We start from the raw sequence: 68472 nt of genomic DNA, 5'->3' as shown, positions 1-68472 counted from the left end.
CTTTGCTTTTCAAGTGATTAAATTTGGAATAAAATAAGATAAACATATTGAGTGAAGAATATAAAGTAAAGCACATACCACTAAACATATAAAGAACAACATGGCGAGCAATAAAGACATAACAGTAAGCGTCCAAACACTTTAATGTAAACAAATATGACCAATAAAGAAAATAAAGATGACCCACGTCGGTAAATTATAGTTAGATTTGCATTTTTGTTATAAAGAAAATATTAGTGTGCTGGATTAGATGCCGACAGTAAGACATCTTCTCACGTAATTAAGGGGCCAGTAACCAGTGTAATTCAACTTTAAAAATATTTCTATCAAAATTTTAGAAAAATGTGATGATGGTCGGATTAAACTAGCTTTGAATTGTTCGGTTTCTAGTGAATTGAAAAATAGGTGTTCCATTCAATGAGCTAGTTAAGCTGGTTTGGTTACATGAGCTAAATTTTAAGATGTTTCATGTTTATTAGGTTAGATATTATCTTTCAGTTTAAGAAAATTTATAGTATTATATGTACGTAGTTAGTTTAGGTGAATTTGTTATCATATTTTGTTTTATATAGTCATTGTACACTATCACAACTCTTGTATTGATTTTGGGTTTCACTTATTTTCAATCCTATGAACTTAACTATTTGTGTTGTGTCATTGATGGTCTCTTAGGGTTGATCAATATTATACCATCTGTAACCTCAAAACCAGAAAGATGCTTTGCAACAAAATAATGATTCTTGGATGGGAAGGTTTCAAACTAACTTGGTTGGAGAATATCTAGATAGCGTGCAGGTTGGTGATCGGAGTTACCCTCTAGTCCTAAAATCCTATTGGGAACTCATGAAGAAAGACTTTGCAAAGGAAGAAAAATCAGTATAATGTACTAACTGAAATTAATATATTCTGTTTAGTTCGATCTGCAGATTCATTTAATAATAGTTTGGAGTTGATAAATATCAAACTTCACCAAACCTTTGAATATATGAATCAGTAAACTCCTGTCGTATAGTTTTACCGGAAGAATCCAAAATCAAGTTGTGAGACTGTCTTCTACCCATACTCATTATCCAGCACCTAAACAACTAAAACCTTATTTAGACAACCACTTGCACATGCGTTAGAGTTATGTAGGGCCATTGGCGTCTCAAATTATTTCTACGCCTCATTTAAAAAATATAACAGTATATTAAACGAAGTAATGATGTAGTTTTAAAAATTAATAGTTCAATATATATGTTTAACATTTCTTTTAAAAATTATAAACCAGAATTTAAAAAGTATATCTAAAAACTAAAGTTTTATAACCTAATTTATATATTTATTTTTAATATCTTAATTCATTTTTATTTTTCGATTCAGACTCTTTTTAAATGCTTCACTTGCACATGATAAAAACGACTCTATATAGGATAGTAAAGGATCGATCAAAGCATAATGAATAATTTGTTAGACGAGAAATTACGCAATAAATAATACATATGTCTTGTTTTTTGTTTACCAATACTAAAATTAAAAACAAAGGGTATGAAAAAATGTGGTCCATCAACACATTATTAGCTCATCAACAAAACCAAATTTGGTTATTAATTTTAAGGAAAACATGTAACCTTCAATTGACTTAACCTGCAAAATCTATATGGTCATAATATAGAGATCCATCGTGCACCTGAATTATTAGATAAAAAAAATAATTGATCGTCATAAAATAGATATCTAGTCTTGACAGATCTACAGCTCATAGATCTAAACCATTTCCATCAGACAACAACCACAATCTTCCATACCAATAATACTAATTAGACGAGTATGTTTCCTTTTTCAAACATTGATATCTATATCCATATCATATTTATATTATTTATATGCATAAACACGAATCAGATACCAAAAGAAAGAAATTAGGGCATTCTTATGATCAATCAAATTAACAAAAGGACTACAGATCTGGAATAAGATCTTGTATATACCCGTAAAAGTTCTTGATACACATAATATACGTCAACAGAAGAACATAAGTAATCTCACAAATTATAGATCTGGAATAATATCTGATTAAAAAACTGAAACAATGCTTAATTCTGTGAATGAGATTTATAAAATCTTTTGACTTTGTCTGTATCTTCCCACAGCTTTATTGAACCGCAAATCAGTCGAACAGATGCAATTTAAATTAACATAACTATGCTATGGTAATATATATGTGAGAATAGAAACTAATCTGAAGAAGGTTGCAGTTCAAGAAAGCTGTGGAAGAATACAGAGAGAGTCATGTAGAGGAGAAGAAGCCCTAAACGAGGTGCATAAAGCCAGGGCAAAATCGTAATTACAGAAGAGAGGAGAAAGAGGGAAGTTGAAAATTTGTGAGAAAGAAAGTGTTCGATAGTAGGATATTTATAGGGACAATGGAAGAGAATGGTCATTCTTTTACCACACCAATCCCGATGAGAATATTGGCACTCTTCTTTCTTCTCCCTCTATTTTTTTTCCCCTTCTATAACATTAATTAATAAACTATTTAATATTTTTTCATTGCATTGCATGCATGGTAACTTACTGCCTGCATTCACATTTATTTTGTTAAGCTATCATATTTTGACATATGAGAAACACTACGTATATGGTATTTGCAGTTGTCCTGTTTTGTCAAATTTATTTTGTGAATTGTTTTATTGAGAACTAGTCATTCATTTTTCAGATAGCATTGGTAGGACATATTTTTGAGTCAAAATTCGACCCATTTTTAGAAATATATCTTTTCCCTTATACAAGTAATGATGCAGATTTTAAGACCGTTGAGTTGAAAGGTTATTTTTTTGAGGCGAGCTTGGATAAGCCAATTTCTACCAGTTCGTGACTCATGTTTCCAATACAGCTAATACTTAATTATTGTGTCTAGCTTGATTGTGTCCGGAGGAGTCTCCTCTTTTCCATGGTGTTAGCCTCTTCGACAGTTTCTTTATTTGTTTTTTTAATTTATTCTAAGTTGTGTTTTCTTATTTTTTTGTTTTTTTTTTGCTACCAGTATTTTTCTAATTCCGTCAAAAATTGAAAATGATAATAAATCTTAACATTTTTAACCAAAACAAATGAATCAGATACATACAAATGTTTTTTTTTTTTGAAAAACAGATACAGACAAATGTTTTGAATAAAATTTATAATAATATATGAAATTATATATTTGTAATCATGATAAATTATACAATCGTGATATATATTCATTAAAGTTAATGATATTTGTAACTATATATTTTAATTTATTATATGATATAGATATATCCATTTACTTAAATAATATAACTGTCCAAAAATAATTTTTATATGTTTTATTATTTTAATGTATAAATATACTCTAAAATATTTTTAAATATTTGAAACAGAACTTTCTCAAGTGTAATTACGATTTGAGATATATCAGTAGTACATTAATATTATTTATCTATATTAGTGATCTCATTATTTAGTTTTTATATTTTTAATAATCTTTATGAGATTATACATAAATATTTTGATATATCATAAATAAGATTTTGCTGTAAGTTCTGGAAATTTGTATGTATTTTGCTATATATACCACTAAATTTAAAAAGGAAAAATTAGACCCCTAAACTTTTTTACAAATAATAATTGAAAAATAATTTGGTAATGTAGATTCTAACCATTAATTGGGAGAATCCACCAATTTACGAGTTTACTTAGACGAGAAAGCCATTTCAAATAATAATCCGAGAGATTAGTTTACACAACCCACCTTCGTCTTCGTAGTTAAAGAAATATATATTCTATTAAAACGGAAGTACAAAAAAATCTATAATACAAAAAAATCTACAGTACAAAAGTCATAATACAATCATTCTATTAATTACTAAATATGATCTAGAAAAACATGATAATTCATAAAGATATTAATAATAAATTAATTTCAACTATAATATAAAATTATATTTTTAGTTATAAAAAACTCTGTTGAAAAGGTCTAACAAAACATTACAAAAATTTAATATATTTTATAAAATAATATGATAATTAATTTGTAATTAATAATATATTATTATAAATAATATTAGTTGAAATTTTATTATAAAACAACAATAAAATTTATCTTATGTTTTATCAATTTTATAATTATGGTCTGTATTATATTAAAAGTCGAAGTACTATATGAGTTAAATATAAAAATATATTTTAAATCGGTAAATTAACCTATTTTATTTTTAAAAAGTTCTTTAATTTAAATAAATAAATAATCATTCACTGTGTAAACAGATTAAAATTCTTAAACTATGTAACAGTTTTATACAAAATATAAAATTGTTAACATATATATGTTAACCTTTTATATCTACAATTATATATTATCTTTTTATTTATTGTGAAACTCACAACAATATATTATCTAAAAAGTATGACATATAAAATATAAAGTATACAATTAACCTTTAGATCATGTGTTATTTACAAAATATGTTATTAAAAACTAATACCATAACATCAAAAATAAAATTTTACTAAATAAAATGATATATGCTACTATATATAAAATTTACTAATACAATAGGGCTAACTTACTTAAACAAAAAATATATATACTTATAAATCCCGCAATATATTAAAATAATAAATGCTAAAATATATATTTTAAACACAATATGGAAACACAAATTATCCTAAACAAATATCCTTTCTAGAGTATAACTAAATTAAAATTTAAAATTTATTGTATGCAACTGTAGAAATTAAAAAAAAATAGATTTTGAAGAAAATTCTCTACTTAATTATTTCATATTATGAATTTATTTTACCGAGCTCGAAAACATATTAATATTTAATAACAATTAGTAAAAAAATAATGTATAAGCTAATAAATATCACTACAAGAAAATATGTCTATAACGAGGAACATTTATGAGGAATATGGGTCATCGTAAATTAACGAGGAGGTGATGACCATATAAAAGGAAAATCGTAGTGCCCCGGCTGTCCACCCGAAGAGCTGTAAGTGATTGTCTTCAAGGTGTCCCTAAAGTATGGAATGTTGAAATGCTTGAGAGTCTGGTTGTTCCATACCTTTTACACAAAGAGTGGTAAATACACTATTAAATCAGGATATTGGGTGGTTATGAGTATTTTAAATAAAAAGGTGGACATTGTATACTCAAAGCCCATTATCACTAAGCTCTGATCCTTTGCTTAAAGAGTTAATATTCTTCGGAAGATTCGTCATCTTATATGGCAAATTGCAACATGACACTTAGTTGTAACAAAGAATTTGACATGTCATCATATGTGGTATGATAACTATTGTCCAAGATACGAGGAGGCTGATCAGTAACTACAATCGTTGAATGTCCACCATCACTACAAATATGGTCATAGTCATCTACACCATACAATCCACATATATTCCCAGCATCAAGTGTATATACCGACTTAGACTACTGTTCTGGTAGAAGAAAAATATTGAAGAACATGAGTTGGATAAAGATCTTTATCTGTGAAAAAAATTATTTCTTTGGAAAGTTAGAAATGATAAGTTATTTGGAGGAATCAACAAAGATCATTTAAAAATGGTTATGCATGTAGAAGGTGAATTTCAAGCTTGGTTTGTAGTGATGGTAACAACGTATGTAAATGTAAATACAATACATGTGTAGTTTCTCAAGTCATAAGCTTATGAAACATATATATGATGGACATAGCATGACTTTTAGATCCCCTTTTCATCAGTTGTAGATGGGTTTGGAAAGATACTACATGCCAAAATCAGTTCATGGGTACAAAAAAACAAATGAGATTGCTTTCATCCCAACATGTGTAGCTGAAGGCTCTTATGTGGAAAATGATTGTATGTTAATCATTTGACAAGGTCAGCATTTTGGATCACACTGTAAAAAAATTCTATCGATGATCGAAGAACCAAAACAATGTCGAGCTTTTCAACTGAGCTCAAAGAGTTTGCAGTGCTAAAAAAATTTCAAGTTTTTTTACCTTGGATACAAAATGGGTTGCTGATTCGTTAGCAAAAGCTAATGTTTTTTTCATATAAAATTTTTATTTTGTTGTTTGTTTTATCCCGGTCTAATTTTCCAGATCGTTTCATACTCTCTATGTTCTTTAATATAAGATCTTTTACTTAAATGCACAAAAATTAAAAAATCGACTTGTTAAAAAATAATATTATTAAATAATGTAAATTAAATATAAGCTAACCAATCATAAATAATGTAGTAAAATGTAATTGGTTGGCCAATTTTCAATAAAGTTAAAGTACCTTAAAAGTATCAAAACATCTTATATTTTAAAACATCAAAACTTTTCCAAAATATTTTATACGGTGCAACGTAGGTAAGGAGTATTTGGTAATAGTTTTTGATGTTATTTTCAATTTTTTGACAGTAACATGAATAATATCAAATTTATAGCTAAAAAGTTGTACAACATTAGCAGTACAAACTGTACCAGATGTCTTAATAGGAACACATTTCAAATTTTGTAGACCATTTATTTAATAACTGATTGTAATCTTAAAAAAAAGTTGGGACGAGGAAAAATAATATCATGGAAGGCATGTGGGTGGTGGGGCCGATGCCGTTGGAAAAGAAGGTTACAGCCCGTCTTTGCCGGGAAGCAGGTCTCCTTGTCTATCCCTCTTCCCCGGAGTCCCTCTTCCCCTATTATTATTTTAGTATTATTTTTTGTTATGCCTTTTCACATAAAGTTAGGTAAGCTTTGCTTGGATCGATCAAATTTTGTTTTTTTAATCGCTTACACTTAAAAAAAAAAAAAATCTGTTTTTTTAGAGCAAAAAAATGGTAACTATGTCCCTTTAGACTAATCTATATTACTTTATGTTCTATTAGACTAATTTTTTCTAAAATGGCAGTAATGCCCTTAAAATTATAATTTTTTTAAAAGATATATATTGAGTTCGACAATGGGGATCGATCGATCCCACTTTACAAGGTATAGTGGATCGATCGATCCCGATCATTATTCAGAACAAAAAAAAATGCGAAATATATACTGATCGACCTGGTCCATTTCACTCGATCGGCGAAGGTCGATTTACACAGATCGACCGATCTGTAAGAATAGATCGATCGATCCCGTGCCGAGGAAAGAATCCCAAATCGATTGTTTTGGTTTTGTATGATTATATTCGGATTGATTCCCACTTGATTTGAACTGACCAAGCATGATTTCAACTCTTTAAACTCGATTTCTCTGGGATGAAAGTGAATATTCTCAAATATTCTCAAATATTTGAATTTCTAAAAATAGGAATTTGAATTTCTAAAAATAGGACACGTCTCTTCAAGAATGTTCCATCGACAACAACCAGTAGCACCCCTTTGAATTTGAATTTCTAAAAATAGGATATTTTTCTCTGGGATGAAAGTGAATATTCTCAAATCGATTTGTCGCTTTTTTGTTCCTTTTTCGTTTTTTTTTTTAAATCGATTTTTTTTTTAAAATATAAAAGTGAATATTCTCAAATATTTTGTTTCCATATTTTTAGGAACTGATTTCTTATCCATAGAATACAACTAGTATGTAGAAATCAGTTTCTACAGTTTTTTAGAATTATAGTAATGTTTAGAATTTGATTTCTACATGTTTTAGATTTATAGTAAATCTGTAGAAGTCGGTTTCTACATGTTTTAGAATTAGATTAATGTGTAGATTTTGATTTCTAAGAATTTTAGAATGGTAGGTTAAGCGCGGAATGTGTATTCTACATATTTGTAGAATACTCTTATTTACGTAGATCACGTATTCTAAACATTGTAGATTCAATGAAAAAAGTATATTTCATTTTCTACTTCGTAGAATGTCATTTCTATTTTTTTTAGAACATAATCTGAAATTTATAATTTTAACTTTTTTATAACTGAAAAATATACCATTAAGTTCATATAGGTATTTTAACAAATGTTACTATTTTTCCAAATTTTTTTTGTTTTTAAAACTATTTATTAAAATTATTTCATAAATATTAAAGGGTATTATAAGAAAATATGACACAAAATATAAGTTAGTTTAAAGGGACATAGTTACTATTTTTTTGCTCTAAAAAACAGTTTTCCCAAAAAAAAAATCGCTTACACTTAAAAAAAAATATTCGCTTACACTTCTATATCGCTGAATTTCCTATGTTTAAGGGTTTTCTTATTCTCTTCTTTTTTTTTCTTTTTTGGTAACACCGGTTATGTTTAAGGCTTAATTAACATAATAATCCTGTGATGGATATGTAGTTCCTAAATTGCTTACAGCATCTACGAGACTACAACTCCACTCTATTTTTCACTTTAAAATAGAGTTTAAAATAAAAATGGTTCAATAGTACTTTATTTCTCATTCTATAATAGAGTGAAAACTAGGTTTACACCAAATATAGAGTAACTTGTTTTTTTTGGTTCATCACTCTATTTTATACTCTAAAATAGAGTACCATTGAAGCACACTTCAATTCTACTATAGAGTTACTCTATTTTATAGTAAAAAATAGAGTAAACCATTAGAGACGGTCTTACTACAAATATGAAATTCTTATTGTAATTAATGCCACTTGTAATATCTTAACTTATTATATAATGTTTAGGTTTTTAAAGTTGTAATTAACATGATCGCGACGTGTGTCAATAAGAACTCAAAATTATGATATATGTCAAAAATATAATACAAACAATTTAGATTGTGAAATATGTCAAAAAAACATTTGTTAAATAAGTGTCCTATCCAAAAAGAATTTTTCACTATGTGAAAATAACTTTTTTTTCTAAAATTCTAAATAAAAGATATTTTGAAATAAGATTTTCCTTTGTCTAAATACTGACCAAAAAATATTTTTTTTAATCCTGACCAAAGAAAACTATAATATCTTATTTAATAGTAATTTTCTTTTTAAGTATTTAATGATAAATTTGATACTAAAATTACTTAATCAACAGATAAAATTTGTAATAATATTAGTGATATTGAAAAAAAAAACTAATTTTGAAAATAGAAACTTTTAAAAATAGTTAATACGAACTGGAAATAATTATTTGATAGTAATTTTATTTTTCTAAATCTTAGACAAAAGATAATTGTAAAAATTGTGTAAAAAAATATTTGATAGTAGTTTCCTTTTTTTAAGAAACAATTCTAAATAAAATAGAATTATATCATATTTTTAAGTTCTAACCAAAAGAGATATGTAAAAAAATTATTTGATAATATTTTTTAAAGAGAACTTGATTATGAACATGATACAAAAAATTATTTAATTGACAAAAATGAATTGTAAAAATAGTAGTGATACGAATTGTAAAAATAGTACTTAACTGGAAATAATTATTTGATAGTATTTTAATTTTTCTGACATTCTAAACATAAGATAATTGTAAAAAAAATATATGATAGTATTTTCGTTTTTTTAAATCCTGAATAAAAAGAGATTTATAAAATATATTATTTTCCATTTTTTAAATCTAGCAAAAAGAAAATTAAAATAATTATTAAATAGTAATGTTTTAAAAAATATTGAGGACAAACATAATAATAAAACTATTTAAGTAACAAAAATAAATATAGAAAGTTGTAGTGATTGACTTTTATCTGTGTTTGGTCATACAAAAATCAAACCCATGTTTGATATATATTTTTGTGTTTGGTCATAAAATAGATTATTATTATTATTGTCACCATAAATGATATTTATCTGTTTTTTTTTCTGTCAAAACCAAATCAAGTTTCAACGTTATCTTATTACCTATTATATTTCTCCTATGTAATATTTTTCTAACTCATTTTAATTAATAGTAACTATTTTCATTTTTAAATCCTAACAATTTTTTAAAAAACTTATTTAATTGTAATTTTTAAAAGGAGTTTGATGACAAACATGATACATAATTAACAAAAATAAACAAATAGGATGTTGTAGTGAATGTTTTTATATGTTTATACTGAAATAAAAAAAATGTTTGATATATTTTTTTTTGTGTTTGGTCATTGTCGCCGTAAGTGATCAATATATGTGTTTGGTCAAAAACAATTAAAACTCATCGTTATTTTGTTACTTTTTTTTGTTTTTCCTATGTAATATGTTTTCTAATTCATTTTTAATTGAAATTTTATTATGAAAATATATACTAATAAAGCATAATCATTACTTTTAGAATTATTTACGTTGCAATGCCATTATCTTTTTGAAATTTTTAATTATTTTCGCCAAATACGTATTCTCGGCCAATCAGAAAGAGGTTTTAACGAAGTGTAGACCAAACTCAAGGCCATTGAAGTAACTAGGGGTATAGCCCCCGCGCAAGCGCGGAGCCGGATAAGTTATGATCGTTGTGTAGTTTTGTGTACGAGATTTTGTCGTTTATTTTTTTCCACTTTTGTTTTTCCGTGTTGTATATAATGGTGATGAAGATAACATTTGGAAGTCACACAGTTTGATTAAGTTGATATAAGAATGATCGGCGAATTCATATGCATTATTTTCGTAATGATTTGATCGACCATTATCGTTATTAGCGCTTTCATGTTCAAAAGATAAAGTTTATGAATTTACTTAGGTAGTTGTTAGTATATAAAACAAATAGTGTAAGGAACAAAATATAAAATTTGAATTCAAAAAATTAAACAATTTATCGAACAATAAATTAAATTATTTTCTTATATTACTTAAATTAATTTCAAAATATAGAATTGTAATAAACTACTTTTAAAAAAAAATTAATAACTCTAGAAAAATTTATAAAATTATATGGTTGCAAAATTATTTATTTTTAGAGTTTTACTCGAATTTGTTAAAAATAGTTTATGGTGGACAAAAAAAATGTCAGAAATAGGTAAACCAAAAAAATACACCACTGACAAATCTTGTATGAGTTAGAACCCGTCGACGTTTCATTAATAATCCAAAATAGAAATAAAATCTCCGAACAGAGAAAACATGCAAGGGAAAAAATATCCAAAGTTTATGATGAAAAACAAAGATAATAGCAGTTTTTAAAAATGCATAGAAAAGACGTTGACGGGCTGATAGGAATATAATAAATATTTCCAATCACTCACGGCAGCGCTTGCGGTTGTTCTGAGCGTCTGAAATTTCTGGAGGATCTGCTGCAGCACATTCCTCATCGACCTTGTCTCCCAAAACAGACGGGCCCGATGATGCTGCCAATCCTACGTCACCTTCACTGCTTGGAAGAATGTTCTCACTGTGCTCCTGAAATACATGAACGTGATGACAAGTAAAATTAGACAACCTTGCCATGGTTCTCGATGATGGTATCTTTAGTGATGGTGGAGATAGTGAAGGTACGGTGATTTCTATTAATGGCTTCAATCAATTTGAGAGCTCTCCATGTTTTGGGCTGGATCTTGGCAAGTAGCTATGAATACATCAAACACTATGTTGCTGGCATGAGATTTGAATCGACCTAGAGAGCCTGCAACAACATAGACGGTGAGGTTCTTGAGTATATTGAGCTCCACCAAGCCAGACACACTCGTTTTCAACACCTTGTTCCCTATCTCTCTTCTAATTACTGCCATGTCCCTCGATGCAGTTCACCGCAACAAGTTTGTTAATGTCGGAGAAGAAGTTATCTGACCAATAAATTTCAAGTTTTTGAGTCTCAAGATGACACTAAGCTAAAATGCATTGTTTTAAAATCAAACCAATAACATACAAAAAGAACTCACCAGAGATTCCGATCACATCCATGTCAGGGGAATCATCGCTGAGGAACTCAATAACATTATGCACACCTTTGGTTACCATGTCCATCCCCATTGCACCACACCGGTGTTACAACTGAACCATACATAGCCATTTTTTCCCTGCCAATGTACAGTGAACAGTTTGTAGCCTCGTAAATCTAATTGACATGCATCCACAAAATCATTATTTCATCAGCAAAAGTTTCAATCTTGAGTCGAACCACACCGCAAACATAAAAAAATTTACATCTTGGTGGTACCTGTTGAAAATGATAGCCGACGTTTCGAAGTGATCTGGATTCTCCTAGGAAGGCTTAAGTTCCATAGCACGTTGGCACGACAAAAACCGAACAATAGGCGCTCTAGTTGTAACGTCCTTCAGCTCCGCCTGAGACGTACCCAGCCTTGCAGCCTCTGTTAGTCCTAGCAACCAAATAACTTTCCGTTATAGCCCATCAGAACAGAGTTTACATCATATTAGTTAATCGGACAACTTCAAAGCGATCAATCAACTTTCACGATCGACCCCCTATCGTAGCGATGGATGGTAGTGATTCACACGAACTGGGATAGAACCGTGGATCTCGGAATTCTGCCCAGAGAAACATACGCTTAAAGTATTAAAACTGATAGCTTGAATATTGATTAAACAAATACGGCATATAGTATTCCATAGAAAGTCAAATTGTCAATACCTTTTCCTAGGTACTATGTTCTAGGCGGAAAAAGGTGGCGGGGACAACGACCGATTAAGCAACAACAACACTGGAGGCTGACATCTTCGAAGGTTGGCTAAAAGCTGCAACAGTTCAATTTAAGAGTAATTTAATAAGAGATATGAGTCTCAAGGTTTGTTTGAGGAATTATATATACTGAGACGGATCGTTTCAGAAGTGAAACGGTACCATAACTGATCGTTGGAGATATAGAGAGGTGAAGATGAAAAGTTTCAGAATTTTTTTTGATAAGCTAAAAGGGTAACGCTTCGGTTTATCGGTGGAGACGGAGTACTATAAAAATCCTAGACATACAAAAAAGATTTAGCCCACTTATAAGTTTTATTGGGCAAGAATGCGGATTTTACTAAATAGGTTTCGATGATCAAAGTTACACGTGAATATTGAAACATTACAGTTATGTGTGGGATCCACTATAAGAAATCATTCATAAATATATATTAGTTTAGATAATCAATGTACAAAGTATCCTTTAGTTTAATAGTATAAATGTTGGTGTTTATATCACAGTAATCTGGGTTCGAACCATATATTTGACATTTTTTTACACTTTTTAAAAGTAAGGCCCACTTACCTGCTGACGTGTCGCATCGAGAGTGATGAAACGGACTCATTGTAACGTAGATTTATAGCTACCAAATTCAAGGCCCATCGATATTTCTGGGTTTTTTTTTTAGCAAGATAATTCAGAAAAGTATAAAAGACAGCTATACGTTTTACGGTTGCTACTAAAACGAGCTGTGGGCCTGGGTCATATTAAACCGATATAAACATGAATTGTAAGACCAACTTTACACTAATTTGGTTATCTGATCAGTTTGTATATCAGTTATCGAAGCCCAATTTATTCATTTAGTTTTAAAACATAAAAATGGGGATTTTTTGTTTGAATTTAGAATTGTCTTCTCCTTTTGAAACAATTTAAAAATGGTCTTCAGAATGGGTGTATGTAATTAGAATGGTCTTTCCCTTAGATTAATTTTAATTAGAGAATTATTTTAAAATGAAAATACTGTTTAAATTAAATATATTCATCGTTTATTTAACAAAATTACATGTAATAAATTATATTTTTTTGTATAGCTATAACATTTCTTTAAAACTGCATTAAAATTTTCTTACCAACATGAAAATACAAGTATCTGAATTATGACTTCTATTTAGATTTTACTATAAATTTTTTTTAAATGGTCATAATATTAAATTCTTCTTACTAAATTTTGTTATAGGGATTACAAATTTTGCATCTATAGTTACAAACATAATTTTCATACAGTATAAATTTACATAGTTTAGATAAAGTTACGTCAATATATTAAATTACCAGTTATTGAGGTAAAAAAAAACATTGAAAAATAAAAATTATACCGCATATTAAATCGAATGACGAATGTACTTAAATTAATGTTTTAACATCGGATAAGTTAAATAAAACAGTCTTATTGTTACTAGAAAATGAAAAACAAGTAATTTGAAAATAATAATAAAGCACACATAGGAGAAACTACAAATCCAAAATAAAAAAAAAATTAGAGAAATTTCTTGAAATAACTATAGTTTGGATACCACTTTTTAATACTACCTTTAAACAAATATATTATAACATTTAAGTTTTATTGTTTAGGGTTTAATATTTAGCGGATGAGATTGGGTTTATAAAGTTATATAGAGTTTCCAAATGATATATGATATTGAATGTCGTATATCTATATATATAAAGTAGACTTTTTTCTCTTCTTTTGACATGTGGAATGGAGGTTTGATGACATGTGTCCTCATATTTTTTCTTTTTACATTCTAGGTCTTCTTCTTTTAGATTACTGCAATTTAGCCCAACATTTTCTAATTGTGTATTATCTAATCTTTTTTGCACTAACCATCATCACATAAAGTCTAATAGTGTATTTTATTGGTCATTAAAATGCAAGATGAATAAAGAAATACATAAAATAATAGAAATATAGAAATATTTACTTTATTCACAACTAAAAATAACATAAAATTTCATTATTTTATTATTTTTAACTATTTTATAGTATTTTATTTACAAATTATATTTTTATTTTACTATTAAAAATTATAAAAGAATCAAACTAAAAAGAATGAACTAAAGCAGACACATAATTTAAACCTAAAACCTCCACAGTCACAAAAAAAAAACTGAAAATGCCATAATAAGAACGAAAACTAACTTACCTCACCTTATCATATAGTATCTTGATCATAACAAGCAGAGGTTAGAGACAGTTAGAAAGATCAAATCTGAGACAAAACAATTTCCGAACACAAAGGAATGCGATCAAACAGTAACGCAAAGTTATAAATATTCATTCGGTTTTTCTTGGATTAAACAAAAGAGAGTAATTACATGAGTTTCTAACTTTCGAACCAAGAAAGCATGCCAGAGGAAGAATAACCACCGGAAGGCTAAAGTCACACGAAGCAGAAAAACACATGCCTAAATCAGCGGAAGCACTGCACAACCACCACCCAAGAGGTAATAACTATCTGCCAACAAAGACACATACTACTACTACATAATATTTTGCACATAACAACACATTATTGAAAAAATAAACACAAAATATATTAACATATCACATACTACTAAATAAAACAACAAAAACACCAAATAATTCTCTTAACAAATAAAAAAATCACACAATTAGATTATCCAAAATATCATACTTAACAATGAAATAATATTCTGCGCAAAGCGCGGACATGCTCCTAATTTAAAATTAAATTAGAAGAACTTCTTAATTACCTCTAAGTCTAAGATTGTGTCTTCTTCAACCTTATTACAACATATAATAAAATTATTCTAAGATTTATCACCGTAAAACTATAGTTTTTTTCACAAAACTATAGTTGAGAAATTATGTTTTCTTATAAACATTTATTCACACAATCAAGATTCAGAAATATGGTTCCTAACATGCGCATAAATTTTTGTCCCTATAAGATTGCATGTATTGCTAGTTCCTAACTTACATGGTTTACATGTATTGCTATTTATTCAAGATTCCAATCAAACCAAGATTAAATGAGTTATAAAAAAGTTTGATTTGGAAACTTATCTCAATTGAACGTCAATTTGAAGTAGAATTAAACTAATACGAGTTATGACGAAGATGTTGTCACCCTTTCAAATCAAATGATTCCCAACTCACTCAGTTTGAAGAAGTGGTAAGTTACCCTACTTTCAAATTAGGTGATTCCCAACTTATCTAGTTTGGACATATGGCAATTTATTCAAGGAGGAAAAAACATAACACAACAAAACGAACAACGATTAATAGTCTATACGGGCTCCGTGGCCAGCATGGCTTGCCAGTTGTATCCACCATGCCACCTCTCATTACAGAATTGTGGTGGGTTAATGTTATCAACGGTTTGTTTTTTCATGGCTTTACTTTACTTTATTTCACGTAATACCTCGACTTTATTTTATTTGCATAGTTCACGGCTTTGTGTGGTATTTTAATATTATCAACGGTTTGTTTTCATGTAATGAAAAATCTCATCAAAAGAGAGAGAGTTTGAGACATAGCATTACACTTTCGATAAGAAGAATCTAATTTAGAGTAGGGGAACTTTCTACAAAGGAATGGTGAAAACCAGCGATGCTCTTGTCTCAGTTTCACCTACACAAATTTCATGTCAGCTTTATCAAACTATCTCCCCCATCTCTTAGTGTTCGATCTTCCTCGATATCCACCAAGTCTTCTTCCTCATTTCTTTTACCGGCCTGCTCTTTCCAATATGCTACTAACTTTTTCAATCGCACCATCTCTTTGGATGAAACATGTTTGCTGGGATCATTCACGATCGTTCTCACTCTCGATGCATATCTGAAAAATACAATTTCACAAATCCATGTTAACACTCGAATCGACAATTGTATCTACATTATATATGTAAGCTGCAAATGTATGTATAATATATATATAGTGGAAGTCGTGACTTACAGAAGAGAATTGTATGTCTCGTCCAAATTTGATTCGGCTGGAGATACATTAACAAACATTAACGTCTTGGCATTGCCTCCCAATGAATCGCTCATCAACATTGTCAACTTGTGATTCCTGTAAGGAATATGCTGGTTGCCTGAAGATAAAGCACCAATTACATCACCTAATGCAGAAAGTGATTTGTTAATACTTTGAGCTTCTTTGAGTTGGCAACCAGCAGAGCCTGACTTTTTTACCCTCTCAGAACCAGCAAGATCCACAAAACTCAACTGCAAAGTAAAAAACAGAGGATCATGATATTGTAGAAGATGTCACCATGGAAAATAATCATTCACCATATAGTCCAGGAATATGATAAGGTGAGCGCAATGAGAGTATACTCATAATTTCATAATATGGATCTAAGGCTTAACACCGTGTACTAGACCAATGATTTGAGCAAATAAGTCTGATGATGACGAACTATTTTCTTTAGGCAAAGTTATATATAACTAAATTTTCTCTCAGAAGCGGTAGACCAAGCATGGAAAAGTTAAAGAAACTCTCATTTCCTTAGACAGCCATGAATGTTTTCAAAATATTGTGAAAAAGGTTGCAAAGTCAATAAATAAAATAACATTGTAAATTCTATCACCTTGCCCCTCGCAACTGACTGGGTTTGAAGATCAATACTTTCGATAACAACTGAAAGTATTAGGTGAGATCTTGAGCTTTCTTCATTCATGTTTGTTCCAGAAACATGTCGCCGTTCAGATCCCCTTTCAATAATCATTCGCAGTTCCTCCAAAGTTGATATAGGAATAGTTGTCACATTCTCAACAAAGACCATACCCTGAGAAAATATTTTATGAGTGAGATCAAACTTATGTGCCTACAAACCAGTGAAATATAGATCATATTACCTTAGAATCCTTTTTAATCTCTAGTTTCAAGCGCCTTGCACTTTTTGGTAGCAGAAGGTCTACAAGTGTGTCTTGATAAAGTTCCACCATGTATGCCTGCATAATTTTTTTCTCATTTGATGCCAGAATCTTTTTTATCTCAACATATGTATTAAGATAATAAATTACCTTCAGAGAAAATGAAAATCTGTTGCTATCACGCTTTAGTATTTTGAAGAGCTCCTTTGTAGCTCGAGGTGTGAGTCCAGGATTGTTCTCATGTCCATATATGGTGAAAGTTTTTCCAGAACCAGTTTGACCATATGCGAAGATGCAAACGTTATACCCGTCTACAGCCGACTGTACCAAATACTGTTACAGAAAAATGATATTAGTTCCCACAACAAAAACAGCAAACCATGAAAGATAAACGAACCGAGTTACATATCACAACAATACCTTTGTGTCTTCAAACACATCATCTTGGGTAGCACGCATGTCAAACACGCGATCGTAAATGTGTTGCTTTCTTTTGTCGTCTTTCCATGGATGTTCGACCGTAAACTCATCCACACTTGTTAGCACTTGCATTTTCTTCTCTGAACTTTCTTTTTCATTTAGAGGTCTTATTCGACAATATACTCTAATCTTCCCCTTCATATCTACAATAAAAATACAAATATAAACAAAATCCAAAAATCCAGCAATAAATCTTCTTGTAACTACATGGTCATCACGTTACCTTCTATGGTATTATAATATCTTTTCCTTAAAACTTGTTCTTCCTTGTAAAGTATTTCTAGCTCGGCAAGTTGGGCTCCTTGCATCTTCAAAATGGCAGCTGTTTGCTCATTCTTTCTGTCAATGTCCTGACAACATGAAAGTGAAATAAACATCTTATCTCTAGTTTCAATTTTAGCTAAATCAGGAAAATACATTATCATCATTCAGATAAAAACAAAATTAAAACGATGAAGAAAACTCGAAAGTACCCATACCTCTTTCATTTCTCTTAGCTCCTCAAGCTCTTTCAAATTATTCTGCAACAGCAGCATATCAGAAGTCTTACTTTCAATTGTAGACTTGGCAATTTCTAAGTCTTGAGTAAGGACTCCAAGCTTATTTTCAAGTTCAGAAACTCTAAGCTTTAACACCCTTCTTTCTTGTTCATATCTCTTTTGGTGAATTTCAGCCTGAAATGTCGAAGAGTCAACAATATGCAACAATCTCCTACTTTTCAATTTGAAATTGGCACAAATCTAATACATGAAATTCACCTCCTCTGTTTTGTTATTTTCAATATTGAAAACACTTTGTTCCAATCTCTTGTTCTCACTCAATAACCTCTTTGAATTCTCAACTGCAATGTGTAACTCCTTATTTCGAACATCTAACTCGGTTTGGATCTTGTATAATATCTGTCACAGAAAATTCATTACTAAAGAAAAACAGAATCGCCTACAAAGAGCAACATAAAATACTGGATAATTAAAGCACACTAACTATGAAACAAATTTAAAACACATGATATATATTCACCTGATTATCCATTTCAGTTAATTCTGATTTTGGCTCTTCCCTTAAATTTGTGTTGCCCGACTTCGCCAACCTCGCTTCCATCCCCCGAAGTTCAGACATCAAGGTCTAGAGAATATATATAGGGTGAATAAATAAACAAATCCAATTAAGCAAAAGAAGGAAGAGAAAATTTATGTTATAACTTACTTTGATAGTTGTCCCCTTCTCGTCACACAAGGACTTAAGTCTATCATTGTCTAAGGTAACCTCCAACAATTTTTTCCTTCCGAGCTCTAAGCTATTGCGTGTAGCTTCTAACTCTTCACGCATAGAAACTTCTTGCTGAGTTTTCTTTTGCAGTTCATCCATCAACTACACGACGACATAAAATCGTGGTAATTCATCAGCATCAACTCTAAAGAGGATAGAGGTCAATAAATAACATTCTGCGTACAATAACATGAAAAATAGCAAGGAAAGGTTGAATTGTAATGGAACATCTCGCAACTGCCAGAATAAAAGACCAATAACAAATGTACTGTACTATGTTTTTCCAACAGAGTTAAACTTTCTCCTCGATTCAATTTCACGTGAAAAAAAGAAACATGAAATCTCATAGAATGTTATACCATATCGTTCTTTCTCTGGGACTCTTCAAACGCCTTAGACAGATCTTGCACACGTTTTTCATACACTTCAAGATTTTGCGGCTTAGAACTGCAGGAAATATCTCCTCCACTAACCAAGCTATTGGCAGCAGATCGAGCTTTGGAGTAACGACGCAACATAACATCATTTATATGTGTTTGTAAAGCAACACAGATTTCTTCTCCCTACAAATAATGAAACGGTGGTTCACCTCTACAAGTTTACCCAAATCGGATTATCTCGTAAGGAAGCGCAATTATAAAGATCCTGAAAAATTAACGACCGTACGTACCTGTTTTGTCTCAAACTGAAATATGTGAAGAACACCAGCAACTCTCATTTTGAAAAAGACAGCAGTGTTGCTGCTGCCAAATTGCATTATGTCACGTAATTCAGCTGAGTGCAGATACTCTTTCGGAACCGGTCTAAAAAAGTGAACCTGCAAGAAATCAAAACAACAATCAAATTCAACAAATCACATTAAAATTCCAAACAGCAATTTAAATAAAAGGGTTATAATATATATATATATATAGCTTCTAGTTTGAAACTGACCCCACGTTTGTTGATACCCAAAATGATTCGTCCAGGTAAAAGGCCAATGGGATCATCTATCTTGCGTACGCTAAAAAATACAGAATTCCCATATGGCAATGCCTTCAATATCCGTAGAAACTGTTGTCTTGCTTCATCTTTTGTCACGTTCTCCTACATTCCCACAGACACAAATACGAAGGAACATTTTAGCAAAGGTATCTGAAAAGGGAAATATCTAACTAAATAAAAATGCATGGGTCATTCTCATTCCTACCATTGCACGGTAGCGAGCAAGGATATCCAATTCCCATTCCTGCTTAGCTCGGGTTATTGCTATTTGTCTCGGCAAAAACCGCTCAAGAAGCGATGTCCAGTCACTGATCCGTGACCCAAAGAGAAAGAAAACAGAATTATAAACGTAAAAATTAGGAGAAAAAAAGGAATAAAAATAAACCAGCGGCTTTGTGAAGATACAATTCTGATTATTAAGAAATTTAGTATACTAACATGCATGACTCCGGACTATTGACAAACCCAATCCCAACAAGAATTTGTAAGGCACAAAGCTGAGCAGCATCATCCCTTCCAACAGGATAGTTTCCTAGCAGATAGTCGTGTTGCAGCTGCATGCATGTGTGTTAGCAAGGAAATGCAAGTTTTCATGTGGAAATAAAATGTGTCATTAGTGCTCACTTGTACATAGGAAAGCTGCACAAACATCAGATCTGTTACAGCTTCATCAGACTCTCGGAATAGTTTTTTTTTAAACACTAGTTTGCAGTGTAGTATCTCCCCTTTATTTCTATCTTTTATAGCTTTGAATTCTGAGAGGAGATCTCCAATATACTTGTTATCATCCAATCCTATATATTCCTCTGCAAAATGACAGATAGAGAAACAAATCGATAACGTAGTAATAGTAAGGACTCAAGCATTAAGAAAATGATCAAGAAAGCATACCAACATTTCCGGAATCAGATGATTTGGAACTTGAAACCGCTTTACGACATTCAAACAAACTGAAGCTAGAAAAGGCTGATAGCTTAATTGTCCCAGCTAGCTCCTGTGAATGCAGTGAGAGAAGTTTAACCAAAAGTAAAGGGAAACAAAGATAGAAAAAAATAAAAAGGATACCTCAACAGCATCAGAGACTGTTGTAGCCATGTCAAAGGAAATTTCTTCAAAAGTTTCGTCAAGAAAGAAGACAATGGTAGTAAGCTTTCTACCGGTCAAAAGAGCTTCAATTTCCTCACGGCCAGGGGTGGTATGCCTAGGACCAGCTTTAATAGAGCGCTTCAAGGCCTTCAAAGTATTAAGAGAAAGAACCTGGGCCTCTGGTTCAGCAGTTGTTACATCGTGCGAGACATTGTGGATATACTCAGATAGATATCCGCCGATATCTTTGCTAGGAGGCATTGAGGATGCGCATAAGTACATGAGTTCCCACGCTCTTATCAAGTATTGCCTGCCAAACGGAGATGCAAGTGTCATATATAAAACTAACTAACTGGTAACTGCGTGAGAAGGAGGGAAGGAAGGGGCACCTGTCAGGATTATGTCTAGTCTGTTTGGAGATTTGGGCGAAAAGCTCGTCCCTGAGTTCAACGCGCTTCAGAGTTTTCTTGAAAAGCTTTCCAGCAAGGTCAATGCGTTCGTCTAAACTGGGTGGAGTAGACGAATCAACGCCCATGTACTTTAAGATGAGATGAAACAGCTTGGTAGCACGGCTGACGAGATCGCTGTTGATCTTGAGTAAGGAAGTGGGGATGGGATCCTGAAAGAGAGAGAGAGAGAGAGAGAGCGCAAAGTCAAATATTGTTAGTTAGTTAGTGGAGGAGGGAGAGGAAAAGGAAAAGGACCTTCTGGAAGCAAAGCATGTCCTCGAAAGTGAAGCGCTCTTTTTGGAGATGAGAGCCCGATGACGACGACGACTTTTTGGAGTAGAAGAAGCCACGCTTGCCGCCAGACTGGATTTGCTTCTGCATAAGCCGCAGAAACGGTTCAACCTGGAAGCGATCGATGAGGGGGATGGCTGCAGCTAGGTCGGCAGGAATTGACTGAGGAGCTGGGGAGCTGTATCAGTCAGACAAATAGAAGAATTAATGAATGCTGCTGCTAAAATTCAGTTCAGAGAGAGAGAGAGAGAGCAAAAGACTTACAGAGGAGGAGGAAGAGCAGGCGATTCGGCATCATCGAAGTCGGTGCCAGAGGGATTGGGAACATAAAAGCAAGAGGACGAAACGTCGGGTTCGTTGCCATTGCCGGAGCTGAATGACGAATTACTTCCCTCCATTAGAGAGATCTGGAGCACAATTTTCCCAGAAATGTGGGCAGGCAGAGAGAGAGGGAGACTTTTTAATTCCCCTTTCCTCCCATTCACGATTCAGCTGATTTCTTGTGATATTTTTTGCTAATTTTTTTGTTTAGTTTTAAAAACAAGATCAATGTGGAATCACTCGGCGTCCTTTGTGTTTTGTGTTGTGGGGTTTGAATACCAAATAAATGATTTAAGAGACGTGCCTCCACGTCCATTTAGCCAGCCATATGGTTGTGCCTCCAACACCATATTACAAATCTTCTTCACATCTCTCTGCTTTGTTGTCAATCATCTCTCATTACAATAATGATTTATTTTCTTTCGACTGTTTTGCATTATTATTTACATGTATGTATGCAAAGGCCAATTCAACACAAGCATCGTTGTTGTTGTTACATTTATTTTCCCTTTTCACAACATAGTGCTCCATCACCTTCTCCACTTCACAGCTTTGCCGCCATTGCTGAAGCAAGCAAGTTTTCCCTTGGTGGAAGCTTTAGATCTTCCTCTTTCTACCATGCTATCCTTCATCTCCTCCAGTCCCCATGGCTGCCACTGTAATGAGAGAGGTTTTGTGTTAAACTTTGGGTTCTTATCTTTGTCTATCAATATGGCTTATGTCTCTACAACAAGGACAGTCTCAAGGGGATGCAAAGAAAGCCTCCACAAAAGCTTTTTGCTTATTTATCCCTTTTATCACATGACACACCATTCTATACTCACGGCTAAGGCACTGCCCCCACACAGTTAGCTCATAGTATGTGAATAGTGTGATGCATTACGGAACTAACCGAGATTTTAAGGCTGGCTGGTGAAGCATTTTTCAATGCTTGAATGGTGGCTGAGATCCAATCACCGGCTCCGTCAGTGCCCTCTCTGTGTGCAAATATATACACACAGTCAGCTCTTTCCATCATTGTATGTGAATAGTGTGATGCATTACGGAACTAACCGATCTAATAGAGACATGCGATGGTAGGTAGGGTGCATCGTCAAAGGTATATTAGTCAACTTAGCATCGCAAGTCAGCTATATCGTTGGAAAACTCACAAATGCAGCTATAATATTCTTCTACTGTTCTCCCCCTAAAAGCACCTATCAGTAACATCTACCCTGCGTAAAGAAACAAACGGAAAGAAAGATAAGAAACAGATGTCCTCTGCTCTTTTTGAATCGCACAAATCTCCCTTTCAAGTTCTAATGAGAATTTGATTCGCTAAAGAGAGCAAATGAAAAAGCTAACACCGATACAAGGTCTGGAATTTTCAAAACATGTTATGTAATCATGATCAGTAACAGAGCAAATGACATAGAATGCGTGAGATTTTGGCAATGACAAAATAATAATATATTCAACAAACTCCGGTACAATAGAAAGAACTAAAGATATACACTTGCCTATGGTAAGCACTCTGCTGTTTCAGGTTCAGAAAAGGGAGCAAATTTTATAACTTTTAAGTTATAACAGCCGACAAAAACAATCACACTAGAGAAAATAAGCATACCGAACAAGACTGTTACAAAGACATGACTACAGTGAAGGACACGACATGAATTATCAAACAGTCCTTGGCAAGAACATGACAAACAGAGACACTACTTCTTACAGAGTATTCCTATGTCCATTGTGCCAGTTCAACAAACCCCACCCCCACCCACAAATCCAAAAAGAAAAAAAAGAATGGCATTCTCGTTTTTAGCATGTCAAGTGGCTATTACGGCGGGCGGCGGCGTTGGGAAATACCAAAAATATTGAAGCAAAGAAATTTCATACCGTTGAAAACACATATTGAGTTGCAAGACCACAAGCCAGCATCTCAGCGCCATCCAACCTAGCTCCTGTGAGGCCAAAGAAACTCTCCTGAACAAGACGATAGGAAGCGTGAGAGAGATATTGCCTCCTACATCCGGAAAGAGCCCCATGTCTCGGGCATGCCAAAAGGCAAAAACCTTGAAATGATATGAGCATACTTGAGAGTCATCTACATGGACATCGAATACCTTGTTCTCAATAGCAATACGAAATCGACCATGGACGGAGTAATTTGAAACCATTCAAAATTTGAAACCTAATGGAAAACGAACACTACAATTTTTGAGTTAATTCATTGAAAAAGGACGGACAGTAGGGTGAGAGACCTGAGCTTTGCTATTAGGTTGCCATAACATAGTTGACCATGTATTCATCTGACAATACATACCACGAACAAGACAACAGCTGAAACATCACCACCACCAGCACAAAAGGCTCTTCCTCTACAGTTATTCCACTGTCCATTAGGATAATGATTACCTTGAGGATAACAAGTTTCACTCTAGGTTCCTCGGAACAACCGAGAGATCTAGAGAAGATTGATCGAGTCATGACGAAACTCATTGCGCAATAGGGAGTGAAGAAAATGATAGAGCATTCAGCTGCTTTGGTCTGTTCAGTGTCTAAAATTCTAACACTCGATTTCTCTTCCACCAAAACCAGGGACAGACATCGATATGACCTGAGGGAGGCTCGAGAGAGAGAGAGAGAGGTCATCTACCGCTTATCAAACTTTTTCGAAAAATTTATAGCTTATTGGTCCTAATATGTTTTCATTTTATTGGGCCTTTTTGTTGGGTATTATAATTATCTCTGGGCCTGATTGGGGCTTGCCTTGTGATTTTCACCTCAAGCTCGAGTCAGAAACTGCGATCAGATGGAGGAGGAGACATCGATGGAAGAAGGCAGGAGACCGGGAGTTTTGGTCGTCGGTTCCTCCGGTGTCGGCAAGCGCACCATTCTCTCTCGTACGTGCTTCTTTCTTTTTAGATACGATAACTTTTTTTTGATCTAGTAGTTTAGGGTCTCTGTATCATTTTTGGGGGATTTTTTTTTTTATTCACAGGATTGATCTCTGTCGATTTTGAGGATTCATCATCTCAAACAGAAGTTCATGAGTAAGAAAAGAATGTGTAATTAATTACCCAAATCCAAAATTTCTTACTGAACTTTTGTGTGGGCGCAGCTGGACGATTAACACAAAGTATTACTCTGCGGATGTATCTGTGTGGATATCACATATTTGCGATGACCACTCTCTCCCTCAGTCACATCCACTTGTGGCGTTAGTTATGGTCTTCGACTTGAATGAGGTTTGAGATTCATACATACGCCTGTGAGTCTGTGACCGACTAACTCCTCCTCCTTCTTCTCACCTTACATTGTACCTTTTTTGTTGTTGCAGCTGTCAACTCTTGTTGCTCTCCAAGACTGGGCTTCTCATGCAGACATCAGCAGTTTCGATATATTGTTGTGCATTGGGAACAAAGTAGATCTTGTCCCTCATCACCCAGCTCATGCTGAATACAGAAGACGCCTTTCCAAAGCCTATTCAGACATTGATGATGAGTTTGGGATCTCTCAAAGCGAAGGAAGTAGCTTGTTGGGTAGCGACGATACATCATCACTGGACATCAGGGGAACATGTCTTGACTGGTGCCGCGACAACAACATCGAATTCATTGAGGCTTGTGCATCTAATCCTGATTTTGACAAGTGTAATAAGTTACACACAATCCTTCCTTCCTTCTTCGTATTGATATGATCCAGAGAATTAAATGGACTCTTGCTTTATAGGTTTATCAGTGGATGGGGATTCTCAAGGGGTTGACCGTTTGTTTGGTGCTCTTTCGGCACATATGTGGCCTGGAATGATTCTCAAATCGGGTGATAAGATTAATGAACCGGTGTTACCTCCTCATGGTGAAGGTTATATTCCGTTTTCTTCTCCCATATATTATTATTATTATGTATGAGGGTTCGTTCGTTCCCGCTTGGACTTAATCTTGCATTCCCCCTCCTCCTTGTCAGAGTTGTCAGAAGAAGAATCTGAATATGAACTGGAGTACGAGGTGCTATCCTCAGGCTCAGCCGATCCATGGGAGAACATCGATGAGAGATGGGTTTCCGCAGATGCTGGCGGATCCACCTCACGGGAGGTAGAAGCGAATCCAAAGAAAGTTGTGGATGATGTAGTAGAGCTGGGGTCTTCAGGGACGCAGGGTGAGACTGTAGTAACAACAACAGATGAGAAACCTTTGCGGGGCACGGAAGACAACAAGGTTTATGAGTTGGAAGACGTGGAACAGTTGATGTCAGAAATAGGCAACATCCGTGACAACTTGCGGTTGATGCCTGATTTCCAGAGGAGGGAGATAGCTGCTAATCTTGCGATGAAAATGGCTTCCATGTTTGGAGGAGGAGGCGACGACAGTGATAACGAGGAAGAATCTGAGTGAGGCCCCGTAGTACTTCTGAAGATCAGCACGAACCCACAGTTTAATCCTTTCTTTCTTTATAAAACCACCACCTTTTTTATTCGTTTCATGCTTACGCAGTTGCACGCTCTATTGTGAACCCAGTTAGCTATTATAATAGCTCGTCATGTTATGTATGTCATTACTTTTTTTCTTGATGTGTAATGTAGTCTTTGGAACTCTAGATAATAATATTAGCCTTCCTAGTTTTGGTAACACTGGCAAGGCAATCACATTAGTGCACAAGTCTGGTAGAAAAGAAAGATCTGGATGGGATTTGATCCGCATTCATTTTTTGAATATTAATCCATTATCATTAGGAGGAACAAGCGTCAGTCACAAAGGAGAATTGCTTAAAAGGGAAGCTAGATACAGATGAGCCCATCGGGGTAGTGGCAGAAGAAGCTAGATATATGTCTGGGATGGGTCTTGTCTAAAGGAGCTGAACAAGGTAACATAGATGCTCGAGCCTTTTCAGGGTTGCAAAATCTTGAAAATGTAACTGCTCTCCAAAGGTTGAGCACTGAGTAACAAGGAAATGAATCATAGAAGTATCAGCTCTGCGTCCATTTCATACATGTTAATTTTTTTTTAAAACCAAAAGACAATAATAGGAAGATATATACATCGTTCATTCTTCATTTTATCACATCTAACGTTTGATCATCGCTAGTAGCTGGACCCTACCGTGGACTTAATTGGCATCGCAGATCGGAAGGATGATGTTTCATATATTTTATGTTAGGATAATTATAAACAAATCTTAATATGATTAATAGGTCAAACTTGACACACTGGGAAAGAAAGACAATGAAATTTGTTTATATATATACGGGGAGCAGCAACTAGACCCTGACGCATCTTTCATTGATTCTGTCAACATTAACCTGAGAGGATCCCAAAAGCCTCTCGTCCCTTTATATCCTCAATTTTTCACGTGTTGATGTACACCATTTGAAGGCAACATTACCCAGAAGCCAACTTGTTCTTGTAATCCTTTTTTTTTGTACGCCTTCTCCTCCTACTGAAAAGTTGGACTCATCTTCTTCTTCATGTTAACCGCACTCCTCTGTTTAATATATATACCTATCCACCATCCTACATAGACAGACAGAAATATATATCTTACATTGTCTGTTTTTCCTTCTTCTGCAAGAAATAAAAAATAATAATATTTAGGGATGGGTTTCTTAGAGTTATTAGAGGTGGCTTCAATGCCAATCGTTCAAGTTCTCCTAATCAGCGTCCTTGGTGCTTTCTTGGCAACTGATTACTGCTCTCTTCTCTCCGCTGACACCCGAAGATCCGTGAACAAGGTACAACCCACCTCCAGGCTCCAATATCTCTGCTCTTTTTGTGACCATTCATGTAGTAATAACTAATTAACATATATTTTTTATATATCCTTTGCAGCTCGTCTTCGTGGTCTTCACTCCCTGCATCATGTTTGCCAATCTTGCTCAGACTGTCACATTGCAGGATATTATTTCATGGTACGTACGATACCCTGACCTATAATAATGCATGGCTTTGGTTTTGATTACAAACAAATCAACTTGATCAGGTGGTTCATGCCCATAAATGTTGGAATCACCTTTCTAGTAGGAGGCATTCTTGGATGGCTGGTTGTGAAACTGCTGAATCCCAAACCTCAACTTCATGGTCTCATAATCGCTACATGTGCCTCAGGTAATTAACATTGGTTCCTCAAAATCATCTATAACAAAAAGGAGATTCATATGAAATCTAACACGAATGAATGAATGAATGGTATTATTATATAGGCAATATGGGAAACCTTATGATTATTTTGGTCCCTGCCATTTGTGATGAGGAAGGCAGTCCTTTTGGGAATCGAAGTGTCTGCAGATCCATTGGACTATCCTACGCATCTTTCTCTATGGCCGTAAAGTCAAATTTACAAACATTTTATCATCTTCTCTGCTCTCAGAGTTTTGTAATTATAATAAACGTGACTTTCTTTTTTTTATATTTGGGGGATGCAGCTCGGGGGTTTCTATATTTGGACATACAGTTACCAACTGGTGAGAAGCTCTGCTACACAGTTCAGAGCTCTTGGCTTGGTCAAGTCTGCCAACAAGGACATGGACTCTGATCCCCGCAGTCTTCTTCTCCCGAAGCCGCAACAAAATCAAGACCTTGAAATCCAAGTGAAAGAAAAGGTGTCTACGCAGACATACATCAAGGACTTGCTCCATCAGATTCTTGAGGAACTCTTTGCGCCACCCACTGTTGGTGCCGTAAGTAAAAATAAATAAATAAAGAATATACATATGATTTCATTTCTCCAATCAATACTAAAAAAAGGATGCATGATTTCATCTGTTTTGTTCTCTGTTACATTCAGATTCTTGGTTTCATCTTCGGAGCAACCAATTGGCTGAGGAATCTTATAATAGGGGAGAATGCCCCGTTGCGAGTTATCCAAGATTCAGTGAAACTACTGGGGTACGAACTTGCTTGCGAGCTTTTAGGGTATGGAAACATGCATCACGACTTTAATTAGGACTAATGTATAAGTTGATTTTGGCAGGGACGGCACAATACCTTGCATCACACTCATACTGGGAGGCAACCTGATTCAGGGTCTGCGTTCCTCAGCTGTGAAAACATCAGTGATTGTAGGAGTGATCTGTGTGAGGTATATCATCCTTCCAGTGGTTGGGGTAGGGGTTGTTCAGTTAGCATGGAGTTTAGGCTATCTTCCTCCTGACCCTCTCTTCCGATACGTTCTCATGCTTCAGTTCACACTGCCGCCTGCTATGAATATCAGTAATTTTCTCGACATTCATTGCTAATCTAGCTAATATAAATAGAGGGGGTGATTAATATCAACCAATCATTTTGTGTTGTGGATTGCAGGTACAATGGCACAGCTGTTTGACGTAGCTCAAGATGAGTGTTCGGTCATCTTTTTGTGGACCTACCTGGTTGCATCCTTAGCCCTCACCATGTGGTCAACTATATTCCTCTCCATCCTCTCCTGAATCTGATGGAGTTGGTTGTATTGATTGATTTGTTAATACTTTTGAGTGATTGGGTTGCCAAATAAAAGCAGAGAAATAAGTAGGCCTTGGCAAAAAAACAACTGGAACCTACCAAAATCCTTATTTTTATATCCGAAATAATTGAACCAACTAACGGGTACCCAAATATATTAATATATTAATTATATATACATATAACATAATTAAATTTTAAATTTTAAATCTATTAAAAATATCCAAAAATATAAGAAAACTAAATTATTATAAAATATCCGAATGACCCGAAAGTATCCGAAAATATCTGAATAGTTTTATCCGATATATCTAAAGTAATCCGAAATATCCGAGATTTTCATGTTAGTCATACTAATTATTCAATATTTTATCCAAAATACCCGATATTTTACCCGAATTACCCGAACTATCCAAAATAAACAAACGGAAATCGGAACCAAATGAAAGCCAATTTTTTTTTCTGAGTATTTTTCAATTCGTTTTACTATCCGAACGGAATCTAACTCGAAACTATCCGAACTGGACCAAAGGTAAGTCATGTAGTAAATGGATACTAAAGCCCCCTATATTTCTTCCATCCAACACAACTCATAACTAATGAGTCCAGTAAAGGAAAGATTTTTTTAAAAGGACACTTTTCCAGTTTCATATATCACATTAAGACACATTGAACTTGAGGCAACCTTCTTGGCTAGCCAAAGACGATGCCCCTAGAACAAATAAAACCAAACCGGACACATTGAAAACCAAACCGAATCGAGTTTAATTTAAACCCAAGTGTACCAACGCCAAACTATATCTAGTACATAAATCTAAAGACACACTTTTATCTTACGGTTCACACCCTCTCTCTCTCTCTCTCATACTTTGTGCGACAGAGATTAAGAACCCTAGTTTCCGCGGCGGAGATTAAGAACCCTAGTTTCCTCACCTCTCAATCATCTTCCTCACCCCTCAATCGTATGTCTCATTTCGTATCGCACCCTTTACAATCTTCCTAACCCGTCAATCTTCTGGCTCGATCTGCTGTCTTGTCATATTCAGCGGCGTAGATTAAGTTCCCTACTCATCTATCATCTTCGTCGCTTTCTCGATCTGCTGTCTTGATTGTTCCGACATGCAAGGTTTATTTCTTCACCCATGTACTTGTTGGTAGATCTGTTAGTTATCGATTTTCACTTCTCTTATAACTGTATAACTCTATGAAATCGTATGAAATCGTGTGAAAGTTTCCTGCTTTTAACATAACAATTTCAAATTTCTTCTTTAGGGATCAATAATTAAAGGAAAGTCTAGAGTTTCTTAGTTTTTTCTTTTACTGGTCGTGTGTCCGAGTTGTTTCCATTTACGGTCCTAACATTTACACGTTCTTGTAGGAAACAACAAGCCAGACCACCTTCTCCCTCCGAGGCTGTTCGCCACAGACAGGGCCCCAAGCGGACGTATCAACATCTACTCCAAGCCAGACCTTCTAGCTTTTATACAGCATGCTCTCCGGAACACCAAAGAGCTCCAGTACATCAAAGACTCTTGTTTCGGGAAGTTATTTGAGCTCCCAGCACGTCAGTGTCCTGCCTCGTGTAAAATAATACACGCTTTTCTTACAAGACAGCTAATTGTCGAGGATAAACACACACTCTGGTCAGTCTTTGGAAGCGATCCCATCCGTTTCGGACTCCAAGAGTTCGGCACAATCACAGGTCTGCCTTGTGGTGATTTTGCTGCAGACTACAACACTGAACTGGAAGACCAGAGTAAAGCTCACAAAGATCCTGACTGGATCAAGCTGATCGGTAAAAAGAGATTCACCACCATTGCTGATCTACGCCACAAGCTCGAGACTGAAACAACGATGCCAGGAAAAAAGAAGCTGCGCCTAGCTCTAATAATAATTGTTGATGGGGTTCTAATCGCTCATGAACAAACTCCACGGCCTACTCTGAAGTACGTCAAGATGGTCCAGGACGTCGACGCTTTCTGCCTACACCCTTGGGGCAGAGAGTCTTTCCTCAAGACTATTACCTGCATGAAACCTCCCAAGTTCATCCCTCTGAAATGCGAGGACCCTATTGCAAAGCTTGTTGATCTTTTGAAGCAGGAAACTTTCAGGCTGAAGGGATTCCCCCTATCATTACAACTCCTTGCATTTCAAGCCGTCCCGGAGCTGCAGTCCATAATCCCAGCCCCCTTAGACTCGCTATCAATCATCCAACTCGAAGAACCTCATCTTCCTGTTTACCCGAAGATTAGCTACCTTGACATACTACGCGTGGAAGCTGTTGAGAATGTAAGCACCTCATCTCCCTCGTTTTACTACTTCAATTAATTTTGAGCATTTCTATTGTTTTCATTACGAGTCTATGTTAACAACTTGTCATTTTTGCGGTCATTACAGCTTGCTGTTACATCATTGATACCAATACAAAGCCAACCGCAACCAGGATGGGGAGTTTTGCACGACGTTGTTGCTGATAAACGCCTAACGTACATGGAGAACCTCATAGCGAACCACCACCCATTCAAGAAGCATCTCTGGCCAGGTGGAGACACTTCCACGCCCATACTCATCCATAAACCTCCCTTGGAGGAACCAGAAACGAGGAGACAAGTTTCAAAAAATGCTTTGAGACCTAGAAAGCCCCTAAACAAACCACCACCGTGCCGAAAGCAGAGGAGGATCAGCAACTACTTTCTCAGAACTGGTTCAACCAGCAACTCAAACGATCAGATGATGGAAATGCTTTCTAAAGTTTCTAGCGAAGTTTCCAAACTCAGGAAAGAGTTTAGATTGATGCGCCAACTCAACAAACGCAAGAAGTCTCGAACCCACAGCAAGCGTTCTGCTTTCCACTCTCTCATTGGTTCTCCACACAAACCCCAACTCTCACACAGAGGATGTCAGACTGACCCCACAGAGCATTCAACCGATGATGTACCTAACGAGACGGTACCATTTTTCCTTTTCCCTAAAATCTTCTCGCGTTTCTGTTGCAATTTATTGACTTTTTATGTATGTCTGTCAACGTCGTTGCAGTCCCCGGCACCTATGGAGGAAGATCATCCGGAATGCACCTCCCCTGTTGTCAGCCAATATGCAGCTCAGCTCTACGGCCAACCTTCCGGCGAGTCAACTCCGTTCCACACAACACATCTCCCTACATAACCTGAACAAACCACACCCGTACACACCACCACCTTTTACACCTTACCCGAACACACCCCCATTGAACCAAACCATATAATCCACAACTCCCCCGTCCACAAATCCCCCGTCCACAACTCCCCCGTCCACACCTCCCCCGTCCACACCTCCCTCGTCCACACCTCCCCCGTCCACAACTCCCCCGTCCACAACTCCCCCGTCCACACCTCCCCCGTCCACACCTACCCCGTCCACACCTCCCCCGTCCACACCTCTCCCATCCACACCTCCCCCATCCACACAACCCCCGTCCACACCACCCCCGTCCATAACCAAGCCGAACACACTACACCCATCTACGATACTAGTGACCATCCTACCAGCCCTCATTACCACCAACTTCGATTACAAGGTTTTGAAATCTTCGAGCCCATCAGTCCTGACCCCCGTCACTGAATAATCCTAGATACGACACATCAACCCACCGAGCTACTCCTAAACCCCCACTAAACCCCATCACACCCGATACGTCTCCAACTAAGAGTAGCGGATTTTCTGAACATGCCTCATCTGTCAATGCATTCGTTGCTACCGCTACATCAAAACGAACCTCCCTCCCAACCTTAAACGTGGAAAAGAGTCAGGTACTGTTTTTTTTCCTTACTTTTCTTCCCACCACTCCCCTAACTGCCTTCATTTCTTGAGTGCAGGAAAAACTATCTGACGAGGAAGTTGTTTAACTTAGCGACTCCAGCCCTGTAAAGCCAACCCCAAGACATCAGCCATCAGATGAAGAATGCAAGCTTGCAGAAGAACTCTTCAAATGCCCTTCAATTCCAGCACTAGCCCTCATCGCTCCGCTTCCGCAGCAACAGTGGGACCTCTTCCACGCGACTCTCACAGCAAATACGCAAGCGTACGTACCTTGATCCAAACCTTCATCGCATGCAACATTTTTGATTTTTTTAACATTTTCATTCTTTCAACAACTCTTAATTCATGTTCTAACACTATCACAGATTCCACATTACTCCGTCCCAATTTGACTTCTCCAACATATTCATACTGGAAATAGCTCAGCCGCAGAAATGGGTCACCACATTTGTAAGTTCGAGTCCCCTTTTAAGCTCCTTTGCTTTTTCTGTTTCTCTTTATGATTACTTTGGCCCTTTCTCATATTCTGTTGAATAACATGTGATGTTATGGTCCAGCATATGGAAATTTTGATTTACATGCTTGCTGGAAGGCACATAGAGCTGCTTGATCGAAAGAAGCTTGCTTTCACAACACCGTATCTAGCATCCGGGATTCAGGAGGTCTTCAAGGGGTTCAAGAAATTGGCAAGGAAAGACCGATTCAAATGGGACACCCGTCTGACTGAGTTGGTGCTTCAGCCAGGGAAGAAATGGATGGAAGATGTGTTTACGATATACACTCCTATGATCTGGGAGGATCGTCACTGGGTGGGACTAGCTATAAATCTCGATATGGGATATGTTGAGATCCTATACCCACTCCCAATGTTGTATGGAGATAACAAAGTTCAGAAGCTCATGGACCCCATCCTCACTTCACTGCCCTACCTCGTCAAGAAGGTTACTAAACCACAGCAGACTCAGTTCCGTGGACTGAAGCCTTTTCATTGGGAAAGGATCACCGGAAGCTACATAAATGAGCGGTCGGGTGATTGTGGTCCAGTCAGCATCAAGTTTATGGAGCTACACTCTCACGGTGATCCTCTTCCCCACATGTCAGGAATTACTGACGGGACCGTTGATGATCTACGCAAACAGTACGCCATGGATGTCTACAAAACCATCGTCCTACCTTCTTACCACGTTCCTACTTCTCCTTGATCAAAATTCCATTTCGTCATGTCTCTATTAGTGTTGTCTGAAACTAAACTTATGGTTTATGCAACTTATGTGTCTTGGTCTATGCAACTTCTTCTGTTTCTTGGTGTTTTGCTTCTAGACAATCGTTATGTAACATATTATCTCCATATTATGTTTATGACTTTCCTACAACTGCTCTCCTTTCCATTTTGCCTTAGCCTACATCTTTGTACAATTACCAAACGATTTCACGTCCACACCTCCATTCATGTACACGTTATACATCGAACACAAGTCCTAGCCATTGTCCACATCTACTACTTAATCACACATTACGTCCACATCTCCATTCATGTACACGTTATACATCGAGCATTGTCCTAGCCATTGTCCACATCTACTACTTAATCACACCTTAAGCTAATCAGCTTGCAATTACGTTCACACCTCCGTGCATGTACACTATATATATCGAACACAAGTATTATCCATTATCCACATCTAATACTTAAGACATACGAGTGCATGTACAGATTCACAATTACTCTTATAGTAAATCAGCTTGCAAAAGAGCTACATAACCACACCAGGAATACCAAATAAACCTTAATCAATGCAAATACAATTATCCTCTCAAATACAATAGCAAAGTTATAGTCTTTACCACTAAACAACTCAAACCATAATACTTCTCCAACTCAAATGTCACAAAACGACTCATAACATTACATGATCAAGTTCGTTTCTTATTCAAAAACTTATTCATACGATAATGTGCTAGCCAAGTAATGACTTCGAACAAAAACTCCCTCCCACTGCCTCAATCTCTATATTGGGTTTGTGCAACGGGTCATGTTGTGCCCTTCACAGCGACACCTCCCACACTTATTTGGAACCAGCTTTGTCTTCTTCGCAACCTGAAACACAAATCAAAAAAATTCAAGTACTACAAGATTCTACAATCCCACACATTCAATGATCTAAAGAACTATGCATGTACTTACCGGAAATTCACCAGTTGAAGGAATCATGTTCTTCCTACGACGCCCAGCTGGCCTCGTCGTCAAGGGCGGCATTAACACCATATTCTTAATGTGTTCCGGAACATCAACATCCCTAGGATCTCCCTCTGGATTAATTATCCCACCATATGTCTCCCTCCAACTCGAAGTCTTGTACCAGTGACCCACCAATGTTTCATAAGTCACTCCCAAACTGTCAGCAGCTATCATAGCATGGCCACAAGGTATTTTTATTTTATCAAAATACTTGCAGCTACATTGCTTCTCAGCAAGCATCACACGCTCCTTTCCTCCAAATTTTCCCACAATTTCACGAGTCCAATTCGAGACAGAGTTCACTTTACTACCCTTCATTGTTGCCATATTAGAGGTCATCTCTTTATCAACTTCCACGCTAACAACCCCCCTATGCTTCTCTGCTTTCTTTCTCCTTGCACAGAACCACCTTGTCATCATCCTTTGAATGAATATCACCAACTCCATTATTGGTGACGTCCTCCCTTCCCTCAAAGCGTTGTTAAGCTGCTCAGCTATATTGCTAGTCATGATATTATAGCGCTCACCCGCAAAGTTCGACCGCGACCAATGAGCCACACCGATATTCCCCAAATAAAGTCCGCATGCACTGTTAGTTGCTCTGACCTTAGCGTACAGCTCCCTGTAGTCCCGTTGTCTGTATGCAGTTGCAGCAGCAGTCACCATCTTCGCCAAGTTCTTGCTCGAGTAGCGGGAGTTAACGTTCCTTGCTAAGTGGACAATGCACGCCCCATGTTGAGCAGATGGATAGACACGTTTCACAGCATTAGAAATTGATGTTGCACGATCAGATATAATGGCAAGACTTGGGGAATCAGCCAATATACGCTCAACCTTTTGTAGAAACCATGTCCACGCTTCCGTATCTTCACTGTCCACAATAGCGTAAGCAAGAGGAAAGATCTGAAAGTTTGCATCTTGTCCACTTGCAGTCAACAGCACCCCCTTGTACTTCCCTCCTAAGTGTGTACCATCTATCACCAGCACACGACGCAGCTTTTTAAACCCATCTATGGACGCCCCGAACGCAAGGAACAGATAAAGAAATCGCTCATCTCCATCCTCATCCACCTCAGTCTCCAGATCAGCAACCGTGCCAGGATTTGCAAGTTTTAACATGTGCAAATACTCTGGCAGCTTCAAGTTGGAGTCTTCTTCTGATCCACGAATGTCCATGATAGCTTTCTCTTTCGCCCTATAGCACTTCATGTACGATGCAGTCACTCGAAGATCCTCCAGCACTAGCCTCTGTAATTCCGCAGGCACTGGTCCTTTACCAGGTTCCCCAAACTTAGCTTTGTAAACTGCCGCAATAACCCGCGAAGTAGCTTTGCTCTTATACCCCTGCCTTGACTCGATGGGACAACTATGATCAAGTTGAGCTTTCCTTATCTCATAATAACCACACCCCCTGATCTCATGAGCTGTAACTCTCCAGTCACAGTGTTCATCTGGACATTCCACAACAAAAGAATCAACCTTTGTTCTCGTTTGTTTGAAATGGAATTGGTTTTTGATTGCATATATCGCCAACGATATCTGACAATCTTCTTTGTTGCCAAAAACCTTCCCAACATGTATCCTCCCATCTCTCTCATCTAAATCCATGTCCGGAATCTCTGCTGCGGCATAGCTAGTATCATCAAACAGAGGAGGGATATCAAACTCTTCATCATCAACTTGATCTAGCTTCCTTGTGGACGACCTCCTCTGCCTGTCCACACCAACACCCTCATCCACGCCATGCAGCCATGGGTTCTGTTTGCCAAAGTCCTCATCTTTTGGCAAGTTTACACCACTGCTACTACCGCCGACTTCAACAACATGGTCAAACGCGTCATTGGTGGTGCAAGTGTAACGCCGTGGACCACTACTCTTTGTCAAACCAGCAACAATCTCCTCCTCATTGTAGATGACATTAACAGCATTCGAACCTTTGTAGTCAGTTTTCAGTAGTGGGCTCCAGAAATCTTCGTCATAACCTCGAGGTCTCACGTCTAGCTCGTCCACTTCTTCCACCACAGTTTCTTCCTCCCCAACACTACTCTGGCTTAAAGCTTCTCCTTTTCCACCCTCGCTACCGCCTTTAATTACCTCCTCAACTCTCTCCACTTCACTCAGAAACTCCACATCTTGCAAGTCAATAATGTTAGATTTAGAAGCACCCGTCGATATATATCCTCCGTTCGAAGTCCCAGAGCCTAACTTTGAAGAACTCTTTGGTCCAAATGCAACCGGAGTTACAAAACCCATCCCCGAGTCGTCAACATTGTCCTTCTCAGAAAACGTCATGTTCCTCTCGAACCTAACAAACAGATTCATAGCCCCCTTCACCTTCATGTGCTGAACAAAGTACTTGATAGCTCCATCACTTGTAAGCTGCACATGAGGCGTTCGAATCCCCGTCGCTAACTCGAAGCTTGTTGGCGTCCAGTAACTAAGAACAGGTTCCCAAAGCTTCTCCTCCTTACCAAACTCCCGCAAAACACTCTCTTGAAGTTCAGTGAAATAGACTCGGAAATCGGTACAAGCCGTGCCATCTGCCTTTTGTCGACCACAAATTCCCACTTGCATCCATCCTCACAAACCCAGTCGCCACACATCACCATGCACTGGTCCTCCATAGCACCTGCACCACGCCCAAGAACACATTCGATTGAATACACGATCCGATTTTACAAAACATTCACCAACAATCATAGACAAAAAAAATATTAACCTACGTTCCTCTGTATTGCAAATCCCCAGAAGAACGTCGCTCTTTCTTGCTCCCCAACGACAAACACACCAGCATTTTATCCACGTCCTTGGCAAAACCTACTTTCAAATCTAACCGTAGGATCAAACTTGCTTTTTCTTTTATCCTACGGTGAGAATTTCTTCCCCGCTTTTGGTAATGGATAAGACAGACAGCTAGCAACCCGGTCTTACAGCTTGCAAACCGGTTCCATAACCAGACAGAAAGTTCGGTCTCTCTTAATCAGGGGCAACAATGTCCATTATTCTTCTTCGACTAAGATATTGTGTCTACAAAGCAAGATGTGTCCCTCTATGTAATCCAAAGACACAATGTGTCTCATATAGTAACCAACTCTAAAGGAAATTGGTTAAGCCAAATAACGTAAGTAACATGAGTATTATCAGAGAAATCAACATTAATCCAGGGCCAGAGTATCCAATTCCAACCGGTGTAATTTACAGGAGCTTAGTGGCAAATTTGTTTGTCAGAGCCTCACACTGAGATTTGTAGTTAAACAATTGGCAACAAAACTATTAATCACTTGGTACGATGCAAGAGAGTATTTCAAGGCACACAACAATATTAGACGGTTTGTTTACAAAATAAAAAAAAAAATATATATATTAGACGGTTTTAAACTCTTACGATAAGCATGGGCCTAATAAGTGTCTTGTTTCGTTATAATGGGCCCAGAGTTTTCGTCTTCCGGGATATTTCTCCCCCCCCGCCTCCCCTTTCATGGCGACGACTTGAGTGGATTCTTTGTATTGACGACGAACCAACAATCGAGGTTGAGGGGAGACCTTGGCACAGAGCAGCAGCCTATGTACGGATCTAGAGGGTATGCATTCTTATGTTTTCTCATTTTCGGTCCAATCGATTCATTTTCCTGCTTGAAAAACTGATGCCTGATTAGCATGAATCGATTTTTCCCCCTTTTTTTGGGAATCTTGTGGTCGGTTGAGAATGTATAGGTGATTATGCTTTTCTGTGGAAATGATTCTTGGCAAAAAGTGTTTATCTTATGAATGTACATGTTTTTGAAGATAGATAGATAGTGGTATAAGGGAAGAATGGAACAGTATTAGTTAGGGGTCTTATTATGGATGTTGTGTAGAGATAAGAGTTGAGTGTGGGGATCTTTTTTGGGGTTTGATAATTGAAGGGCAATGTTTGGGAGCGGGGTGGGCTCAAAGAGACAAAGAATGATGCAATCAAATCCCTACAACTTGGCAGTTGGCACGGGAGCAGCCAGCTTTCCTCCTTATGGCGGATTCCCTGTGGTTCGCCTCCGTGGTCTTCCCTTCAACTGCGCTGACGTGGACATCTTCAAGTTCTTTGCCGGCCTCGACATTGTCGATGTCTTGCTGGTCAGCAAAAACGGCAAATCCTCCGGGGAGGCCTTTGTCGTCTTTGCCGGTCCAATGCAAGTGGAGATTGCACTGCAGAGGGACAGGCAGAATATGGGTAGGAGATACGTCGAAGTTTTCCGCTGCTATAAGCAGGATTACTACAACGCCGTTGCCGCTGAGGAGGAGGGAGCATACGAGGTCCATGTTAGCCCACCTCCCGCGGGACCGTCTAGAGCAAAGAGTTTTAGCGAGAAGAAAGAGAAGCTCGAGTACACTGAGGTTTTGAAGATGCGAGGCCTCCCGTACTCTGCCAACAAGCCTCAAATCATAGAGTTTTTCAGCGGGTACAAGGTTATTGAAGGAAGGGTGCATGTTGTGTGTCGACCTGATGGTAAAGCCACGGGCGAGGCCTTTGTGGAGTTTGAGACAGCTGAGGAGGCAAGGAGGGCGATGGCTAAGGACAAAATGTCCATTGGGCCAAGGTACGTGGAGCTGTTTCCAACTACTCGTGAAGAGGCTCTAAGAGCTGAGTCGAGGACTAGGCAATGATGACTTTGTCCTTCACTATGATTGTATACATTATATATCCTGTGGACTAATTTTGCTAGGTAAAAACCCAAAATGTTCATCTGTGGAATAAAAAGACCTTGAGATATTGTTTTCGTTTATCTCTAAGGGTTGAGTTTAGAAGAAAATTAATGGTATTTTTTTATACATATCCGTCATCTTAGCATAATTACTATTTTACTTCCTCACCAGCTTGAAATCATTTGAGAGAGCTGACAAGGGCATCATCGTTGGGGTTTTTGGATTGAAACGAGGATAAACGTTAATACCCTATCAAATTGGCCTTATTATATTCCAGCCCGTTTTTATTTGGATAATCCAACATAATCTCACTCAAACATTAGTCGGCGGCAAAATCCATTCAAAAACTGATATTGTTGCTGAGAATCAAACGGCGAGAGAATTTATGATGACAGGAGCAACAAAAACAAATGGATCCGACCAATGACAGGATATGTGAAATGTAATTATGATGGATCTTTTGTCAATCTTCAAACACCGACTTAAGCAGGATGGGTAGTACATGATGACAAAGGACGATATCTAGGAGCATGACAAGTTTCCACTCGACAACCAGGGAATGCGGTGGAGTGTGAACTGCAAGTTTCTACTCGACAATCAAAGAAGCAACAAAACTGGTTGAAAGATATTTGGAGATGGGGTAGAAAGTTTCAAAACATCCAAAATAAGTGCGGACAAGCTTGCGAAACAAGCAATACCGAATCAGCAAGTTTTTTATTATTATGATTTATTACCCAATGTAATTCATAATGCTTTTACAGCTGATGATTACTTTGATCATTAATATAAAGTATTTCGTTGGAAAAACAAAAAAACAAATGTCCATGGAGGAAACAAAGGGGTTTATCTCAAGGTCTGGGCTTGTGCAGACGAGGCCTGTTGCAGAAGATCCGGCCGTTGGCCCTCATGAATGCCGCCACAGCCACACTGATGCCCGCCCACACCAATGAGAAAAACAAGTGCCTGTAATCGCTCCCAGCTGTACCAAAAAGACACCCATTTTTTTAATGGCTATTAGTATTCCTACTCCAAATCCAGATAGAACAGGCGTACCTCGTTTCACAGACATTGTTGCAAACCATAAACTGATCAGAACCACAGCCAATGCCACTGGAAAGTTCTGAGGAATCAGAGGTATTTTGATATTAGACCAGAGTGTATATATATACACATATAATTAAATATCCTTAGATATTAAGCTAATGATTTTGCTTACGGCTACAGCCTCAAGACCTCCCTTTCGAGGCACAGGAGCCATGTCTCGGTTCACAGCAACAATATAGTGTCCTTGCACAAGATCAATCGCATCCTTTGTAAACCCAACCAAGACTATCAACAGTCAGTACAGGTTTTGAGTTACCAAGTGTACAATCCATGGTTTAGAGCCACTAACCTGCTTAGTTCCATCAGCAAAGTTGTTCAGGTAGTAGCGTGCGAGGGCATTCCAGCCATCATTGAGGACCCCTTGAACAGTCCTTCGACCATACCTTAGAATTAAATGAAACCAGTTTGCGCGTGTTTAGTGAACTTACGAAAAATTTAGATGGCAACACTCTTCTCTTGGGTAAATATTATATAAATAATTTGCGGCCTACCTGACAAAATCTCCTTTAAGTGCAGGAGTGCCGGAGTACTGAATGCTAATGTCATCACCGTGATTAGCCCATACTGAAGACAAACACAAGCACCAACATGTAAGTTAATTTAATTCACTAGAGTAAAAACCAGATCTCTTGTACGAGAATTATTAGCTACTAACATATTTTATAGCGCTCGTCGAAATTTAGATGCGAGCTTATAGCTTCTTCGGCGCCAAAAACACCAATCCTTCTGAGTTGCAGTTCCAGCATCTTGCGGCCTATCATGCTCTGCATTGTATACCTTTGGGATAAGCACAGAGATAATAAACTAACAAAGAGAAAAAGAGACTGTCATATTGTTATTAAAACTAGCCTGCGTGACATTAGTACGGTCTAAGCAATCTATGCAGTTAGTGCGCACGATACCAGACTGCTCCTTCATTTTCTCACCCTTTTCGTTCAACAAAAAGTACCTGTGTGATCAAACATTAGTTTATGTTAATTCCATAAAACTCCCAAGACTAAATTATTGCTGAGGGGGTGGGAAGGAATAATACCCGTTTTTGTCAAGGAAGTCCTCCATCTGCTCATACAGAATTGCTAAGCGCTCAAAGTGAATATGCCCACATATGTGATGAAAATCAAAGTGCAGGTATCTACAAGATCCAAGTGCATATATAACGAGTGAGTTTTGACAAGAATATATAATAATAGTGAAACATCTATATGTTTTTTTATCAGAGGAATGGAATGGATATATACCTTACATCATCACCGTTGATGTGCTGCATAGCACCTGCAAACCTCTCGCTTAATCTCCCCTCACCTCCATGCTGATTAAGCAATTGAGGAATAAGAATTTCAAGTAAACAAACAGCAAACGGAGGCAGTATCGCATCCAAAGCCCCACTCAAAAGGACATATGTATATTCACCTTATTGACAAGATCAACAGCCAAAACTGATCCATATTTTTTCCTGAGGTCCAGAATGTGACGCTCAGCTATCCTCGCCTGCAATAGGAATTATCCCGACCAATGTATGTTACTTTAAAAAGTGGTAAACATACTAATTTATAGGGCGTGAAACTAGAGATTATACTCACAGCTTCTTCAGGCTGGACAATCTCAAATTTGGGCTTGTAGGTCAGATCTACAATCTGATCCCACATAAAAGGCATGGATCCTCTAATCTGAGGAAAATGTAAAAAAACGATAGGAGAATTAAAATTATGACATGACCAAAGACTTTGTAGAGGGTAAGGGAATATATCATAATATCACCTGAACAAATGATGATGTGTATCCGTTCATGTGTACAATTTGCTCACTCTCCACAAAATTAGCAACATAACCATCAGGGTCAGCTCCTCTTCGCCACATGCGTGTACCTTGCAAAGCAAGACACAATCACAACCTATGTATAGAGCACCAGATAAAAGAAAACAAGCTAGAGAGAAATGCATTTTACCATTTCTTCTGGTGCACCTCCTAGCAATCAGAGTAATGTCAACGATATCTCTTCCAATGGCTGTTTGAAAACTATGGAAACGTGTTAAGAGGTTAAGGAAATGTCTAAAATCATGATCGAGTAAGAAAACTCATGATCCTGCAGAGGACTGAGATGGAAGAAAAGGAACTGATAGAATAAAGGATATTTCCTTGAATTACTGGAAGCAAGAACTGATCAAGCTACAAAATGAAAGACAACAAAAGGTGATATTATTTTTGCAAACAGAGCAGTGAACTTAAAAAAGGTAGCCAAGAATAGTTCACTAAACCTTATTGTCGATAAGCACTTCTAACATATAGTTGTTCCAAAGAAATCTAGGCTCAGCCTGCCATGAAGAAATAAAAAGTTAAATTTTCTGTCCATCTACAAGCTACCAGGAAAGAATATTGTATGAACTAGTGTTCTACATGGGGGACACCTGTCTCCACAGAGGAAGCGACTTAGACTCATCCCCCAAATCATGCAAGCGCTGTGCACTGAAACAACAATAACAAAATATAATAAAACGTAAAATAAAAGAAGAAGCACACACATGATTAGCAGCAACTGGGAACTGTTTTTCTGTTCTCTCAGAATAGCACGAAGAGAAGAAGAATAACCTGAGAGTCAAGTTAATTTCATATGAGAAGTAGAGACCATTTGTCCTCTCTGCGACACTTAGCAGCCTAGAGAAGTCAGTCTCCACCTTTTTCTGCGGAATGGAGTACAAATGATTCTCATTGTTGCTTGCTGCTCATATAAAATATACAAAATACAAGATGGAAGACGGAGTAGATCTCACCTGTTCTTCAGGCGAGTTTTTAAGTGAATGATCACAAGGAAGAACCTTGAGGGAATTAATTCTGAAAATAGCATGTCCCAGAAACGAGCCAACAGATTCGCTCTCTGTCACCACCACCAAGTATGATCCTGAAAATTAACCAAAATTTCTTTTTGCTTCATATCGAATGAAGATGAAGAGAACCCACAAAGACAAATCTTATAATAATAACCTGCCAGGAGCTTCAGCATCCCAACGACACCGAAAATAGAACGGATCTTAGGGACACGCAAAGAGTTGCATTCAGCGACTTGATCTGAAAACAAGGAAAGTAGCAGGACTGAGAAAGAGGAGCAGACATAAGATATCATTGCAAAGAGAAAGAGGCAAAAGCCATACCAATAAGCTTCATGGAGCCGTCAAGACGACTAATGTCCAAGCATGGAGCTGCCGAACCATCAGTCGGCTCGATAACGTACTGATCAGGGAATTCCCATAAACGCAAGCCAGAGTGTAATCTGTGCTTAAGAGGAGCCTCCATCGCCAACACAACACAGGAAGATTGATCAATCTGACCCAACTTTTTCTGTAACAGAGAAATATGGAAAAAGGAATACACCCACCCCCGAAGGTTGAGGCAGCAGTGACCCGTTCAAATTGATTCCGCCCAACCCGCCTTTTATAACTGAACTTGTTTACCCCCAAAAAAAAACTCAAGTCCAAAGCTAATTTGCGTTATTGCCTTTAACATTTATCTGATTATCAGCAAATTGATTTTAATGGCCCAACTCAATTCATTTTCTTTATAAAAAAATAACATCTGGACAATGTGTTTTCTTCGCTTTTTAGTTCATTACACAAAACTAAGGACTTGAGAAAGAAAGAAAAAAGACAAGTAATATATGTGAATCTTATAATCTTGGCCCAAAAAGAATGTGATGTAGCTCTCGTCTCCAGTGTCCAAATTGTCCAGTGCCCCACCAATCAAACTAGGAAAACGAGAATCTTGAGAAGAGGGACAGACCTGAACCTTCACTTGCCGCACCACCTTGACTCGCTTCCGTTGCTGTTGTCGTTGAGCTATGGTACGCTTGCTGACACTTCTGGATCTGCCATTTCCGTCACACATGGTTAGTTTTTTTTTTTTTTTAAAGTGTGAACAAGAACATTAAAGATTAAGCAAAAGCCTAAGATTTTAACCTCCTCCGGACTGAACTGGAGCAACATTCCCACTACCGGAAGTAAAGCTTCCACTTCACCTGGCAAACATCACATGTTATGTTTTTCCCTACATCAACAACTTTTTATGTCTTCACAACTTAGTTTTCTTTTTTTACCTGTTTCTAACAGCTTTAAAATTACATTCTTTAGGTATGTCATATCTACACCTTCTCTTTTCTGTTTTCTTTCCATCTCCCTCAACTCCGTTTTTAGCATGGCTTCCTGTCATCCCCCAAAGCTTGAAACAAAGACAGCAAACAAAAAAGACTCTCCAAACTCTTGTGTAATCACATACCTGTTGACTGTGAAGCCGGTTCTCGCGCTCAAGCTCCTCGATTTCATCCTGATTTAAAATAAACAGTTCGTTAAATAAGTGATACATGGGTAGCAACAGTTTTGAATAGATGCGACCAATTCTAGTATACCTGAAGAGCTAAAATATGCCGCTGTGTCTGTGCCAATTCTTCTTCCCTCTGAGCTTGTTGCCTTGCCAATATCTTAAATTTTTAAATATTATGTGTTAGTGATTAGCTCTGAATCGTTACTTTTGAATGAGAACTAATGTTCTAGGAGTAAAGGTCAGTCCTTGCTTAGAAAAGCAGAAGGTTAACATTACAAACTCCTACCAGAATCTGGTGTTCTGCGGCAGACGTGCTCAAGTTAGATACATCCTCCTGTTTTGACTCTGAAACACCGTTTCAAGAAAATAACAGGTTAGCTAATGACAGATTGACTCATATGGAGAGCTCCTCTCTAAAATAAAATGGAAACAGAAGAATCTCATATTACCTGTGTTGTTGTTCCCATAGTGGTGAACCTGAAATGGAGATTTGTTCCACTTAGTGCCACATAAAGAATGCAATATTCAGGTGAAAAAACGAAGGAAGCAGAAGATCTACGTACTACTGGTTTTGATTCCATAGATTTTCGAAGGTTTTTAATTTCATCCACGAGTCTGGATATCTCTCGATCCTTCTCCTCAATGAGTCTATCTGCAAGCTCACGTACTGATTCATGCTCCTCCTGCAGGTATGTCAGTTAAACAGCGAGCCTCACCAATTATTCTTAGAAAGCCAGAGCAGGAGAACTAAAACTGAACTACCTTCAGTCGCTTATTCCTCAGCTTAGCATCTTCGAGTTCCTTTTCTAGATCTTCTGCAGAAGATGCTTCATTTTGAGCGGTTAAAGCTTCACATCTTCCTGTATATTATTATAACTTTTTAGAAAGAGAATTTCCGTCTCCAAGAACCAAAGAAGAACATCGAATTTTTTATTTCACTCAATTACGTCGCCATGTTTCTTCTAAAACTCGAAGGTCTTCTTCCCACGCTTGTTTCTCCGCCTGATTCCGAGCAAAAGTGGAATCAAGCTTCAATTCAAGACTTTTGATCTGCTCGCTGGCATTTTTAAGTGCTCCAGCTCTGAAGTAAGTATGAAAAAGATCATCAGAGTTGTGAATCAGATGCTTGAAAAACTTCACAAATCAATCCCCTGAGAACATTATTTTCAGTTGTGAAATATACCTTTCATCAAGTTCTTTTTCAAGACTAGCTAAAGCACCCTGAAGATCTTGCCGTGCCTTGTCCCTCTCTGAAGATACCAAATATACTTCCTTTTCAGCTTCCTAAAAAATATAATTAGTTGGTAATAACGTCGATAACCATCTAATTAGCTCCATCTTACAATTCTGGATAACTTACTTTTAAAGCTTCCTCGAGAGATTTGATCTGTTCAGAGTCTTTAGCTGCAGCCAGCTCCATGTCCTTCTTTTGAAGAAGCGCGTGAGCACGGATCTTGTAAGAAGAAAATTCACTTTGGAGACGGTCGATCTGCAAAGAGTTACAAAAACTCAATGTTGTTAAGGTGAGACAAGCTTCAGCAGAAGATTCCTTAAAGCTCACAAAGACTCTTTGATTCCGTGATACTTCATGTTATGTGAATAACTAATAAATCCGTTCTTACGCAAGCAAGGAACACTATCTCTCAAAAGAACAAGGAAAAAAAACTATATACCTCTTCTCTTGCACCTTTAAGTTCAGCATCTTTAGTGCTTAGCATCTGGGTCTGCATGGACATTTCAGACCCCAGCTGACCTGACCATTTATATGAATGAAATGTATATATTTTCATTGAAAATGTAACACATAGGTTTCATAGTTTCATGAACTCTGTATATTACTTCTCATTTTAGCCACTTCGGTTTCGGCACGTAAGTAGTTGCTTTCAGCGATTTCCAGTTTAGATTTGAGAGCATCAAATGAAGCTTCCCAAGACTCCTTTTCTTTTTCCTGGAGAAACAGAAAAAATTCCAAAGAATTACAACAGAAGGAAGTATAAAAGTTTATACGGCCAAAGAAACCGAAACTCCAAAAATGCTGTCCCATGGCTAGTGACTGACGCGATAAATCATGTTTACAAATGTTCATACGCACTAAAATGTTCATTCCCTGGTTTAATAACTACTAGCAAATCTGCTAGATTCAAGATTGAACTCGATTGAATACTAGTACGTGAACCAAGTTCTTAGAATAAAGGAATGAACAACAATGACAAACAGACAGGAGAAAGTCCTGGGAATCCATCTTTTAAACATTCCACTTACATTCTCCGCTTTAAGGTGTGCAAGCTCCCCTTTAAGAGTTTCTGCAGCAGCCCTTAACCTTGCTGCTTCGCCAGTTGCAGCTGCCTCCATCTCTGCGATTTTTGATTCCTTCTCTGCAAGTAGTACCTAAAATACCGTGTAAAATAGAAATGTTTGGTGTGAAAAATTAATCACAGATTTCAAAATAAGGAAATTTAGCAACAGGACTTAACCTGCAGGGTCGAAATGGTTTCGGCTGCTTTGTCCCTCTCAGATAGAGCATCCACGACCTGTGCCTCCAAACTCTCTAAGTTCTGTCAAGAAGGCAGAGAGAAGAGAAGACCTTGGTTTATCATTATCTTACAATGGAAAAAGGCAATTGGTGTCGCATAGCACATAAGAGGCAACTATAGTTAGGCTGATCCTGATGCTGACTACCTTCTGATGTTTGGCTGACAACTCAGTAACAGCAGTTTGCTTTCTCTCTTCCACGGCTTGTAATTGATTTTTCAGGTCCTCGAGCACCTAAAAATGAAAGCAAGGAAGCATATGAAGCAGAGAGTATACACAGTCCTCTATCTGTCTCTTTCTACGAGTCTCTAGTTTACTGCAGTAAATGAAAGAGATGAGACCTGGTCCTTGTCAAGAAGTGACTGTTGCAACGACTCAATCTTATTTTCTTTAGGCTGCAATGAGGCACGTAGTTCCTCGATAGTATCCCTGAGCCTGTGTATGGAGAAAAAAAATCAAGTAGTCAGAGTCTGAGAGCTAGCTGGAGAAGTTGAGAATCAAAAGCAAGAGCAAAAGAAAATTAAAAAAAAGGCTGACTATCTTACTTGTTATTGGCACTCCTTAGTTGTTGCCTCTCCGCATCCATAGCTTTAAGTGCTTCATTAGCCTGTTGCCTAGTGCGTTCCAGGTCTTGCTGCATGGACGAGTGCTGCGACGATGCTCGTTCAGCTGTTTCATTCACTTCCCGGAAACGAGCGTCAAGATCGTCTTTTTCCTGAAGATAAGCAAGATATTTAAGTAAAAAAAGTGTTTTTGGAAACTCAAACAAGAAAGCACGAAGGATAATTAACCTTTTGGACTTCTTGAATGCGTTGTTTAGCCCTCTTGTGAAGCCTGGTGAACTTGGCGTCCAGGTCGGCGTATTTCTCTTCGCGGTCTTTGATTTCCTGCTCCAGTTTCTCCTGAGCTACACACACAGCAAAAAGAAACAAGAGAAAGAAAATAAATAAAAATGCAAAGCATGACAACAGATCCTATTTTCTCAAATAATGGCAAAACCTTGGGAAAACTTGGTGGAGTATTCTTGGGCTCTTGCATCAGCCTCAGAGTACGATTCCCTTAGATGCTCAAGAGCTTGCTCAGCTGCAACTCGAGTTTGTTTCTCCACATCGATTTCTCTAGTCAATGACTCTACAGTTTCTTCGAGTTGTTTCACTTGAGATGACGAGTCCACCACTTCCGCTTGCTCCTTAAACTGGGATCTGAGAAAGTCGTTTTCTAATCTCAGCTCAGCAATCATTCGCAGTAGCTCATCATCGGAGTGAGGAGTGCCACCGTTTTCTCTCTCCTCGGCCATGGATGGCAGAAGATGTCTCTGAATTTCAGAAAGAAGGAGTGGAAATCGCCATTTCAATTGAATCAAACAATCAAAACAGAAGAGAAGAACTCAGCGATTTGATGGTGAATGGAGAAAACAGGCTTACCACCGTGAGATGAAGGATCGGAGCACGAAGCAGCGAGGGATTGAAGCGTGAGAGATCGCCTGGACTCTCTCAGTTAACGCGATTTGGATCGATCTAAACCAAGCTGAAAAGTGGACAAAACGACGCCGTCGTTGTCCGTCGACCAGGTTGTGTGAAACATAAAGCCCATGGTTTTGTGAATCATGAAGCCCATTAAGAATTATTTATAAATCTCAAGGTCCATTTAGCATGATTTGTAAACACGTGGCCCAAGCGTGTGACCACGTGCGTTGACTTCCCCTTTCCTAAAAATGATAAATATGAGTTTGATTTATATCCAGATCCGTAGAGTGTTTTGTTTTCGGTCCAGTTATAATCAATGGCGGAGGGGGGAAACAGAGTCCCATCATCGGTGTCGGTCATAGACGCCCACGAACTTCTTCAAGCTGGCCACCGCTATTTGGACGTCAGGTACGTTCGCCGCCAGCCTTTCTCTTTTCACCTTTCACTTTTCATTTTCCACCGACATAGAGAGATAACTCTTGTTAATTGTACTGTATGATGATAGGACTCCAGAAGAGTTCAGCCAGGGACATGCCACTGGGGCGATCAACGTTCCTTACATGAACCGAGGAAATTTCATCGCTTTCTGTAAATTTTTTCTTCTTTTTTTTGTTGTTGAAGAGTCATGTTCGTCTGTATTTACTTTCCCGACTGCAAAAAAAATGCAGGGATGTCAAAGAATCCAAACTTCTTGGAACAAGTCTCCTCCCATTTCGGAAAAGCCGATGAGGTCCTTGTGGGTTGCCAGAGCGGGGGTAGATCTCTGAGAGCCACGGCTGAGCTTCTTGATGCTGTAACCCATACCAACAAAAACTCTTTCTAACTTTGAAGCTTTAACTTGTGTGTTTCAGACTAGTTTTAATACTATTTGGGAATTAACTGCAGGGTTTCACGGGAGTCAAAGATATCTCCGGTGGCTATTCTGCCTGGGCCCAGAATAATCTTCCTACACAAGACTGAGTGATGATGATGATGACTCACCGGTCACCACCATCTTCTTTCAGAAACTTATGTCTTTTTCTTTGAAATAAATACATCAGCAGAGTGTTTTCCAGGTGTAAAATGAACTACTTTCTCTCTATTATTGTGTGCTTGCTCATATTACAGCTGTTGTACCCACGACTTATGTATGCACGAGTTCAGTGTTGTTTTGATTGCATCGAAATGTCTTAATACATATATGTCTGCTCCTCTTGAAATATCTTATTTACCAATTCATTCAAAGAAGAAACTCACATACACTGAAAATAAAAGAAAAAAAATGTGTTCATCGTCTTCTTACATTTACATTTTTTACACTTTCCCTCAGATATTCATTTTATCTTTGGGTCTACTTTAAGCATCTTCATAGTACCATCAACCAGCGCCTTTCCTCTAAACTTACTACATGCGATAGGGATACCATCATCAATCTAAGCGCATCTTATAATTTACTCCATACCCTTTTCATCACACTTGCATTCTTTTGACCCAAGCCTTTATCTACATCCATTTCCTTTCGTTCCTCCTATTCTTTCCCTAGTCGTAGCTCTCAGGAGTTGCTAAACCCTCGTATACAACTGAGCTGCAATCAAACCAATTCCAATTATCAACGTCAGCTTTAATTATTGCTTCTCGATTGGGGAGTTCATATATCTACTCACCTCGAGTTCCGAAGCTTCTTCAACCGGTCTCTCCACATCGCTACATCCCAGGATAAAAATATATATTGAGGAGTTTGCAAAGCACACGGAACATACATATGACATACAGCAGAGTAAGTATATACCTGCATCGTTGTACCGCTCCTCTTTAGACGCCAAGTTCATATTCCTCACTAGTTTAAGCTCCTCCGATATGGGATCTGGTCCCTCTGGAGCGCTGTACAAGAAGAAACCACCATGTGTTTAGCAACTGTAACAGAGAGTCACACATAGTAGTAATAACCCAGGGGGGAACTAGACAAGCTAAAAAAAACCTGTCAAGGATAACATTGAAAATGGGCTTTGTGCTCTTCGGTCTGCCTCCATAACCAATCTTGATAGCATCTTCCAGGACAATTGTTTTATTCACGTATATGGGAGCCTGTGACATGACAAACCAAAAACCGATTACTGTTTCAGTACTCAAGCGTGTCTGTCTGAGGGAAAAGAGAATTCAGAAAGGTCTGAGAGCAAAAACTGATGAAAACTTACCTGGCATGCTCTTGCAACGTTGATGGCATCTGATGGCCGTGAATCAATGCATATAACATCATCGTCTCCTGGCTGCCATGACAGATGGTTAACACTAAGTCATAAATACTTTTTTTTAAAAAACACATTTCGGATGTTTGTAGTTACCTTGCCGAGATATAGGCTTGCATAGTAAGTGTTGAATACCCTATTTGTAAGCTTTACCATTTTAACCTGTCAATGATACAGTACAACTCGTTAACTAGGTGGAAACAAGCTACAAGCTCAAGCTTATATATATATATGATAGTTAAAAAGAGGTAACATGGAACGATGCTGTACTTGATGGCCAAGTTTGTCGACAAGAGAAGACACAAAGTGGAACTGATCAGGGCATTCCTAGAAACAGAAAACAGTGTTAAATTGGAACTGCAAAAACATCAAAAGCTTCAAAGGATATGATGATGATGATTGAAACCTCAATGTGGCCTTGGAGTGGAGATACGTCTAATAGCGTCTCAACAGCAGCATCCCCTGGAAAGGGTAAGATGAGGAAAGTCAAGCAGGAGAGAAAAAAGAGAGAGAGGAAGCAAAAGAGTCAAATGTTGCTTGCATTAGCATTAGCATTACCAACAATAAGGGGAAGCAAGTAGTCGCCATCACAAGAGACCTTGAGAAAAATAGTTGGGTGCTTGAATTGGCGGAGGAAGCCAAGTCCAATAGGCAAAACGCCAACCCTGGATTCACTCGCTCTCACCGCGAAAGGAGGGAGATGCCTTGATGCTTGCCAAATCGAATCTTCCCGGAATCCATTTCTCCTCATTTTGTAATGCATACTTGTCTCTGTTAAAAATGACGATGTGACATTTCAATTTCATATCGATCCCTTAGCCCACAACAATTTGGTGAGATGAAATAGAAACGAAATCACGATTGAGACCTTAGACCTAAACAACAACCACAATCATTTGAAAGTGCTAAGAGAGCCGCATTGAGATGATGACCACCGTACCTGCAACGAGGACAGAGGCTTGGAGAAACTCGAGATCGGGATCCCCGAGGCCGGATCGGGAGGTAGAGCAACAAATAGGAGATATCTTAGGGGAGCGCCGAGAGCGTAGCGATCTGAGATTCAATTTCAATGGGATGCAGCAGCGGAAGGTGGAGGAGGGGGATGAGAGCGAGGCTGAGATACGACGGGAGCAGGCCGTGAAGTCGGAGGAGGAGAAGAAGATTCCCAGATCGGAGGAAGGAACAGATGAAAAAGCAACTCCTGGCATTGTGGGTGGTTGTTGTTGAGAGAGAGAGAGAGAGAGAGAGGAAGGAAGAAAAAGTGAAGCAGAGCACAAAAGTAGAATGAGAATGGGAAAAAAAAGAAACAATGATGGAGAGAAGAAGATGAACGACTCTTTGATATTTGCTATTTTATCTTTTAACGTGAACCCAAGGAGATAAGATTTATGACTCTGCTTTATTTTATTAATCAAACTCTCCAAAATATTACAACACCACGTGGGTCTCTTCCTTGTTTTATATTTTAGCTTTAGGTTAGAAGTTAGACCGATGATGTTGAAAGTTAAATAATAGAGCTGGAATATACTAATCAGATCAGTGTTGATGTGCCTTCTGTTTATGTAGAGACTGTAACAGTAATAACAAATGTCGACAGTTAGTATCTCCACTCTCCAGGCCTTCAAATAATTATTCTACATGATGACAAAAAAAAAAAAAATTACATGTATTTTTATATTATTAAATCAGAATTTCTAGAACTCTGCCTTTAATTTTCTGAATATTTACAATGGTATATCATTATTTATTTTCTGAATTTTATTTAATTAAATTATACTGTAAAACTAAACATTTAAAACTAACAAACCCTAAAAGAAGTGTACTGAAATAGGAATTTTAGAAGATTTTGGAGTGTTTTAATTTTGGTGGGTTTATGGTGATTTTGAAGTTATTTGAGTGGTTTTAATAAAATTCCCTAAAGATAAAAATATAAATCTATATGTGATTTTGTAGATAATTTTTATAAATTTTAAGAAACTTATGCTAAGGGAATGTTTCTGATCCATAGTTTCATGTAGGATGGACATTTTATCCATTAAATTTGATTTGATTTGTTATTCGTCTCGATTCGATCCGAAATTTCCGGATATCCGTAAACTTTCGAAGCAAAGCAAATACTAAAAATCAATATCCGTTAAAATCGAAGCAAATCACAAATATCAAAATTTTGGGAAGTGGATATCCGCTCCAATCCGGAAATATATAAATATATATACATCTTGATTATACTTAATGTTTTAAATGTATAAGTTTATATAATTATTATTATAACATATGACCTGACAAATTCTATTCACACTACAAGAAAACACATGCTTAACGACGAAAATTAACGAGGAAAAATAATCTTCGTAAATTTGCGTCGAGTTTACGACGAATTTACGTGAAAAACAAAAGTCATCGTTATTTCCTCGTAACGTAACGACAAAACTGTTTCGTCGTAAAGTGGATGTAATTTTACGAGTATTTTACGAGGAAAAACTATTTCCTCGTAAATACGACGTAAACTTTGCGTTGTATTTACGAGGGAATAGTTTAGGTGTATTTAGCGAGGAAATTTTTGAATCCACCAACTTCATAGGTGTTACACGTTTTTTTTGCCCACCTAATTAATTTTCGTTGTAAATTCATAGCAAAATTAACTACCAGATTCGAATTTTCCTATAAATATGGATGTTTGAACATCATTTTAAACACACCAACAACATAAAACGTGAAAGAAAAAAAATGGTTGGCTCCGGGACTATTTACGAGTTGCGGAAGTGGATGTATATGCATAGAGATGCTAACGGGAGAGTGACGAAAGAATACCATGCGGGTCTGGAGACATTTATGCATCAAGCAGATTCAACACCGCTCGCCCAAGAAAGTGGTAAGATGTTCTGTCCTTGTCGGAAATGCAACAATTTGAAACTGGCAAACCGTGAAAATGTTTGGAACCATTTAATAAATAGAGGTTTCACGCCAAATTACTATATCTGGTTTCAACATGGAGAAGGTTTTAATTATGTTCAGAAAGAAGCTAGTAGTAGTAATAGCAATTTTCAGGAAAAAGAACCGGTTGTTCGTCATTTGCATAATGAACATAGTTACCATCAGGAGGAGATGGTAGATTATGATAGGGTTCATGATATGGTAGTTGATGCATTCGTAGCTCATGATGAAGATGAAGAACCTAATATAGATGCAAAAAAGTTTTACGAAATGTTAAACGCGGCGAATCAACCACTTTACAGTGGTTGTAGAGAAGGTCTCTCTAAATTGTCGTTAGCTGCTAGAATGATGAATATTAAAACTGATCACAATCTACCTGAAAGTTGCATGAACGAATGGGCGGACTTGTTTAAAGAGTATTTGCCGGAAGACAATGTGTCTGCTGATTCTTATTATGAGATTTAGAAACTGGTTTATAGTCTTGGGTTGCCTTCGGAGATGATAGATGTTTGCATCGACAACTGCATGATCTATTGGGGAGATGATGAGAAGCTAGAAGAATGTCGATTCTGCAAGAAGCCACGATTCAAGCCGCAAGGACGGGGACGTAATAGGGTACCGTACCAAAGGATGTGGTACCTACCAATTACAGACAGATTGAAAAGATTGTATCAATCAGAGCAGACTGCTCGAAAGATGAGATGGCATGTCGAGCATACTTAGACGGATGGTGAGATGACTCATCCATCAGATGCAAGAGCCTGGAAACATTTCAACAAAGTACATTCAGATTTCGCTAGCAATATCCGGAATGTGTATCTCGGATTATGCACAGATGGATTTAGTCCGTTCGGAATGTCAGGGAGACAATATTCATTGTGGCCAGTCTTTCTTACTCCATACAACCTGCCACCGGAGATGTGCATGCAACGGGAGTTACTATTCTTGACCATATTAATACGTGGTCCAAACCATCCAAAAAGGTCCCTGGATGTTTTCCTACAACCACTGATAAAAGAGTTGAAGGATTTGTGGTCAACAGGGGTGAGGACGTATGACTGTTCAACGAAGACGAATTTTACGATGCGAGCGATGCTTTTGTGGACCATAAGTGATTTTCCTGCCTATGGGATGTTGTCTGGATGGACTACACATGGGAGATTAGCTTGTCCATATTGTAATGGAACGACAGATGCGTTTCAACTGAAGAATGGTAGGAAGACAAGTTGGTTTGATTGTCACCGTCGATTTCTTCCCATTGGCCATCCTTACCGAAGAAACAAGAATTTGTTTAGGCACAAAAGGGTTGTGAGAGACACTCTTCCTCCATATCTAACTGGAGAACAAATTGAAGCGCAAATCGACTACTACGGAGCTACCGAAACAGTTTGTTGGGGTGGTAATTGGCATGTCCCTCGTAATATGCCAGATTCTTACGGTGTTCATCACAACTGGCACAAGAAGAGTATATTTTGGGAGTTGCCATATTGGAAGGATTTTCTTCTGCGCCACAACCTCGATGTGATGCATATAGAGAAGAATTTCTTTGAGAACATCATGAATACAATATTGAATGTCCCAGGGAAGACAAAAGACAACATAAAATCGAGGTTGGACTTGCAGGATATTTGCTCAAGAAGCGAGTTACATATTAAAAGCAATGGACAAGTTCCCGTTCCGATATTCAGATTATCTTCAGAAAAAAAGTCGGTGTTGTTCAACTGGGTGGCATCAGAAGTGAAGTTCCCCGATGGGTATGTTTCGAATCTCTCTAGATGTGTTGAAAATGGTCAAAAGTTCTCCGGGATGAAGAGTCATGATTGTCATGTATTTATGCAACGACTACTGCCCTTTGCATTTGCGGAGCTACTTCCAACAAACGTACATGAAGCACTTGCAGGTACGTAGTGTATTATATCACAATAATTTACAAAATAATATATGACTAACAATGTGTTTAATTTTTTTTTGAATATAAAAGGCATTGGAGCATTTTTCAGGGATCTGAGCACACGCACTCTTAAAGAAGAAGTTGTGGAACAGCTTCAGGAGAACATTCTCATCTTATTGCGCAACTTGGAGAAGATATTTCCTCCCGGATTTTTTGACGTCATGGAGCATCTAGCTGTCCACCTCCCATATGAGGCATTGCTTTGTGGACCTGTACATTACGGATGGACGTATCAGTATGAGAGAGCCATGAAATATTTGAAGGGAAAAGCAAAGAACCTCGCCAAAGTTGAAGATTCTATAATTGCTGGAAGTTTGACGGAAGAAGTTTCTCACTTCACATCGTACTACTTTGCGTCAAAAGTACGTACACGGAAAAGAGCTCCAAGAAGATATGATGATGGTGGTGTTGCGCCAACATATGCAGTTGCTGGTGTTTCAGACATCTTTTGCCAGATTGGGCGACTCGGTGGGAAGTCTAAAGAGGTTTGGTGGTCGAGTGAAGAAGACGCTCATAGTGCACACACCTATATTCTACTCAATTGCGAAGATCCATTGATGCTTTATTTTGAAAGGTAACATATATTGACACTTCGAAACACATATAAGTATAATTAATTGTATAATTGCGAGAGATTCATTCCTATAAAATGTGATTTTACAGCCTATTTGTTTCTCAAGTCGAAGAAACATTTCCTAGTATATCCACAAGTAACGTAGACAAAAGGAAAGATCAACACTTCATTTCGTAGCAATGGTAAGCCTCTCTGATTCCTCTCTAATTTGGTTAGTTTAGGATAGATTAGGTGGTTAGTATAGAGAATTTAAATAGGTTTGCGGATTTTATGTTATTTAGTGTTGATTAGGTGGATAATGTTGGGAAATATATTGTTGATGTTAATTTTAAAAATTTCATTTTTTTCCCATGTTCGAAAAGAAAGACTTACTGCCCATTACAGAAAGATCTTCGGTGAGCCGGGTAGTCGTTTAGACCCGGCCTCTTCTTCCGCTCCCAGTTCTTCGGGCCAGGAGACTGTCCCCGAGACTCAGTACACTCAGAGAGTCTCTGGGTCTACTTCTTCTAGTGCACCATCGGCTCCTCATGTGCCTCCTCCGATGCCTCCTCCTGTGCCTCCTCCGATGGCACCTCCGATGGTCGCCGATATTCATCCTGATCTGATGGTGCCTCCGAGTGCTCCTTACTCGCAGTACACTGTAGAAGACATTCTCAGTCTGCCAGGCAGAGAAGGTTTACTAGTCATCGACCCAGACCGACCGGACGGAACGTTGTGGTATGTTGCATTAAATTTTTTTTAATTCGTTTAAATTTCTTTTATAACATTAAAAAATAATTTATATTTTAAATTTGTATTTTCCAGGTGGGGGGTTGACGGATGTCTTGCATCGGATGTAACCGACACGATCAAGGGTTACTTCTCCATGGCACATCCAAACTGGAGTAAGACGCCTCACTACGTCAGAAAGACGTGGCTCAAAATTTACGCTGTAAGTTTCTATTAATTAATTATATATTTTTTAATTTTTTCATGATTTATATATATACTTTCTAAAAAACTAATTGTTAATTTATTTTTTCCAACAGCAAAAATATAATTGGGCCTTGGGGATCACTGAGAGGGTGAGGAAGAAGTTTAACGCGAAAGCGAAAGTTCGCTTGTTGGACACGGTCTCCAACTGGAAGGGTGACTGGATCGTGAAGGGGTATGAGCGTGGCAAATCCGCTGAGCTCACCACGGATGTGTGGGATGGCCTCATCCGTTATTGGCGCCTTCCTGATTCCATTAGAATCGCCCAGGCTTGCTCTAACTCCCGTAACACGGTCGATGAGCACGGGAACGGGCCGATGCTTCACACTACGGGCCAAAAACCCCACACCGGTGTCCGTTTGGAAATGGTAATTAAATATTTTATTAAATAATTTTTTTAATACATATATTAATTTATTCTAACTTTCTTAACTGTTTTTTAGGCCAAAGAGAAGGGACATCTCCCGTCTCTTATGGAACTTTACGAGAGGACCCACAAGAACAAGGCGGGCGTATTTGTAGATGGCAAGTCCGAGCAAATCTACAAGGACGTAGTTGCTCGGGTTGAAGACCGCCAGACTCAGCAGACCCAGCAGTCTACCGACGGATTACCCGTCACCTTATCCACACTTGAAGTGGATAAGATTTACGAGGAGGTAAATTTTCAAAAAAATTAATTTTTAATTATTCATTTAATTTAACTTTAAATTTTTACTTACAATATTTATTTTTTGTTTTTAAGGTTGTCCCTAAAAAAAAGGGACGGACGTTGGGTATTGGTTCCGTCAACGATGTTCCGAGAGCGACATCGTCTTATGGTCAGCGACGGGATGATGAAGTCACGGAGCTGCGTAGAGAGTCCGCTCAGCTGCGTAACGAGTTGACCGCGACAAAATCTCGTATGGGTGGAGTCGAGGGCTTCTTGGACGTTATTGCGGCCACAAATCCGGAATGGGAGTCCATGTTGAGGAACATGCGACAACAACATCCCATTCAAGGCGAGTCATCCGACGTACATAACGAGGCGGATGTTACGAGGAGGAGTGATGAATTCTACCGGGCGATGAACGACCCTTAGTTTTTTTTTTTGGTTGTTGTATTATATAAATTCAAAACTTATTTATATATAAAATATTTTCATATTGATTTATTTTTATTTTGAATTTTAATTTATTATTAAATTAAATAATTTTAATTATTTTTTAATTATATTTTTAAATTCTGTAAAATAATAAAAACGAAGTAAATTCGTAGCCAATGTACGACCTCTTTACGTGGAAACCTTACGAGGAAATGACGAGAAACATTTAACGAGTATTTTACGAGGAATCATTTACGAGGAAATAACGAGGAAAAGTTTACGACCATTTTACGAGGAAATCATTTCGTGGTTGTTACGTGTATTTTGCGAGGAAACTCTTTCAAGGTATTTACGTGTAGGTTACGAGGAACTATTTTCGAGGTATTTACGAGGAATTATAGCGACGTCCTTACGTGGAATATTGACGTGGTCTTTACGACGAATCGTCCTACTTCGTCTTTACGACGAAATATATTTCTCGCTAAGTTACGACGAATTAGCGAGGAAGTATGTGTTACGACAGACGTGTAACGAGCAAACGCGTTTCCTCGCTAATTCGTCGTAAAGCCTCTTTTACGACGAATTAGCGAGGAAAACCGCCCTCGTTAAGATTATGTTTTCTTGTAGTGTCACATTATTACTATATAAAAGTATTACATAAAAAAGAGAAAAAATTTATAAAACAATTATAACTTTTTTCTTAAGTTTTGTGTTATTATAATTGTTAACTAAGTTTAAAATTTACAAAATATGTAGTTTCACTATTTCTTTTAGTTTTTATTTTGTATATCATGCAAAATAAAATATTAAAAAATAAATTTGTATTATTTTTTTAAGATTATTTGTATTAATCAAAGCGGATGAGATATCCGTAAGTATTCGTAAATATCCGCAAATATCTATTTAATTTTCGGATATCCATTTTTCCGAATATCCGTATTTTTCTGAAGCAAAGCAAATCGAAAAATTAGATATCCGTAACATACGAAACAAATCACAAATACCTTCAAATACCCGGATATTCGATATGTGTCCAGTCCTAGTTTCACGATGAGTCAAATAGACAATCGGTTAGAATCAATCACCAAACCTCCGTGGCAGATGGTGAGAGAGAACTAGACTTCTTCGGCAATGGCGTTTGGTTTAGAGAAATGGGAAGAGAGTGGCTTCTATTCTAAGAATCCAGAACTAGGAAAAAATAAGATTCAACTAACCACATAAATTCACAAATGGATGAACCATGTCAAACAAGGCATATGAAAACTGGATACGCTGAATGAATCATGGAAGCTACTGCAGTGAAGAGTTCGTGCAGCAAGACTTTTGTAGACTACTCCTTCAGATTTCTTGTGAATGTGAAATTTCTAGTTCTTAAATTTGTTGATTCATCAAAGCTCGACTTTTGAATCAATGGCCATGAATGAATTGATCAGATATATATGTATTATTGACTCGATCATGTAAAACAGTGATCAGGTTATTTTTATATACTTTTGAAGTTGGGGTGATATGTGAGAGCACCAAGACACGTCTCTCAATTCTTGCTCGATAAGGTATGATACTCGAATGGTTTATTTTCCAAATATCTTCGAATACCAGCTCTAGAGATGTTATTCTATGTGAACTGTTTTTAACTAAAAATTAGTGTAAACTTTCCTAAAATCTTTATAACAGAAGTTTCTTCTTAAATATTATTTTGGATTGAATAACAGTAGATTTGATATAGCCTCTACAAATTGTTAATTGAATAATAAGGGATAAAGGGATTTCAAGTGCTTTTAGTAACTTTACCCAAATTCTATATTGAATAACGCTTGATTTGAAAAGAGTTTTTAAAATCATTAGTTGAATAACCTTTAAAATCTCAAAGTCTCTTAAAATTTTTGTTTCAATACATCCCTCTAATTATGCATTGCAGCCCTGTTTTCTGCCCTCTTCACTTGGCTCTCTTTTCCATTAATCTATTGGAATAGATCTGAAATAGCTTTTCCCAAGAGAAGGCTGCAGTCATGAAGTAAAACTTATGGCCTAAACATCATTAAAGATCGTTTTTCTCTAAGACAGTCCTATCGATCAGAGAAAATATCATCAAGAATCAAAAACAGCAGTTTTAAGGAAAGGAGGGATATAAATTAAAAAAACTCCATTGAATGGCTTTGTGGAACTGGAACATAAAAAGAGGATGAAAGCGATCAAGAGGTAACTGATTTCGATTTCAGAGCATCTTATTATGGATTCTGGTATTATGAAATTTATGTCATAGAACCATCAAGAAAGTTTTGATTATTTGATATTATAGATCTCGAAAGGCTTTGGTTGGATTTTCAAATCTTAGTTTACTATTTTGACTGGTCTTTTTATTGTCTCATTATATAGAAATTAGAGCTTTGATCTTCACATGATTTGGTTATTCCTGAATGCTCCGGAAACGGTTTCAGAATCTCTCCTCTGCCACAACCTACACCGCTTCCGCAGTTTCTAAACAGAGTTCTTCACACTCTACCTTTGCCAGAAATGTCCAAGCCAGAGACGCTTTTGTCGCAACTATCTGCAAAAGTTTGTGCTTCTTCCTCTAAACCTCCACGCCACCACTGTCATAACAACCTCAAGTAATGAAAAAATGCCTCCTCTACCTCTGTCATTTGATGTTTTTCAAAACCAATATGAAATATGACCTTATTTATCTAACGGTCTAAGCTGAGAAACATCAAATGATTGATATCTTGCATATTTCTATTGTTTTATCCATTCATCCATGTGCATTTTGATCATATAGATTAGGATTTAGCCATGTTTAGGTTGCATTTTACATACATGAGTCCTTATCAGGTATTGGAGTACCACATGGAGTACTTGGACGCATTTGGAGCTCAAAAAGGAGTGTTTAGAGTGGTCATTGGGCGAGCAAGGGATGGGAGCGACCAGTCCGGAGCGACACCACCAAGTCGCTCTGATCACCAGTCTGGAGCGACCAGTCCGGAGCGACACCACCAAGTCGCTCTGATCACCAGTCTGGAGCGACCTCACTAGAGCGACAGGGAAGAGTCGCTCGCGTATTGATCACCCGGAGACAACGAATCCGGAGCGACCTCTCGCAGCGAGACAGCGAGGTCGCTCCCGAATCCGGAGAGTGAAAGATGAACACGGATGAAAGCCTTAAAGATCTTTTCTGAAGCTCAAAATTGGTGGAGACACTGGAAATTGAGTTAGCTTTCCAATGGAAGTGGTTTCAAGTCATTTGGAGCTGTATTGGATAAGTTATAATCGATTTACTAAAGGTGTATCAACCCTTGCCGGGGACCACTGGAAAGTTGATGGGATTAACCAACTTCCCACTTTCTTCCACCCACCTTACCTTTGCACGATTTTTCTTACTTTTATGTATAATATCTGCTTTCTTTTTATCATAAGAGTGGGCAAGAAACATCATTATCCAACTTTGTAATAATTTAACTTGTCAAAACTCTCTCTCTTTGAAATATCATTGTTCTTAGTGTTCTTGAGCTGTTCTTCAATTGTTCATCATCTGTTCTTGAGTTTTAATTTCGTTTTGCTTATTTAATCCTTGTTTATCTTTATTCTCTGTTGTACCTACTTGAATATGCTTCAATCTATTATGAGATTAAGTGTTTTCATGAAGATTAGTGAGTAGTATCCTTAAGAATTCATGGGTTAGGGAGATTAGAGTAACTTAGTGAAGATCTATGGTGTTATTGTATTAGATCCTTGTATGAACTTGCTTGTTGAGTATTTTTAATGCTTGTTTAGTCTTGATCACTCTAAACCTGATTTCTAAACACTTCTCATCAGACATGATTAGATGAAGTGTTTGAATCAACTCAACTAAGCTCTAGTGAGATTAGCCAAGGACACTTGATGTTAAAATTGCTAGATAGTTATTAAACTTGAACTTAAAGATTGCTTGATTGAATTAAGCCAAAGACATTTGATGTTTAATGATTTCTAAGCAAATGGACATTTACCTAGACATAGGACTTGTCTAAAATTGTGTTTAGACTTAAGAGATTACTTTGATTGAAAGCTTGTCACCTAGATTGGATCTTAGTTACTTGAAGTCAATTCCCAATACCCATGGATTCACTTGTCTAAATTGATTAAAACCTTGTTGTATTGCTCTGTTTGCTATTGTTACTTGTCACACACTCACAACTATTGAATCTGCTTAGCTTAAGAAATGACTTGTATTCTCACTGATTCGCATCACTAGGACTGGTTCGACATTCACCCCCCTACACTACAACAATTACAATAGGCAGAAAAACCTATTATCAATTTGGCGCCGTTGCCGGGAATATGCTTCAAGCTATTATTTAATCCTTGTTTATCTTTATTCTCTGTTGTACCTACTTGAATATGCTTCAATCTATTATGAGATTAAGTGTTTTCATGAAGATTAGTGAGTAGTATCCTTAAGAATTCATGGGTTAGGGAGATTAGAGTAACTTAGTGAAGATCTATGGTGTTATTGTATTAGATCCTTGTATGAACTTGCTTGTTGAGTATTTTTAATGCTTGTTTAGTCTTGATCACTCTAAACCTGATTTCTAAACACTTCTCATCAGACATGATTAGATGAAGTGTTTGAATCAACTCAACTAAGCTCTAGTGAGATTAGCCAAGGACACTTGATGTTAAAATTGCTAGATAGTTATTAAACTTGAACTTAAAGATTGCTTGATTGAATTAAGCCAAAGACATTTGATGTTTAATGATTTCTAAGCAAATGGACATTTACCTAGACATAGGACTTGTCTAAAATTGTGTTTAGACTTAAGAGATTACTTTGATTGAAAGCTTGTCACCTAGATTGGATCTTAGTTACTTGAAGTCAATTCCCAATACCCATGGATTCACTTGTCTAAATTGATTAAAACCTTGTTGTATTGCTCTGTTTGCTATTGTTACTTGTCACACACTCACAACTATTGAATCTGCTTAGCTTAAGAAATGACTTGTATTCTCACTGATTCACATCACTAGGACTGGTTCGACATTCACCCCCCTACACTACAACATTTGCAATAGGCAGAAAAACCTATTATCAATTTGGCGCCGTTGCCAATCCTAGTCTGATTGTGACATTGCGTTTGAGTCTTTGCTTGAGACTGAGTTTTACTTTGTTTTTAAGTTACTAATTATCTATCTTCATATATATTTGGATGACAGGTGCATGAACTTGAGAAGCAAAGGATCAACAAATCTTGCACCAAGAGTGGACAACATCAAAGCCTTAGAAAGAGAGTTGGGAAGACAGAGAAGAGAAAGAGAAAAGCAAGCCCACTTACATAGATTGGGGCTTGAGATGGAGAGAAACCCGAATCAACCGGAAGGTGTCTATGAAGTTGATGATCATAGACAAAATGTCCAAGAAGTTCCTCCTGGAGCTGCTCAAGAGGGCAATGGTCAAGGAGCTGCCAACCTTCGACCTAGACAACCACAACGCCAAGCTAGGGCCATCGGTACATATGATCAACCTAACATAAATGGGAATAGGTTGGGCATTAGGGGACCGCCAGTTGCCAACAACAATTTCGAGATCAAGTCCAGCCTCATCAACATGATTGAAAACAACAAGTACCATGGACTTGCCTTGGAAGACCCACTAGATCACCTTGACAGATTTGATAAATACTGTGGCTTGTCAAAAACAAATGGAGTTTCAGAGGATGCTTTCAAGCTCAGATTGTTTCCCTTCTCTTTGGGAGACAAGGCTCACACTTGGGAGAAAAACATCTCAAGTGATACTATCACAACTTGGGATGAATGCAAGAAGGCCTTCCTCAACAAGTTCTTCTCTGCTACAAGGACTGCAAACCTTAGAAATCAGATCTCTGGTTTTCAACAAAAAGGACTTGAAGGATTTTCAGAGGCATGGGAGAGATTCAGAACCTACTTGTCTCAATGTCCCCACCATGGCTTCAACAATGAGAGCTTGCTAAGCACATTCTACAGAGGAGTCTTGCCTAAATTCAAAAGCCAGCTTGACACTGCAAGCAATGGAAACTACTTGGGGAGGACTGTCGAAGATGCATTAGAACTCTTGGAGAACATGGCACAGAGTGATTCTGTCTACAATGATGAATATGACAGAAGAGACAGAAGTGGGGGAGGAGAAGATATGACCACAAAAAGAGAACTGAAAGCAATACAAGAAAAGATTGACATGCTACTATCAGAAAAGAACAAGAAGGAGGAGTTACATATGGTTTCTGAAGCTGATGGAGTAGAATGCCAAGAAGATATGTACTATGTCAATGCTCAGGGTACATGGTACAAGAAGGAACATGACTATCAAAACCAGAACAACTACCAACAGAAACCCTTCTACAACAACCAACAGAAGCCATTCAACAACTACCAGCCAAAACCATTCTACAACAATCAGCCTAAGCCATTCTACAACAACAACCAAGGTGGTTACCAACCAAAACAGAACTTCCCTCCTGGATTCTCACCAAAACCAAATCTACCAGCACAAGAACAAGCTGGATCATCAACACAACCTCCACAAGAGAGTAGTACTGAAGCGATGCTAAAACAATTATTGGAGGGACAAGCAAGAAGTGAGAAACAATTAGGGTATGAGCTGAAAAATCTACACAACAAGATTGATGGGAATTACCATGATCTAAACAACAAGTTCAAAAACTTGGAGAACCAGTTTGTCTCTATGACAGCCAGCTCAAGTCGCCAACAAGGTACACTACCTGGAAAGCCTGAACAAAACCCAAAGGAGACAATGAAGGCAATCACCCTAAGGAGTGGAAGAGAGTTGCCTCCTAAAGTTCTCATTAAGGATAATGAGAAACAAGGTGGGGAGGTGGTCATCAATGTAGATGATGATGTGGTGATTGTGGATGAGAAAACTAATGAGGAAATATTGGAGAAGATAGTTGAAGCTAAGGGCAAGAGAAAGATTGGAGAGGAGAAATTTGAGAACAAAAATGAGGAGGTTACATCAACAAAGGAGAAATTGTTCACTCCTCCTCCCTATGAGCCAAAACTTCCCTTTCCTGGAAGATTCAAAAAGCAACTCCTAGAGAAATACAAAGCCTTGTTTGACAAGCAAATGAGTGAAGTTCAGCTCACCATGCCCATAATTGATGCATTTATGCTGGTTCCACAATACAGCAAGTTCTTGAAAGATGCTGTAGAACAAAAGAAGAAAGAGATGGAAGGGATGGTGATTCTTACTCACGAGTGCAGTGCCATTATTCAGAGAATGACTGTCCCAAGGAAGCTAGAAGACCCTGGTAGTTTCACCCTGCCATGCGCCATTGGACCTTTGACATTTGAGAAATGTCTATGTGACTTGGGAGCAAGTGTCAGCCTCATGCCACTATCCATTGCCAAGAAGCTTGGGTTTACACAATATAAAAAGTGCAAGATCTCTTTGGTGCTAGCTGATCGATCTGTCAAGCTCCCCATTGGCATCCTAGAAGATCTTCCTGTAAAGATAGGAAATTGTGAAGTGCCTACTGACTTTGTAGTGCTTGAGATGGATGAAGAGCCTAGAGATCCTTTGATCTTTGGGAGACCTTTCTTGGCGACTGCTGGAGCAATGGTGAATGTGAGAGATGGCACAATTGATCTCCACCTTGGAAAAGATCACATTCTCCATTTTGATATCAAGGAGATGATGAAGAAGCCCACAACTCAAGGAGAAATATTCTACATTGATGAGATGGATGCCTTGGCTGATGATTTCCTTGAAGAGTTAGCGATTGAGGACTCTCTTCAACAGGCCCTGACCATTGAAAGAGAGACCCAAATGATTGAAAACAAAGAGAGTGATGAGCTAGTAAGAAGGCTAGATGTTCACCTTGAGGAGGATGGAGAAGATGAGTTCATGGAGTTGCCACAAATGACTCAACATGCTGCCTCAGCAGACATTCAAGAGAACCTCCATCAAGCTGATTGGAGTGAGCTCAAGGCACCAAAAGTGGAGCTTAAACCTCTTCCCCATGGTGTAAGGTACGCTTTCCTTGGACCTAATGAGACATATCCTGTCATTGTGAGTAGTGAGCTGACTGAGAATGAATTGTCTATGCTTTTAAATGAACTTAAAAAGTATAGAAAAGCACTAGGATACTCACTTGATGACATTAAAGGAATCTCACCATCTTTGTGCATGCATAGGATACATCTAGAGGATGAATCTAAAACTTCAATTGAACACCAAAGAAGATTAAATCCTAATTTGAAAGATGTTGTTAAAAAGAGATAATCAAATTGTTAGATGCTGGTGTGATCTATCCTATCTCTGATAGCAATTGGGTTTCACCTGTGCATGTAGTTCCTAAAAAAGGTGGCATAACAGTTGTTAAGAACGAAAATGATGAGTTAATACCAACAAGAACAATAACTGGACATAGGATGTGCATTGACTATCGAAAACTGAATGCAGCCTCTAGAAAGGATCATTTCCCTTTACCATTCATTGATCAGATGTTAGAGAGGCTAGCTAACCATCCTTATTATTGTTTCCTTGATGGATACTCTGGATTTTTCCAAATCCCTATACACCCAAATGACCAAGAGAAAACGACATTCACTTGTCCTTATGGTACCTTTGCATATCGAAGGATGCCATTTGGACTGTGCAATGCACCAGCAACATTCCAAAGAGCAATGATGTCAATTTTCTCTGATTTTATTGAGGATGTAATGGAGGTGTTTATGGATGATTTTTCTGTATATGGTTCTTCGTTTGCTACTTGTTTGTCAAATCTTTGCAGGGTATTACAGAGATGTGAGGACACTAACCTGGTGCTCAATTGGGAGAAGTGTCACTTCATGGTCAATGAAGGGATTGTTCTTGGACACAAAGTTTCTGAGAAAGGAATTGAAGTGGACAAAGCCAAGATAGATGTCATGGTTGGTCTAGCTCCACCAAGAACAGTGAAGGATATAAGAAGCTTTCTGGGTCATGCCGGTTTCTAT

The 68472-nt window shown here is 37.4% G+C and overlaps 10 protein-coding genes and 1 non-coding gene across 14 annotated transcripts; 6 read left to right on the top strand and 5 right to left on the bottom strand.

Moving 5' to 3' along the window:
- Window positions 1-15945: 15945 nt before the first annotated feature.
- LOC106392226 (kinesin-like protein KIN-14E) lies at window positions 15946-22485 on the bottom strand. The gene is made up of 22 exons (XM_048767911.1): window positions 22176-22485; window positions 21876-22089; window positions 21561-21790; window positions 21151-21481; window positions 20977-21079; window positions 20710-20891; window positions 20524-20639; window positions 20291-20393; window positions 20035-20187; window positions 19772-19918; window positions 19461-19664; window positions 19039-19203; window positions 18853-18957; window positions 18591-18731; window positions 18312-18506; window positions 18056-18182; window positions 17773-17975; window positions 17503-17685; window positions 17335-17430; window positions 17067-17264; window positions 16430-16701; window positions 15946-16312 (listed from the first exon to the last, which is right to left on the bottom strand). The coding sequence occupies exons 1-22, from the start codon at window positions 22307-22309 to the stop codon at window positions 16117-16119; spliced, it is 3798 nt and encodes a 1265-aa protein (XP_048623868.1). The 5' UTR covers window positions 22310-22485; the 3' UTR covers window positions 15946-16116.
- A 2451-nt stretch (window positions 22486-24936) lies between these two features.
- BNAC09G08370D lies at window positions 24937-26841 on the top strand. Its single transcript, XM_013833027.3, has 6 exons — window positions 24937-25114; window positions 25213-25264; window positions 25333-25459; window positions 25552-25864; window positions 25944-26075; window positions 26178-26841. Exons 1-6 carry the CDS (start codon window positions 25024-25026, stop codon window positions 26603-26605), a joined length of 1143 nt encoding a protein of 380 aa, XP_013688481.1. The 5' UTR covers window positions 24937-25023; the 3' UTR covers window positions 26606-26841.
- Window positions 26842-27056: 215 nt separating this feature from the next.
- BNAC09G08360D (protein PIN-LIKES 7) lies at window positions 27057-29710 on the top strand. The gene is made up of 8 exons (XM_013835751.3): window positions 27057-27939; window positions 28037-28116; window positions 28188-28312; window positions 28408-28529; window positions 28630-28884; window positions 28992-29092; window positions 29178-29416; window positions 29507-29710. Exons 1-8 carry the CDS (start codon window positions 27805-27807, stop codon window positions 29629-29631), a joined length of 1182 nt encoding a protein of 393 aa, XP_013691205.1. The 5' UTR covers window positions 27057-27804; the 3' UTR covers window positions 29632-29710.
- Window positions 29711-30763: 1053 nt separating this feature from the next.
- LOC106350636 lies at window positions 30764-32809 on the top strand. The gene is made up of 4 exons (XM_048767622.1): window positions 30764-30770; window positions 31023-31933; window positions 32042-32593; window positions 32681-32809. The coding sequence occupies exons 1-4, from the start codon at window positions 30764-30766 to the stop codon at window positions 32807-32809; spliced, it is 1599 nt and encodes a 532-aa protein (XP_048623579.1).
- A 201-nt stretch (window positions 32810-33010) lies between these two features.
- Window positions 33011-34779, top strand: LOC125592601. The gene is made up of 2 exons (XM_048767912.1): window positions 33011-33704; window positions 33808-34779. The coding sequence occupies exon 2, from the start codon at window positions 33991-33993 to the stop codon at window positions 34642-34644; it is 654 nt and encodes a 217-aa protein (XP_048623869.1). The 5' UTR covers window positions 33011-33704; window positions 33808-33990; the 3' UTR covers window positions 34645-34779.
- A 4282-nt stretch (window positions 34780-39061) lies between these two features.
- Window positions 39062-40489, top strand: LOC106392228 (heterogeneous nuclear ribonucleoprotein F-like). Of its 2 annotated transcripts, none has more exons than XM_013833029.3 (2): window positions 39062-39262; window positions 39587-40489. In XM_013833029.3, the coding sequence occupies exons 1-2, from the start codon at window positions 39105-39107 to the stop codon at window positions 40320-40322; spliced, it is 894 nt and encodes a 297-aa protein (XP_013688483.1). In that variant the 5' UTR covers window positions 39062-39104; the 3' UTR covers window positions 40323-40489. The 2 variants fall into 2 exon arrangements, with proteins under 2 accessions (XP_013688483.1, XP_048623867.1); XM_048767910.1 differs by having other exon boundaries at window positions 39090-39262; window positions 39658-40489.
- A 567-nt stretch (window positions 40490-41056) lies between these two features.
- Window positions 41057-44847, bottom strand: LOC106366327 (phosphoinositide phosphatase SAC6). The gene is made up of 20 exons (XM_013805920.3): window positions 44612-44847; window positions 44445-44528; window positions 44234-44361; window positions 44052-44143; window positions 43871-43928; window positions 43721-43777; window positions 43598-43631; window positions 43411-43491; window positions 43224-43330; window positions 43046-43132; window positions 42876-42953; window positions 42704-42774; window positions 42499-42597; window positions 42315-42414; window positions 42121-42229; window positions 41957-42029; window positions 41755-41848; window positions 41578-41670; window positions 41415-41481; window positions 41057-41340 (listed from the first exon to the last, which is right to left on the bottom strand). The coding sequence occupies exons 1-20, from the start codon at window positions 44751-44753 to the stop codon at window positions 41210-41212; spliced, it is 1785 nt and encodes a 594-aa protein (XP_013661374.2). The 5' UTR covers window positions 44754-44847; the 3' UTR covers window positions 41057-41209.
- A 139-nt stretch (window positions 44848-44986) lies between these two features.
- LOC106366326 (protein GRIP) lies at window positions 44987-49888 on the bottom strand. Its single transcript, XM_048767906.1, has 22 exons — window positions 49730-49888; window positions 49305-49620; window positions 49097-49212; window positions 48851-49020; window positions 48647-48740; window positions 48453-48539; window positions 48248-48328; window positions 48036-48161; window positions 47613-47721; window positions 47447-47526; window positions 47134-47262; window positions 46957-47057; window positions 46721-46854; window positions 46536-46633; window positions 46337-46456; window positions 46223-46250; window positions 46060-46118; window positions 45859-45930; window positions 45729-45776; window positions 45550-45655; window positions 45413-45471; window positions 44987-45321 (listed from the first exon to the last, which is right to left on the bottom strand). Exons 2-22 carry the CDS (start codon window positions 49600-49602, stop codon window positions 45202-45204), a joined length of 2235 nt encoding a protein of 744 aa, XP_048623863.1. The 5' UTR covers window positions 49603-49620; window positions 49730-49888; the 3' UTR covers window positions 44987-45201.
- A 132-nt stretch (window positions 49889-50020) lies between these two features.
- Window positions 50021-50930, top strand: LOC106366328 (thiosulfate sulfurtransferase 16, chloroplastic). Of its 2 annotated transcripts, none has more exons than XM_013805922.3 (4): window positions 50021-50179; window positions 50277-50341; window positions 50440-50564; window positions 50657-50930. In XM_013805922.3, exons 1-4 carry the CDS (start codon window positions 50088-50090, stop codon window positions 50729-50731), a joined length of 357 nt encoding a protein of 118 aa, XP_013661376.2. In that variant the 5' UTR covers window positions 50021-50087; the 3' UTR covers window positions 50732-50930. The 2 variants fall into 2 exon arrangements, with proteins under 2 accessions (XP_013661376.2, XP_013661375.2); XM_013805921.3 differs by having other exon boundaries at window positions 50277-50359.
- A 26-nt stretch (window positions 50931-50956) lies between these two features.
- LOC106392234 (bifunctional nuclease 2) lies at window positions 50957-53364 on the bottom strand. Of its 2 annotated transcripts, none has more exons than XM_048767908.1 (10): window positions 52937-53364; window positions 52555-52767; window positions 52403-52458; window positions 52267-52323; window positions 52093-52158; window positions 51946-52017; window positions 51729-51835; window positions 51540-51631; window positions 51415-51454; window positions 50957-51335 (listed from the first exon to the last, which is right to left on the bottom strand). In XM_048767908.1, exons 1-10 carry the CDS (start codon window positions 53202-53204, stop codon window positions 51290-51292), a joined length of 1017 nt encoding a protein of 338 aa, XP_048623865.1. In that variant the 5' UTR covers window positions 53205-53364; the 3' UTR covers window positions 50957-51289. The 2 variants fall into 2 exon arrangements, with proteins under 2 accessions (XP_048623865.1, XP_048623866.1); XM_048767909.1 differs by having other exon boundaries at window positions 50957-51330.
- An 11977-nt stretch (window positions 53365-65341) lies between these two features.
- Window positions 65342-65448, bottom strand: LOC125593599. Its single transcript, XR_007329500.1, has one exon. It is a non-coding gene; the product is annotated as a small nucleolar RNA R71 (small nucleolar RNA).
- Window positions 65449-68472: the final 3024 nt, after the last annotated feature.

Source organism: Brassica napus, chromosome C9 (genome assembly GCF_020379485.1).
Source record: "Brassica napus cultivar Da-Ae chromosome C9, Da-Ae, whole genome shotgun sequence".
Taxonomy (NCBI): Eukaryota; Viridiplantae; Streptophyta; class Magnoliopsida; order Brassicales; family Brassicaceae; genus Brassica; species Brassica napus.
The sequence above is the reverse complement of the archived record's forward strand: the minus strand, read 5'-3'. Positions and strand labels throughout refer to the sequence as shown.

Excerpts from the sequence above, each read along its gene's own strand:
- BNAC09G08370D (XM_013833027.3), top strand. The coding sequence starts at position 25,024 with ATGGAGGAGGAGACATCGATGGAAGAAGGCAGGAGACCGGGAGTTTTG. Across the intron at positions 25,115-25,212 it reads CAAGCGCACCATTCTCTCTC|GATTGATCTCTGTCGATTTT; the intron begins GTACGTGCTTCT and ends TTTTATTCACAG. Across the intron at positions 26,076-26,177 it reads GTTACCTCCTCATGGTGAAG|AGTTGTCAGAAGAAGAATCT; the intron begins GTTATATTCCGT and ends CCTCCTTGTCAG.
- BNAC09G08360D (XM_013835751.3), top strand. The coding sequence starts at position 27,805 with ATGGGTTTCTTAGAGTTATTAGAGGTGGCTTCAATGCCAATCGTTCAA. Across the intron at positions 28,530-28,629 it reads ACGCATCTTTCTCTATGGCC|CTCGGGGGTTTCTATATTTG; the intron begins GTAAAGTCAAAT and ends TGGGGGATGCAG. Across the intron at positions 28,885-28,991 it reads CGCCACCCACTGTTGGTGCC|ATTCTTGGTTTCATCTTCGG; the intron begins GTAAGTAAAAAT and ends TGTTACATTCAG.
- LOC106366326 (XM_048767906.1), bottom strand. The coding sequence starts at position 49,602 with ATGGCCGAGGAGAGAGAAAACGGTGGCACTCCTCACTCCGATGATGAG. Across the intron at positions 46,251-46,336 it reads CTATGGAATCAAAACCAGTA|GTTCACCACTATGGGAACAA; the intron begins GTACGTAGATCT and ends TCTCCATTTCAG. Across the intron at positions 45,777-45,858 it reads GGCATATTTTAGCTCTTCAG|GATGAAATCGAGGAGCTTGA; the intron begins GTATACTAGAAT and ends ATTTTAAATCAG.
- LOC106392228 (XM_013833029.3), top strand. The coding sequence starts at position 39,105 with ATGGGCCCAGAGTTTTCGTCTTCCGGGATATTTCTCCCCCCCCGCCTC. Across the intron at positions 39,263-39,586 it reads CCTATGTACGGATCTAGAGG|GGCAATGTTTGGGAGCGGGG; the intron begins GTATGCATTCTT and ends TGATAATTGAAG.
- LOC106392234 (XM_048767908.1), bottom strand. The coding sequence starts at position 53,204 with ATGCCAGGAGTTGCTTTTTCATCTGTTCCTTCCTCCGATCTGGGAATC. Across the intron at positions 51,836-51,945 it reads ACGTTGCAAGAGCATGCCAG|GCTCCCATATACGTGAATAA; the intron begins GTAAGTTTTCAT and ends GTCATGTCACAG. Across the intron at positions 51,455-51,539 it reads GGAGCGGTACAACGATGCAG|CGATGTGGAGAGACCGGTTG; the intron begins GTATATACTTAC and ends CCTGGGATGTAG.
- LOC106366327 (XM_013805920.3), bottom strand. The coding sequence starts at position 44,753 with ATGGAGGCTCCTCTTAAGCACAGATTACACTCTGGCTTGCGTTTATGG. Across the intron at positions 43,778-43,870 it reads CGCTTCCTCTGTGGAGACAG|GCTGAGCCTAGATTTCTTTG; the intron begins GTGTCCCCCATG and ends TCTTCATGGCAG. Across the intron at positions 42,230-42,314 it reads ACCGTACTAATGTCACGCAG|AGCATGATAGGCCGCAAGAT; the intron begins GCTAGTTTTAAT and ends TATACAATGCAG.
- LOC106366328 (XM_013805921.3), top strand. The coding sequence starts at position 50,088 with ATGGCGGAGGGGGGAAACAGAGTCCCATCATCGGTGTCGGTCATAGAC. Across the intron at positions 50,180-50,276 it reads CACCGCTATTTGGACGTCAG|GACTCCAGAAGAGTTCAGCC; the intron begins GTACGTTCGCCG and ends GTATGATGATAG. Across the intron at positions 50,360-50,439 it reads AGGAAATTTCATCGCTTTCT|GGATGTCAAAGAATCCAAAC; the intron begins GTAAATTTTTTC and ends AAAAAAATGCAG.
- LOC106392226 (XM_048767911.1), bottom strand. The coding sequence starts at position 22,309 with ATGGAGGGAAGTAATTCGTCATTCAGCTCCGGCAATGGCAACGAACCC. Across the intron at positions 22,090-22,175 it reads CCTGCTCTTCCTCCTCCTCT|CTCCCCAGCTCCTCAGTCAA; the intron begins GTAAGTCTTTTG and ends TGACTGATACAG. Across the intron at positions 20,188-20,290 it reads TTGCTCGCTACCGTGCAATG|GAGAACGTGACAAAAGATGA; the intron begins GTAGGAATGAGA and ends GTGGGAATGTAG.
- LOC125592601 (XM_048767912.1), top strand. The coding sequence starts at position 33,991 with ATGGTCCAGCATATGGAAATTTTGATTTACATGCTTGCTGGAAGGCAC.
- LOC106350636 (XM_048767622.1), top strand. Across the intron at positions 31,934-32,041 it reads GCGTGGAAGCTGTTGAGAAT|CTTGCTGTTACATCATTGAT; the intron begins GTAAGCACCTCA and ends CGGTCATTACAG. Across the intron at positions 32,594-32,680 it reads ATGATGTACCTAACGAGACG|TCCCCGGCACCTATGGAGGA; the intron begins GTACCATTTTTC and ends ACGTCGTTGCAG.